The sequence below is a fragment of the Sander vitreus genome, chromosome 7 (genome assembly GCF_031162955.1).
Source record: "Sander vitreus isolate 19-12246 chromosome 7, sanVit1, whole genome shotgun sequence".
Classification (NCBI taxonomy): domain Eukaryota; kingdom Metazoa; phylum Chordata; class Actinopteri; order Perciformes; family Percidae; genus Sander; species Sander vitreus.
Genome location: NC_135861.1, coordinates 8,862,893 through 8,921,856, shown reverse-complemented (window position 1 = coordinate 8,921,856; position 58,964 = coordinate 8,862,893). Strand labels below are relative to the sequence as shown.

Below are 58,964 nucleotides of genomic sequence, written 5' to 3'. Positions count from 1 at the left end.
TGTTTACATGCAAAGAGCCTGAATATGGATAGGCGAGTGAGATAATTATGAGTTATGAAACAGAGAGGTAAAGGGCTGCAGTCAAAACAACAAGCCACAACAACTGAAAAGTGGAGCCTTGTGTTGATTTTCCTGGCTAGAATTACAGTAAGATGGTGGGAGGGTTTGTACACTATCATGTCTGAGTGTTTCTGGCTTTCCACAGGGCAGGAGCTGTTTCTGTGAAGTGACGCAACTTGATGTAAGATGACGGTGATGGATATATTTTCCATTTGGGCTTTGATTACAGTAAACAAGTCTACCAATATTGGAAGAAAAACCTGTATTTAAATGTAAATCAAAAGGTGCTCTTTACAACACAAAGCAACAGTAAAATGACCTTAGTTATCATTATTCAAGTGATGAATAGATTATTTATTGTCACAATAAACATTTATTTCTCGCAGAGTCAAACAGCACCAGATGTCAAAAGCTCTTTAGATCCCAGCTGTTTACATATAGTGCATCACAGTTCCTCTTTCATGTTATAAACTTAGCTGTTCGTGTCCTCTCTGAGCTCTTCTTCACATCTGTTCCCACACACAAGAAGTTCAGCATGAGGAGGGAATGGTGTCTTTGTCTCTGGAGATCCACCGATGGAGATCCCTGGTGACGACAGCGACATGATGATCCTCGTCTTCTGCTGAGCCTTAGAGTGCTTTACGTCATCCGCAGCTTTCAAATGATGATGCAAAGTACATTTGCTCAGCTGGAGTTCGACCCGAGACCTGGGGTTCTTATTCCTTACACTCCGCTTGCTGCTGCTTTGTAAATATGAAGGTCCCTGCAATGACGGAGAGCTTTGATGGAGAGGTGAGGCGGCGGTGGAGGTGGTGGGGCACTGGCCAGACTTTGAACTACCCCTTCCTTCAACGCTCGCTGACACATTGACATTATCAGGGGTTGATGTGTGCACAATTTGGCCCTCTGTCCCTGACTTACATCTTCTGAGTTCAGTCTGTTTGGTGCCTTTTTGGTTCAATTCACCATTTGTGTTGCTCTTGCTGCAGGCCAGCACTGAATCAGGAGGGAAAACTCCGTTGTAAAGCAGTACAAAGTCCCTCTGACTGGTCAAAGGAAGAATCTTCTGCTTGAGACGACACTTGTTGAAGATCTCCAGAGATAAATCTACAGCATGAAGTAGTGACAGCAGATAAAAACATGTTGGGTGGTATCACACATCAGCCTGTTGAGCAAACTAGTCAGTCAGTTGTCTTTTAAATAACTCGAAAACTATTCATCTGATACAGTTCACACTTGGCTAGTGTTCAGAATAATGAACTGAAACTCTTTTTAATGAGCACGGGCGGATAGCCTACAGGAACAGCGACGTCAAGCCACTAAGCCTGTTTGGAAATGAATAGCTCTGCTGAAGTGTTAAATTTGTTACGATAATAATGACGAGACAAGATGGCACCGCCGTCATTAAACGCTGACTGTAGACACCTGTGTTTTTCATCAGATAATGATACGATATAACAAATAAAATCCTATGTAAGGCTGGATATTGTTCAAATTTTCGATACCAATACCGAAATGGTTCCTAAACGATACCTATACTTTTTCCGATACCAAATTTATAAAAGTTTTCAACTCTTACTACGTGAGCCCTTTCTCTGTGCGTAACATAGAGTTTTTCCTGCCTGCCTCTGCAACATGTAACGTTAGGCAGCCAATCACCAGCATTATTGGAAAGCATGCTGCATGTTTATTGGCTCACTGACGCTGATGAGATTTACTCCTTAGGTATTGAAATTGGGTATTGAATGACGGGGCATTTTTCAATAATCGATACTTTAGAGCAGGGGTGTCAAACTCATTTTAGTTCATGGGCCACATACCCCTCGTCCCACCATCAGGTAAATGAAGTAGTACAATGTTTTCTTGTGCAGTAGAAGTACACAGTAAGTCAGTAGTATACAGTTGGGTTGCATATTAAGTGCTGTGAGGGTCTTCTGTAAGCTATTTCGGGGTACAATGGTTCTGGAGAATGCTGCAAGCAGCAATACAGGAGGCCAAGCAATCTGCCAGTTCCAAACAGGCACGTTTTAAACGGCACTGCACTAGTGTTTCATAAAGGGAACTATGATTCAGTGAAATTATGTGACAACATTTTTTTTGAGCATGGTGTTAACTTTCCACTTTAAACATCGACTGAACCTGAAAAAGAAAAAGGAATGAACAGCTGTGATAATGTGAGCTCACCCAGTGCTTCCACAACAGTCCTGGGTATCACCTCCTTCAGCACTTCACAGTTGGTATGAAGAGCTGGATTACAGTTCATCTCCAACAGCCACACCTTAGGAGCACACAACGACATGGTTAGTCCAAAAACATGCACATTAACACACAAACACTGACTGATACACTCAGATACTAAGCGACGTCTCACCCACCTTGAAGTCCTCGTCAACCATGAAGTCGCAGCCAATCAAGTCAAAGAAGCCCAGTCGGCAGTCAAACTTGGATTTGACTGCTAAGAAACACTGTGTCAGGATCTGCTGCATGTGCTTCTGATGCATGGAAAGGAAAAACAACCTGTTGGTCAAATTAGGCTTCTGAGTGATACACAATATAGTACATCCTCCAGCAGCCATTTTGAATGTCTGCAGCTCTTAACAACTCTATTTGAGAATGCGTGGTTGCATTTTTTCGATGATTTATTTGTCTGCTCTTTTTAAATGACTTGATCATTACTTTAGTCATGACTGGCTTTGTGTTGAAACAATTTAGCGGCATTAATTGATTTTTGGGGGCAGCAGGACAACATTGACTTTCTGTCTGCTGTTTAGTGCTGGGCAAGTAGCGTAAAGTAGGTTTATCGGAGCGTTTTAGCTGAAAATATAGCCACCGGCTGCTGGAAATGAGGCTGATGAGAGACAAATATGTCGGGCGGAAAAAACAAAACAAGATGTAAAAAGCTAAAGCTTGTTTTATATTTCTTAAAAACAATCCCAACCGTCCTGGGCAGTGCTGAGCCTCGATAGCGGAGATAGCGAGAGGGACATCCGCCACGTGAGAGACACGCTGGATGTCAGGCTTTATCCAAGCAATGTACTACATCTGTTGAGCCAGACTAGGACCAGACCATGTTTCAAGATTAGCCCAGAAAGAACAAACCAAACAATGGCTCTCGAGAAGGCCACCGTAGGTTCCACTAGACGCTTGGAAAGGGAGGGGTGAGGCATATTCAGTTGGTTGTAATCTGCAACCTCACCGCTAGATGCCTCTAAATCCTACACACTGGTCCTTTAAGGAAATACTAAACTACACCGTAGCAGTGTCAGTGCAGGAATATAAGTTATATTATCACTGTGAAGAAGTTAGGATTGGACTTCTATTACGTTTGGGGCATTGCAAGATAGATTTTAAAAGAATATTTTAAAAAAATCAAAGAAGTAGAGACCAAAATGTCTTTTAGTCCCTGATTCGATTTAAGCACTTAATCATACACTTCCCTTAATGCAACCTGCTAGTGACTTAACAGCAGTGTGTAATGCAGGCTTTCTGTTAAGAATGCATAGTCTTGAAGCACAAACCAAAATACCCAGTTGATGTCCCTGAGTAATTTTCTCCAACTTGACAAAGCTCTTCCAGAGTCACAGACATGACTTGGCTGTTTTTTACAGGCTGTGTAATACTGCCATGAGTAGTAAATTAACTTTGACATGAAGAGTGTCCCTTTTAAAGAATTTACCATTAATAATACTCAAAACCATGATGTCTATAATGGTTCTGCGATTATGGTATTTTTTCAAATAATTCTAACTGCATACATTTTTCATTTCTACACAGAGTGGTTTTAATAAGAGATTTAGTTATTTCTTTAAGTGTGTACAGTATGACAGTTCTCAGTTGGACTCGTATATAGAGTTATATTTAATAACATTTGGACATTGTATTTTTGTCTTTACTTTAGATACAGTATTTTAAAAATATTTATGTAAACTGGTGGCAGGCATGCACAGCTGTCTTTAATTTTTAATGTTAGGTGGGGTCCTTTTACATGCCCTTAAGGGTTTTTTTCATACCACCATTTTCTTATGTTATTGTATATTTCTTTTTTTCTTTTTCTTTTTATATGCACAAATAAAGAACTAAAGAAAATATTTGTGATAAAATAGCAGATTTCTGTTAAACCAAACACATTTTGTTTTGTTGTATACACTGCAATGTGTGTCACTATCACACACTGAAGGTTTGAGGTTTCTCTCTAACAGGTGCAACCTGAAAAAGATAAAAATGTGTACATTGTGGCGTTTGTTGTACTAGAAGGCACTATGGATAAAAACAATCACCAAACAGCACATGTGATATTTCATTTTAGAATAACATGATGTATCCTCAAACCGGAATGAGGTCACCCAAGCCTAAACGCAATGTCAATTAGCTGCAAGCGCCAACAACCATCATTATAATGGTAATTGGTCCCAGAGAGCAACAACACACAGCAGCACTCACTGCAAAGGCGCCCAGCACCCAGTCCCTGGGCAGGCCCTTGGCAACCCGAAATCTGTCGTTGACGTAGTTGTTGAAGCTCTCCATGGACCACACAGTGTCCTCCTTTAGCTGGCTGTACAGAGGGTTCTTCTTCTGCATATACTGGAGACAGACAGCAGGGGGACCAGAGACACATGGAGCAGTCAGCATTAGCAGAGAAACAGTTAGTGATACACAGCTAATGCTTGATCTATTCAACCTCTCTGGAAGTAATGCAAATGTCTCTCCAGTATTATCATGAATGGTTTTGCCCTTTTTAATTTGTGTTAATTGGGAGTTTACGTGATAAACATTTGACCTTAGACAGCTTAAACAGTTAACATGAAATATTCTCCAGTGAAAGTCAAATCCAGAGTATAAAAATCTGTAATGAGCTGGTGAATGAATGCCTTTAAACTCCAAAACTTAACAGTGATTTCAGTCCAGTTCCCAGTTCTTCTTTTTAATTAATGCAGGCATATTGGTAATTGACAGCGTTTGTTGATTGTTCAGTTTTTCAGTGCAGATAATTATCGCCCAGCAGCTGCAAAGAAGGGGGTATCTTCCTAAGTTTGATTTGAAAGATATATACTTGATTTGTATAACTCAGACTGCTGGAGCCTTATATTAGCTTCATACACATGTTGCAGTACATTTATAGTATACATGTCAGTATATTTTTCCACAGCTTTCACATTGAACACTCATTCGAAAGTGATCTTTTTAAGGCCATGTATGAGTGATAACAACAAGCAAAATAGGGTAAATGACTACTGTTTTAAGACGGACTTAAAAGTTGTGAACCTTTAAACTTTGATCTGCCAGTTAACCCTTGATATTTGGGCAGTCTGTATGTTATTGAGGTGTACCTGATTGGTCAGGTGGGCAGAGAGGTTGTTGGAGCTGGGGTCATAAAGGTCGCAGGTCAGTCGCACATAACCGTGGCGAAAGAAGACCATGTAAGGTGAAGTGCAAGCAATTAGAAGGTAAGAGCGCACATCAAACTTTTTCCCTCTCAGGAGCAGCGGACTCTGGATGTAACTGAGGGAAAAAAATGTCAGTTTACATTTATTAATTTGTCAACAACATGATTTTGCCTTTTTGGAGACACAAAATGTGTCATAATGTTGATTTTAACAACCCAGTTGTTAGGTATGTTCACTCACTGTTGGACAATGCGAGCCTGAGGCTGGTGGCGGTGCATCTTCTTGGCCTGACGGTCCTCCGTGTGCTGCAGCTTCAGTCTGAAGGCAGCTACGTCCTCCTGGTTCTTCAGCAGAAAGATCCCTCTGCCCTGGTTCAGACCCGTGGGCTTACAGATCCACATGTGACTCTCATTGTTGCTCACACCTGGTAACAGTCATAAACTTACTGTACATCAGGTAAATCAACAAGCGTATGACATATAAAGATAGATCTATCCTGTTCTATATTGTTTCTTTTGTTGCTTTCAGACCTACAGTATGTTAAAGCATACTTTCTGTTGTTATTCTGTTATATTGTCTTCTTTGTTCTATGAATGCCAATGACTGCTGTGTCTAAAATCACTCCATATTTGCTCTTAAGTACACCATGTACTTGCCGCCATTTTATTTGAGTTTTGACATCTAAAAAGTGAAAAAGATTGTGTCCTAAAAATCCCACAAGGCAGTTCTTCACCTTTGCTAGATGTGTATAGTACATTAACGTTATACCGTAGTGGAAAGTAGCTACGTATGTTTACTCAAGAATTATTATTACATTATTATTATTAATTGTATTTTCTGCTACTTTATACTACTCCACTACATTTTGGAGAGAAACATTGTACTTTTTACTCCACTTATATGATGGCTAGTTACTTTGAATGTGAACATTTAGATTATATAAATAGATCAGCCCATAAAATATGATGCATTAAACTACCCAACAGTGTACAGTATAAAGTAGTTAAAAGTAGCTTCAACTCAAGCACCTACAACATTAAAATGCTGCTTACATGTTGATGCATCAGTAATAATAATCAAACAATGTAATGTAGCACTCTGACCGAGGTTATTCTACTGTATAATAGGTACTTTTACTTTTGCAGCTATACTTTCGAGTGTAGGATTGTACATGGGGTTTTCTTACTTTGAGGTGTTGCAACTTTAACTAAGTCTTAATAATTATTCTCCTATTAGTGTTCTGATCTGTTCTTTGCTCTTGTCTTCTTTTCCACGAATTCATCTGTCACCCAGAGATTTAACCAGCTGTCTGTGTCTCTCTCCTGTTTACTTAGTGATAACCATGTTTGTCATAACGCGCACACCACTTATCATGATGCTGTGTGTCTGTATTACTACAAACAATACAGAAACCATGGGATTGTTTCATCTCCAGTTCTTAAAATTAATGCTTTTTTAGGTGTAATATTAAAAGTATTTTATTTGTGTCAGCCCTGTCCTGTGCTGCAGCCGCTCTACATCCAGATCCCATTGAGCGTTTCTCCGTGTGTTTGTGTCTTAGACCTGCCCTCTGACTCATCTCTATGGCGACAGCATGTTCCCCTGGTGATTTAATCAGGGCCTTATGGGAGGTGAAGTGCATTATTTTCCAACGTCCTCAACCTCTTGATTAAACAATCACTAAGGCAACTGTTGTCTTAACACTGCCAAGCACAAACTAGTGTATTTCTTTTCATTATTGGATGTATGACAGGTCAAGTTGGATTGATCTTATTTTAAACTGGAGTCTTAATGTCTAAATAAACACAAATCCAGTTGAACCAGTGTCGTGTTGTTGCATGTAGTACTACTGTACTATAGGTTAATGTAGGTGTTTGGGGATTTTACCCTCCTGCTGGGCAAAGAAAGCCTCCCTCTCTTCCCTCACATCCATGCGGAAGGTAGTAGGAATAAACTCTTCCATTTTCAGCCTCCTGTGAAGAACAACACAACAAGGATGAAGCCCTAATGAATGTCTGTCTTCTCAGCTGTTTCAACTTGCCTATTTTATATACTGAAAATCAAAACTGCCTGGGAAAGTTACTTTAGATCTCATTATGTTTAAATAACATGTCATGGAGAATCATTACTGTTTTTTTTTTTTTTTTTTTAAATGAATCATACTCTAAATTACTGGTGACCACTTCACATGTCAGGATGATTATGTCAGATTAAGTCAGCCAGAAGGATTTTCTGTGGCAACTGTTCCTGTTATTATCCAAAGTTTGTAAAGGGTAGTTCAGAGATGAGGTCGTACATGTGGAATTACGTAACTTTCCGACAGCCATGTTTTCCTATTAATGTATTTCACTACAGTATAAGAACTTGCTTGAGTTTAATAATCTATTAGAGGGATCGTCCTGTTTGTTTGAAATTTTACATTGCCATTGAGTGGTCAAACATGTATATCAAGTCCGAGACATACAGTAACAATGTTCACTATAATGGATTGACTCAAGTTTTACATCTCTAAAATAAATTTTCCAAATGAATGGAAGCCAACGGCTTCTAGGAAGTAATGTCCCAGAAGTAATGTAAAGGAACGAATTCCGCAAGTCGAATATAATTCAACTAGTAAAAAAATCAATACTATTCGAATGCTGAAATTATTATTCAAATGTGATTTTGTCACAAACTCCCCCTTGGCCTACCCGCATGTGAAAACAAAACACTTCTGTCATGTCACGTCTGATGAACAATAAGTAAGCGGGAGTGAGAAACACAAGGCATTGTGAGGTCGTAAGGTTGGAGTGACAGGCTGCACCTGTAAATCGGAAGAAAGATAGGAAATAGTTTTAATATGACTTTAAAATCAACATCCACCGAGCCAAAATGCTTATGTTATTATTAGTTAGCTTGTTCTTGTTTCCTAACTGCGTCACGAGTTATCGGAGCTTATGGGAGCTTCATGGAGACAGCTAAAGTTTATGTTAGCTGTCAGAGTTAGCTTCGACTTCATATATTACCTTCTAATATCTGTATTCTCAGTAACGTGACAATCTGAAAGAAACAGGTTACTTATAAATCATAAAAATAGTAGTGACAGCACCGTTTGGCTTAGTTATCAATGTCGTTAGCATCGTGGTTAACACTATTGTTACTTATTTTATGACAAATCGTTTCGGCTGTGCTTTCTAACATGATGTTGTTGTGCTAACCGAGCACCGTTAGCCTTTACAACAGAGCCGCTTCATTACACTTGTTAGATAATGTTCCATTACAGAGTTCTCTGTTGATTTGTGTTTGTCGCTGCTATTTAACACACATAAATACACGTACAGTATTACATGTAATTTTAGCTGATGCTTTTATCCAAAGCGACTTACGCCTCTGGAGCAACTAGTGGTTAAGTGTCTTGCTCAGGGACACATTGGTTGATGTATCGCAGTGGGAATTGAACCCAGGTCTCCCAAGTGGTTTGTCTGAACTTTGTACAACTTATTCCGTAAAAGGAATTCTTTGATATTCAAGACTTATTTCTCTTTCACGTGTTGATCAAAAGAATCGGGTTTGTAAAACGTTTTTTACTGTATTCATTTACCATCAATAATTAACCACTGAAAAAGTTTATATAACTGACACACATCATGCTCAGTACAAGGCTTGTGAGATAGGAGGCCTGCTTTCTGATGATGCCTTTTGGCTGTGTTTATTAAATAGTGTCGCAGTCTGATATGTCTTTCAATCAGTATATGCAGAGCTGGGCCTCTATGAGCCTTCATGATGGCACCAAATTGTTAGGTTTGAGACACAAAAATACATACATTGGTAAAGGAAAAAGCTGCTATATCTGTCTGCTTTTAAAACACACTACCTCAATCCTCGACCGTGGTGGACTTTGCTGCTGACTCGCTCATATTCCCGCAGACTGCTGAGAAGGCCGATCTTAGTGGTGAGCACCTTGTTGTTGGGAATCTGGTACACCAACTGTTCACCTGGGAAAAACACATGATTTAAGTTTTCTTTGTGTGAATGGAAGGCAATACACCTTTTTCCTACTAAAAGCAAGAACAGAAATGAAACATTTATATTTTGAAATACATATTTCCAATTTTCCAATTTTCTATGTCATTTCCCTACGACAGGTAACATTGTTATATGTTTGTACAGTTTATAGTAAGATACAGCATTCAGATTATGTCTCGTAAATGAATATAGTCTTGGACCTGCTCTGAAGTTACAGTAGTTGGCTGGTGATTTGGTCTCACACCACTTGAGTTTGAAATCCTCCCTCTGCTTATTGTAAATCCTCTTCCATCCTCTGCTCTCACAGTAACCGCTCACTCTAAAGGAAAAGTCCCAAAGGAAATCAATCACACTTCTGCTTTAATCACACACAAAATCCAGAGGTCAGGGGTCACATGTAATCCCTAATAAGGGGCCCATAACAAAATATACAGCAGGAGAATAATCTTTTCTGCTAGCATGAAAGCAAATCTTTCCTTAGAAGTCATCACATTTCTTAAGCTTTTTATTTTAATATTAAATAATTTTTATTTAAGATACCCCTCATGTCCTTTATTTCATATTTCTCTACTTACATTTCAGCCCCATTAGCTCCTCCAAAGAAGTAGAAAGGCCCAGGCCCCCGGGGCTCCTCTACCTGCCGCTGCCTGTTCCTGTCTGGCCAGGAGCAGGTCGACAAGCCCCTGGGGACGGACTTTTGGAGGAATCGCTCCACCAGGCCCGCACCTGCTAATTTTAGGTACACAAACACACAGAAATCATACATGCACACTGTCACTCATTCTCAAACAAACACGTAAGCTTTGTCACGTGCATGTAAATTGTGTTGATTAACTGTATTTTGTTATGCTGCAATAAAGGATCAACATACTGGAAAAAAAATAACAAATTACTTCACATTTGACATCCCACTTTCCCCTCCACACACCTGACCCTCTATCCCAGCTTTCCTGCTTGACAGTCATGTGGGGAAACCTCTCTCTCTTTTTCTGTGTCTCCTCCCTTTGGACCTGCTCCAGTCCACCTTCTGATGTCACTTCCCGCATGCCACTATGGTCAGGTGATGAAGACTGTTCTCCTGGCTCCTCCTGCCTCAGTTTTCCTACAGGCTGGTTGTCCCCACAGGGAACTTCCTTCTTCACCGCTTCTGCCCCTTGTTGCTCCTCTGCCTGGCCTTCACTGTAGGGCTCCACCCACAACTCAGATGACATGACCTTGTGCTGGTGCAGATCGCTGGTGATGACTAAAACTGTTCCAACATGGGAGGACAGGTGGACCCTTTTCTGCTGTGCAGTGACACTGTAGTCAGAAATAGAGACCAGGAATGAGATGTTTTTTTTTATTTTTTTATTGTGAGTCAGAGCCCTGAAGATTTGGTGGAGTATGAGAGGAAAAGAAGAAGAGAAACAGATTGCCCTTCATTAATAGTACTGTACTGTACTGTATGTCCGGTACGGTCACATGATATTATTTTCATTAGCCAGGCTAACGTCGTGGCTCTAGGGTTGGCTATGTCAGTCTGTTGGTTGGTCGGTCCACCACTTTGGTTCCAACAAAGAAGTATCTCAACAACTATTGGATGGGTTGAAATGCCATGAAATGTTTTACAGGCATTCATGGTGCCCACAGGATGAATCCTAATGACTTTGGTGATCCCATGACTTTCCTCTGTTGTCATCACAGGCTGTAGTTTTCACTTATCCTACTACATGTAATTGGTGAAACTGTCTCAACAGCTTTGGTTCAGACATTCATGACACTATATTCTGACTAGACTGTAAATTGACATGGATATTGATGGTCATGGTAGTCAGAGGATTATTCCTAATGATTTTGGTAAACCCCTGATCTTTTGTCTAACCCCACCAGTTCAAACTTTGCACTTGACCATCACTTTGGTCCATAGATATTTAGCTATAGTTCTCAGAATGGTGGTCCCTTTCCTCTAGCAACACCATCAGACTCGAATGTCAAACTCTCACAATCTAAATGTCTATCTGCTATGAAATTTGCATCTTCATGGTCACATTGTAATTTAATGACCCAATTACCTTTCGTCTGACGCCACCATTAGAAACATTTCATCTTCTAAGGGTTAAGACTTTTAGCCTTGTTTTTGTCTGTATAGTTGAAAATGCAATATCACATTTGGCAAACCTGACAAAATAAAAAGTGTAAATAAAATGTGCTATCTCAAAATAAATGTGGTGTTTTGTATTAGAAGACAGGAGCTGACCTTATTGTAGTTACAGTTAGAAGCAAAAGGGGTTACCTGCAACTCCTCAGACACAAGGAAAGCCAGACTCCATGAAAACCTACTCAGCCTGTTCCTCTGCCATGTGCGCTCAAACCTTGTAGTCCAACGGCAAGACCCAGACACACAACAAACACTGAAGGTAGTTGGCAGTTAACCCAACTGAAATCAGACGTAGTCTTTTAAAGTGCAAGTAAGCAAAACCACAAGACAAATGTAAACAATCACCGGTTACTCTGGTAATGGGACCCTTAGCAACAGTTGCCGCTTGTATACTGAATCTTACAACAGCAGCTCAAGACAAACTAACTACTCAAGATTATGTATCCCACACCTACCCCACCTCTAAGTTTAGCTTCATTCAATATTAACTGCGTGTAAGCCTCTGTTGTGTGAACCCTAGGTAACACGAGAGCAGTGTCAATCAAAATGGATTTGCCAGTTTTCCAGGGTATTATATCCTGACACCAAAGGTAAAATATTGTTTACAGTCTCAGTGAGATACAAAGTATTTATTCTGTTAGTTTATTTTTTTATTCATTTAAAATTGTATTCATTTTATACTGGTTGACTGTTTCTTAAGCTGCCCCATATCTACAGTAAGCTCCATTTTACACACTAAAAACCAAATCCTAAACGGTTAATTATCCACGCTAACTAGAAAAGTTATGTTCTTTTTTTTAGATTCTGTGAGTCTAGTGTAGTAGTGGATACAATAATGAATTATTAGTACCAAATATCAAGATGATTTCCACATTCAAACCTTTTAGATACTGAATAACTTGAGCTGTAAGTTAACCTGAGCACTTGATTAAACCTAAATCCTCCAGACATTATTTTATTGTGAACATCAACCTAGTCCAACATTAATTAATCCATCTGAATCAACATTGTAAATGGTTTTATTACAGACATTATCATGAAGCATATTGTCTAGAGCCAAATGCAGTGGCAGGTATGCAGTTGGGCAACATAGTATTTGTCTGCTCGCATGGCAAATCACCTTTCTATCTCAGTGATTTGACTCAGGAGGAAACACCCAGGCCCAGCCACGGTTGGCAATTATGCTTAATCTCCTCTCTTCCTCCCCACAGTCTGATAATTGATAAGGGTGGGTGCCTCTTAGACCCGGGATCCATGCAACCATATAATTACACATAAAGTAGAGTAACCACCAGGACTGATGCGTACACCTAACACCTGTAGATTGAGCATGCATTCACACCTAGCAGAGCGTATTTAAAGTATTTTAAAGAGAACTGAACTGAGCCACTAAATGAAATGAGTTTCCATGTTTCATATCAAAGAAATGCAAACTGTCCTTATCATCACACCTCATAATACATGTATGTGTTGTTACACATTTCAAGCAAGATTCAATTTACAAGATGGATGCAATAGTCACCAGACATTCACATCAGTTCAGTCATTTACACACACTGCAAAAGAGAGAACTGCTTGGCAATGATGCGAGTCCAGCCACAGCGCCCCAGTTATTAGAAGCGGACCTCCCATATTCCTGTTTAACAGAGCTTTGTGTGGAGCCAGTGTCAGCCACACCTTGATAAAGAGCTGCCATCTGATAGACACACTTTGCAAAGTGCTGCGTAGGTGGACAAAGAGAACAGGCTTGTTTTACAGCCCTGTTGCCTCATGGTTCACCATCTGCCAAGAGGCTGTGTGCATGTGTGTGTATATGAGAATGTATGCTTGTGTATTTTGTGTGGCTAATCTGTATGTTCCCTTTTTGTATTGCATACTTCATGATTAAGAACTTTACTATTTTTATTTGACCTCTGTATGTCAGTCGAACAGTGTGGGCCAAAGTGTGACACTTTTTTACCTTACCTTACCTTAACTTAACTTTAGTTTTTTTTTTTTTTTCTGCAGGTGGTGCTCCTCTCATTATGTGTTTATCCATGGCAGCTACCACTGTTCATACTAACAAGCCAGTTATTCTCCTATTTACTCCAAACAAACCAGAAATAGACAACATCACTACATCACTCTTCCAACTTCCCAAAAAAAAACTGCATTGACCCAAACAGAGTAATGTGTTCTATCAGAGAAACAAAATATATACTGAGTTATATGTGTGTGTGTGTGTGTGTGTGTGTGTGTGTGTGTGTGTGTGTGTGTGTGTGTGTGTGTGTGTGTGTGTGTGTGTGTGTCTCAGGGCGGTTACACCATAAAGTGTGTGTCTTTGGAGACTCGCCTATTCCCATGTCATTCCAACTGCCTCCTGTACCAGGACATGCTCAGCAATTACAGGGATGCAGCCTACAGCAATGGTGTCCCTACACAACCCATTATTTGGAGGGATTCTCCTTGTCAAGGTGTTACAGTGGAAGTAATGGAGTTAAGTTTCGATGTAAAGAAAGGCTCGTCTCAATAGGGTCTTTCTCTCTCCTGCTGTTTCCTTACAGAGTGACACCAGGAAAGCAGAGGGGGCAGTAGTAGTGAGGGGCGACATTTTGTTCCCAGGGTCCTTAGTCGCTCATTCCCACTGCTAACAAATGCAAGATGGAGACACAAAGAAATCAAATTTCACCAAGACTGACTTTATCATGGGAAATGTACAAGTCATACACAAATTTCTGTCCCCAGATAAACGGTTGTTTCGAGACAGATATGTAAAAAACAAAAATAAAAATGAAATACATGTGGTGTTTTATTTTTTATTGCCTTTATACGTCTGTTAGTCAGGTGTATATGCTTATTACTCCATAATGAGGTGTCTGTTTTGCTTGAATACGTCCACAGGCTTCAAATCTGACTGCTGTTGTGGGTTTACAGTTGTGACATTTTTAGATTCAGTTTTGCAGTGATTAGTCATCACAAAATTGCTATCAAGTAGCTTAACATTGGGAGAAGATGTGGTTTATGTGGTACTGTACACATAATGTAAACATCACTGATATGGCTCTTAAATAAAGATGTCATGTACTCCATGCAGCTTTGGTATTTCACACTATCATCATAAGGTGATGAAGGTGGAGAAATGCTGCCACAGTCCCACCCAGCTGAGCCTCTGTGGTCACTCCAAATGCAGAGAAAACATGTATGTGATTCGTACTGATAGCAACCTCCTGGATTAACGTATTCCAGTATGTTGGTTACACCCTCTAAAGTTATGAAAAAACACACAAGGAATACCATTTGATTTTGAAGTGGAAAATGACACACATATAGCAGACTTTGGCAAGAACAAGACAGAACAGAGAGAGTTGGTGAAGGAAGAGATGCTCCAAGCCTTGAAATACACCAACTAATCAATCAACATATTAGTACAGCATTGGGAAGGAAGGCAGTATTACTGACACAAATAGTTAGGTATTTAAACTACTGGATGTCTTCGGTCAGTGTTTATCTGGCAGGATATTTATATAGGTCTCAGTTAATAGGATATGAGCACCAGTAATATATCACGGTGCCCCGATTTAAAAATAAATAAAAATAGGGAAACTTGTAATAACCCACAAATTTCTGAATTTTCATTTTTATCATCGTCCATGATGCATAAGGAAAATCATTAATTCATCCATGCATTTTTTCTCTGTCAGTGGCAGGCTTTGACATTTCTGTGCTTTGATTTCTGAGTTTAACAGAGTACCTGAGGGGAGTCTATTCAACTACTGTTGAAATTTACCAGCAGTTTAAAGAAATGGCAGCCAACTCTGCAGAAATACCTGTTCAAAATTAGGTCAGGAGGTTATTAGAAATATACTGGCAACAGTGCTAATGCATCAAATGTTCCTGGGTTTGTACATTAGCTAAGATTCAGTATCTCAGCATGCCAGTCTTCATGTCTAATAACAACACAAAGCTAACACACCAAGTTTACCAAAAAAGGCTTAAATAAAAAACATGTTTGACAGAACAAGTCTAATCAAGTGGTTGTTTTGCATGACTGCTAGCTAAAGCTTAAGTAAAGCAACTATTAGCTTAAGTAGCCTATTACATGTTACAGGGTTACCTTGATGAGTTTCAACCCAAATCCTTTCTCTTGATTAGGAGGAGCACATTTGAAAATATAACATAAAACTTACCAACAGCAAACAACTAACAGTCATTACTCTTCATGTGGTTTGAAAGGATCAGTTGAAAAACAAAAATCCCTGTATTAGCTCTGCTAGCAAACTAGCCGCAACTAAACAAGCTAACATTAGCCAGTAAATAGCAAAGAAACACACACTGCATTGATCGTTAAAGTTTTTCTTTTAAATACTTAAATACATATATATTTTTAGTTAGAGTTAAACCACATACAAGCAGCCACAGTTCTAACATTACAGTAACACTGAGGAAATGCAACAAACAGGCTGAGCTGCTGCTAACGTTAATGTTAAGCTCAAATCCAGCCCGACAGTTTCACCATAACGTTAGCTAGATGTGTTAACACCACACCTCATGGAACTACCACATAATTCACTCATAAACTTACCCATAATATCAAGCATTGGCTGCAGGTGGCAAAAGTATTACTTTTCTGTCCTGTCTAAACTGCTCCTGTTGTTTTTCTTGCTGATAGGCGCAGGTTGGACTGTTGCTTATTGGCTGTTCTTGGCAGAGGGAGTGTGGTTATGTGCGAGATTTCCTATAGAATTATTCCACAAGAAACGGCAAGTGCCTCAGGGTATGGTTTCTGTAACCTGAGGATATGTTTGTATATGAGCTGCTGCATTATTTGTTGTGGTCATGGTTGGCAAAATAAGCTGGTGTAGCTAGCTGCTAATTGTTGCTACTAAGCAACTTTCATTGTTTTTTCGAATGACACCGCAAGTCACAGAATTTTTCCTGCACCTGTACCCAACTTGGGTTAGACGTGAACACTACTTTGTTTTTCATGCCTTACCAAGAGCACAAATGTAGCAATTGTGAAACTGTTGTTGCTATGTTCAATGTTGTGTTAGCATGCTAACATAGCTCATTTTCCCTTTTGACAAGTAAACGTAGGTAAACACATCCAGTTTCAATGTTAAGGGAGCAACTTTTGGCAGGAAAGCATGCGGTGAAATGTGATAATTACATCTCTTTTTTTTAATCGAAACATTTTCCGACCAGATACGGCAAAAGTTTAATCTATCAACTAGCTCTGATACCTTCTTCGTTGCTCTGCTTGGTTTTAGCGCTATCCTATTGCGTGCAGAGAGAATTTGAAAGACAACTGTTTATCCCGCCCCTCGGATTGAGCCCTGCCAATGGTGAGTTCCCAAACCCAACATCTTGATGTGGGTCTGGCTTGTCAGGCTACCACATCAGACCACTTTTTCTAAGAATAGGGGTAGTGGGTGGAGACTTTAAGTTGACCACTGTTCAGGAGCCACGTGTACGAGAGTAGGCCTTTTCTTTTGCATTGAAAGCAATAAAGAAGTTCAGGGTATCCCCCAGAACAGTTGTTAGGTATGGTAGCAAAAGTCTTTTTTTGACAAAGGCCCGTCTGGGGCCAGTCACAGAATGATGGCAGCATTAATGTAGAGCCAAATAGTTTCTGTGATAATAGAATCATGGACGGAATTGCTAAATTGAGAATTTAAAAAAGCTATAAGACCGATTTCATAGGGCTCTGCATTAAGCCAATGCTAAACGCTAACTGGAGATTTGAAAATATGACTACATCTAAGTTTCCAACCAAGCCGCCCCACTGTAACTAGTTTAAAAAACGTCTTAAAAATACATTCACATTTTGCCCAGTGGCTTAGGTCTGGTGGGGGGGCAACTTAGTTCCGGTGGCCACCAGGCTTGCAATACACTGGGGGAAACCCTGAAGTGGATTAATTTAATGATAATCTTTCTGAATGTATCTGAAGATTGCCAAATAGATTCTGATCTTCAAGACTTACATTTCTAATACTGTACGTGTGCTGTGTCTTCACAATGAGGCTTTCTTGTTCCAAGCAGTGAAGTGATTAAGTATTTTGGCAGAACTGGGGTTTCTTGTTTATATGTAATACATACAATTGTTTAATAAAAGTGTTGCAGCATGTACTGTAAGTATAATACAGGGCACAGATTGCAGTAGATACTCCTACCTTTGTCCTTGACTAAAGCATTGGTCCGGGGGCTGCACTGTGGATACCCACCGGGTCATAAATAGTCAGAATGAGGAGATATCAGTGGAAAGCAAATCTCACAGGCATGAATAAAATCTAACTTAAATGTGGCAATGCTTCTGCTGTAACCTATAATCAGTTCCACTCATTTATGCCTGACTGTTAAAGGAGTTCCTTGTATGAGTGTGTGACAGATCCTCAGAATGACTGTACATCAGCAGGTATGTCACAGCCGTTTAGCCTCTGTTGTGCCTCTGTTTTCCCAGTATTAAGCTCAGCTAAGTGAATCTAGCCTTCTCATCCACAGCCGGTAGTAGTGCAGGAATCTGGTCTGACTGCACCAAGCATGCACAGACCAGCGCAGGAATGTAATTCAGTAGCGTGATGTCACCAAGGGGGAAGTAAATAATTACAGTTTTTTTTTTTACTGACACATTTTTAACTTTTGTTAAAACTCCATGACATATATCAAGTGTTAGTATTAAAGCTATAGTGCATAGTTTCTGTCTCCCCATGAGGAATTCTAAGTAATGACAACAATTCTGTCGGTGCATCCACATGATACAAGCCTTCCATGAACGCGCTTCACCCCACCCCTCCTCCAGGGAACACATCGCTAAGGGGAACACGGAGGATTAAAAAAACATGATGAACTAATCATGAAGAAGTAATTATCTTTACTTGAGTTTCTGCACGTGAAAGTCACCAGACGACACCAATTTCTAAACATAGCCATACTGAGAAATACAGAGAGAGTTTTGTGGAGTTGATACTCTTAATTGGCTTTGTATCAACTCATTTGGCAATCGCTTGAATGTAACAGATGTTCATTATCATAAAAAAGTGACATACTAAAGCTTTAACACTACTGAATAATGTAGTATTTTATTTATTTACTTTTTTTTATCACAGATTATATAAATTCATACATTTTAGAATTTAGAAAAATAATGATGTCTCTGTTCTATTTAAATGTCCCAGTAAGCCATGCTAGTGTGACATTGAGCCAGCATGAACAATACCAGGGCCCTGAAACTAAATTAAGCCTTCATTAATGTTATTATCAAATGTGTGTTTTTCCAAAACATCTTCTGTCAAAATATCTTCTGTAGAAAAAGGCCTTTAAAGCACTAACACACCTGTCTACATCAGCAATATATTACTGACCTAAGAGCAATATGAAAAAAACTATAAACATGCTTATTATGATGTATTATTTAAACACAGATACTCATGAAAGTATATTATAGAGGCCTACACACAGAATTATTTGGCAAAGTTATGTTTCTCTGCATCACGGTTGCTCGTAAATAGAAGCCGTTGTGTGTCTTTTGCTCACAGTCCCATGAAAGGTGACTCTGCTGTGAGATTGGTTGGCTTTTGTCTTCCTCTCAGGATTTGGATCTTTATTTGTATAAGCTGTTACAGGAAGCCATTTTAATCACCCATGAATCACAGAAATCCTGCTAATTTAAAGACAATTTTAAACTTGCATAGAGAAAAAAGACTGTTCCAGCTAAAGGTAAATATATTTAACTTTACATTTCATACATACATCTTAGGCCCATTTTTCTCAACACAGCTTACAATGTGTAGAGTTGGTTTTGTTTAATGATTGATGGCCTGCTAGCATGAAACAGTGCTAATAAGCTAACTTTAAGATAGCTAAAAAACAGATTTGGGGATTTTATTTACTGAACATGTTTCCTATAAAGTGCTTGACAAATAAATTTAAAAAAAGAGCACACAGAAATTGGGATATAATATTTCTGGGACTGACAAACTCTTTCTTTGTGAAAAAGCATGAATGTTAGCCCCCCCAGCACGGGAGATCAATTAAGGCTGTAGCCTGTTATGTTAAACGGCTAAATGGATTTGTGTTTGTGTTCAAACTGATAAAATCAGAGCAGCGTTTAACCAGTCAACTGAACCCTTGAGGCCTAATTAAACACCATGCCATTGGCTCTGTGTGTGTGTGTGTGTGTGTGTGTGTGTGTGTGTGTGTGTGTGTGTGTGTGTGTGTGTGTGTGTGTGTGTGTGGCTCAGATAAGGAGAGAACAGTGCTAAAAAAAAAAACAAATAAAATAAACCTTCCCCTGTAAATCTGCAAATGTAACCAGCGACCATATAGACAATGCGTATGGATTTCAGTAAGCTAAAAGCAGCCTACTGTAAGTGGCCCAGGACCCGGCAGTGAAAACGAGCCTTGTGCTACTCGGTTTATCAAGCTAGCCAACTGTGTACTGCCATAGACTGGGACACAATGAGGGCTTAGCTGATGGGGGGACCTCATGGGTAAATTGAGGCATTTAAAAAGAAGCTGTGTTCAGCAGTAATCTGATCCACACCTGACTGGGGCTCTGCATTCCGGTCTGACTGAGGGAAGAGTTCACAATGATCAGAGAAACTGCTACAAAGAGCCAGCACAAAGGAGATCGGAATAAATGTTTAAAAAAAAATTAAAAAATAAAACCTAATTCTGAAAGTGTTTAGAAAGAGAAAATGAACAAGAGAGACATTTCAAATTTCATCCCATTTTATTGAATCTTTTCTTTTACATTTTATAAAATCATATACACAGTACATACACATTATGTACAGAGTGTTTCAAAGATAGTTTTTGTTAGACGTCTTTTGATAGAAGTTTCAAAAACTGTGTGCATTGTTCTACTGTACCTGGAGAAAAGCCAAGTCCCCAGAAGGAATTCAGTTATTGCTGTGAAAGAACGAAAGCAGATCTTTCAACAGATAAAAGTCACAACGTTTTTCTATAATACATTTTTTTTACACGGCATTTACATCAACATTCCTGATAGAAACTAATTTACGGCGCAGCATTCAAGAAAGCCTATTGTAAGTAGAACGGTCTTATCCTGGACTGCTGCTCAGTAGAGAAACTTTGACTCAAGTCACGTGGAAGAAACCCAGAGAAATCAATCAATCTTCCAGTGCAAGGATCATAGTTCCATAGTCATCATCACTCAGCCCCATCTGCCACTGCTATAAATATATTGATGTGCTTCCCTGTACTGCTCTTTGTCAATACACTGCATGTCAGATGCACGAGAGTGAGAGAGAGGGAAGTAAGAGAGCAGAAGGTAATGCCATTTAATGGACGGCATTACCAGACAGTATTAGACACCAATAATTACATCTAACCATGTCTGGTAAGACGCCTATCAACAGGCTGGAAAGATGACCTCTGAGCTTTCACCTGTGCAAAAGAGGAAGAAGAGAGATGGAGGGAACAGAGCAGTGCAGAAGAAACAGGTTGAAATGAGCAGTTCCTCTTTTGTTGCGACTGCAGATTCTATACACGCTACACATTCACTTATTTGTACATTTTAATTGGCCAAGCATGCAGAGCAAGAATAAAGCCACAAGTGAACACACCAAGGCATGAAGCAAAGTACAGTAGGCTTGGTAAATTCTTTCCATTCCAGTTTTCTACATTAATACACAAATATGCAATGGCAACACAAAGAAAAGGGACAACTGGAGGGGGGGGGGAAGCTATTTCATGTTTCTGTGGCTTCAATAATAGAGCTGGGTGGCTAAATAAAGGTGCGGCTCAATATTTGCGGGGTATTTCTCCCTCCTTAAACAAACACTAGGTCTTTGCTCACTCCATGTCTATTATTTGCTTGTTTCTAAGGTCTGTTTGAAGGCTTTACCTATTCATTTTAGTCCAGACATGGATAAAAATTGTTTGTCTTCAGTTCAGTAATATTTAATTTCCACTGTTTCAAATCAGAGCCGCAAGAAATCTGTGTAAGTTTTACATTCTAGCATACCTAACACACTACCTAAAGTAATTTGTTGTTGTAGAGACTCCATTTTGTGTCTACTTAAAGCACTTTTGTGGCGAAAAGCTGGGAGGCCACCACGTCTGTAGCTCAGGTTTTTTTACCAGTAAAGCACTCTCAGGTGAGCTCATGTGTCAGTTTCAGGATGTGCCACGCAGGTAAGGCTAGTCAGACCAACCCGCCACACAACACAAAGACCCATGCTGTTTAGGGGAGGGAACAGGGAAATAAGGCCCTGCAGGACCGGTGGAACCATCAACCAACTGCTATTCTTTATCTTGGGTGGGGTGGGGTTGCTATAAAAGTTTTTTTTAAACAGGGAAGTAAGTAAAGAATTTAAAAAAACAGGACCGTTTACTGCATAAAAGATCTGCTCTTTCTCGTTTCTACTTAAATAATCTCAAACTGTTTTCAAAATAAAAGTTTCAGTCATAAATATTCATGTATTTTTATACCAACTATGTCCTGTCTGTCAACACTGTGACCTTTTTTTGCTACCCCAGAATACAGAGCCAATCCTGCTTATAAGGTTTACCATTCAATGGCAACATCTAAAGATTCTTACAGATTTCAACAGTCATTCACTTATTTCACTTTTTTTTTTATTAAACATTTGAGCACCGGAGACCACAGAGTCACCCAGGAAACATCGTTACCAGACAGTGTTAGAACAACAGTTGTACAATCCAGCACTGTAAGGTAAGATGGATCCTGAGAGCCATTTTTACTGCTGCTGCTGCTGCTGCTGCTGCTCAAGTATTTGAGCTGATCCAGGGCCCTGGCCAGGAACATGTTGCTGTTATCATTACTAAAGCGGTTTGTCTGGTTGCAGATGACTATCATCATCATTACCAGGCAGTATTAGAGAAAGTGATGATATCCAATGCTGCCTCGTAAGATGGAGATAATCATCCAAACATCTCATTACTAAACTGATGGAACAGGTTGGGATAACTTTGGTTGTAGAACATAATGTGTGAGTGACAGTTATTAAATGTTAATGAATGAATTACATCTACTGAAGCAGATTTGGGAGTGAGTAGTAAACCTAACCATAAATACCTTTGAAAGAAAGGGGAACTCAACCTTAAATGATTAGGGTATATGTGTACGTAAGAGTGAAATAAGTGAGTATTCCGACACAGCCTAAAATATCGAGTGAGGTTACGTAGTTTTATGGTGGCAAAGTTGTGAAATTAAACTAAGCCATGTATAGCCTAAAAATAGCATCGTAAATAGGTGTCGGGAAGTCTATATTTGGAGACCACCTCTCTATAATATAATTGCTGAGCCCTTGTTGTGGTTTTCAGCTTAAACTCGCTGTCACAGTAGACTGGGCCACAGTAGTTGTTAATGATTGCCCAAACCTGTTACGACTAGTTTAAATCTATGGCACGGCAAAGTTGGGAGGCCTGCTTTTCACACAATGCATGGCAGTTACTAATTTTAAACGCCGCACGTCGTGCACCTTCACTTAAAATTGTCACCAAGTCAAAAGCACATCAGCCTCGGGGAGCTGTTTCTGTTCAACATCATATCCCGCCAGAAGAGTAATTGTGTTTTTACGTTGCAACATACTGTTCTGTCTCTCTAATAAAACAGTGTTGTCAAGTCTGTTTCAACAGATGTTTTATGGAATGGAAGAAAGGAAAAGCCAATTTTTCTTTTTCTTTTCTGTTTTCCGTTGGTGGACCTCTTAGGCCGTTGTCTTTGTGTTTGCTGAATGATGAAAGGCTGATGGAATGCTGCTCAGTTCGACCGGAGCCGACGCTGTGTATGCAGAAGGTCACTGAAACAGCCCTCGTTTGCTGAATAATGTGGATCATTCACAGGTACACCGCTTGAAATTCTCACACCCCATACTACTGACATTTTAGTCTCTACATTAAACATTAAATAAATATCTTATTATCTAGTTATTCTAAAAAGTCACTGTACTTTATATTTTGTCACATTAGATATACAATATACTTCACAAAATGACGTGTAGGTTAACTATGGAAAGTTCCCCTTTTCTTTCAACAAAGATTTGATTGTTCAAAGCATTTAGAATCAGTCCTCTTTTTTACAAAGTGACTACATTTCTCTCGGAACAAAAGCCCAAATAAAGAGATGAGACATTACTGTGTTCATTAAGAAAGAACAGGTTTCCAGTCATCCTGCAAGCAATTCAAAAGTAGAGCACACGAGAGAGAGAAATAGAGAGAGAGAGCGAGAGAGAGAGAGAGAGAGAGGGGGAGGGAGAGGGAAAGAAAAGTGAGTATAAGGGAGGGAAAAGTTCAGGGAAAGAAGGTGAAGGAAAATGGAGAATGCACCTGTAACCTTACCGTCATGAAAGGTACCCCCAAGGAAAGAATGTAACAAAACCAAAGTAAAGTGAGTACGTTTGGAGGGAGGGGGCTGAAAAAAAGAAAGAGAAAAAAGATCTTGAATTTCCACCCCGCTGCCTGAGAACGCTTCGTCTTCCTCCCGGTCAGTCAGGCCCCATGAAATGAGAAAGCCAAGCAGACCTGCTCTCCCAGATTCTATTTAGTTAATCATCAGCATTATAAACCAGTGCTGCAGGCCCTCTGAGGAAGAAAAGAGGGAGAGAGAGAGAAAGAAAGAGTGAAAAAAAAGATTAGCCCAGAAAATTCTAGAAACAAGCTGTGAAAATAACAGTACCTGAACAAAGTAGAGCATGTTACCTTTCGAAATATCTAACCAACCCCTACGTCCAACAAACTTGGTCTCAATTTGTCCTCCATTTGTCCAAATACTTCTTCTTCTGTTGCGTCATGGTTAAAAACGGCCGAACCTTTCCCATTGTTGTACATGGTGCTCGTGCAGTGTGGGAGTCTTAACCGTTTACGGCTGCCCACGTTTGTTGCCTGTTGGAAGTGAGGCGTGATCAGGTAACTCTGCCCTCTGTGCTGGAATGTGACTCCACTGTGAAGTCAACAACCTGATAGGTAAACTGGCCTGGCCCTTAATCAATAGTTGCTGTCTTTGTGAGAAAACAATGGCAGGGAAACCCAAAACCATATTTAACTCCGGACCTTATCTTAATGGCACCTAATTGGGCCTTGAGACAACTGAGGGGCAGCGTGGTAACCAGGATATTTAGGCCATGATACTGCTTATCATCCATGTGCCACTGCAGTACTTCTAAATGTATACTTAGTGATTTACATTAGTCGATGTTAGAGCTAGTAGCTCCTCCTCCTTGCTCAGTGTCCTTTCTGTTTTGAATATTTCAACATATTCAACTAATTTGATTATTGAAAGGGATTTGGACATTTACTTTCCTTCTTAATGCCTTTTACATATTTTAATTCAAACTACCTATCCACCCCTCCTCATCACAGGTTCCTTTTGCATTCTATCAAAAACAGTAGAAAAGTAAAATCTGTCAGAAATGAATAATTAAATGTTATTATCTCCCTGGAGGCACAAAATGTAACATTATGTCTTTTGAAGTTGATTCAGTGTTGCCAAAAAGAGGAAATTATTGTTTTAAATGGTAAACTGTAAGAAGGAAACATGAAACAGGATCTTGAATCATATTATTATCATCATGGCTTCTTAATTAAAAGGGTCAACAACATCCTTTAAATGTTAGCATAGCATTGCCTTTTTAAAATGGCCCTGGCCCATAATGCAGTGTCATTCACCCTTTTAGCTGAATCAAACCGCAGCTTTAACTTAACCTCTCACCCCACACGGTGATAAGGCCTACACTCTCTTTTCATTTCAAACCTGTGACTCAAACACGAACAAACAACATCAAAATCAGTCCACCATTTCGTCTGGTCTCCCAATCATTAAAACTGGCTTTCTGTTGAAATTCTACTCTGCACTTCCCGCCCTGCTGCCATACGTTGGCAGAGGGACTAGCGCTCATGTGACTTGCAGCTATTCAGGTGTATGAAAGAAATGAACAAATGTTGCTCTTTCCACCAATCACAATCTTCCACCTCGCTCTGCAGTCGCCGCTGTACAGTATATGGTCGACATTTTCCCTCCATTTTCCCTTCTCCTTCCCAGACTGCAACAGTCCTTGTCTGCTCAAAAAGACCTTAAGAGCAGCCTAGAAGACTTAATAATGTATACCTTCTATCTCGTGGAAATGATCTGCTCTGATAAGTCCAATGCTGCTGTCTGTCTGAACTTAACCCAACCTCAGAGGCAGGGAAAACGGATGAGCAGACATTTTACGTCCGATACACATCCACTTCAAAACAGACTCTTTTTTTTCATTTCAAAAGCGCATGACATACGCATTATTCTATCAAATCAAATCTACTAAGAAGTCAACAGTAGAAACAAAAACTGTAGAGAATATCTCCAAAGATTAACCGACAGTTAGTGGAAAAACGTTGCCTAATGAGTTCTGAATTAACACTTAACAATAATGTTGGTTAAACTTATCAGGTATTACTATTTGATTATTAATAGGTAAAGCAGTTTCATACCATGGATGTCTCCTTGTGAAGCAGATTTTAAAGCTCTAAAAGAAGGAATCAGCCTCCGTCCTCATTTTCTTTGACAAGTCTGGCAGTTTGCCTTTACCTGCCCCAACTGGTCTATCCAGTTTAGGAATGAGCGTTGGCTTCTATTGTTTCCTCTTCTTTCTCCCCGGTTAAAAGGAGCTGGAATTCGATACACATTATTTTCGTTTCCCATCGAAACTAGCTAGACCCTCCTATATCAGCACACAATCGCAGAGGGCTATATACGCTGACCTAATTTTCTGATCTTAGTCGATGAAGAAATGTCCGTAAAGTTTGAACTCTGTTGCCGCTGAGCAACAGGTTATGACGACCGCTCGAGTCTTAAAGATGGAGAATGAAGACAAAGAAGGGAACACATTAGTGCATTTACCCAGTCGTTTCCCAGGTGTGGTCATCGAGCCAGAAACCCAAGACAAGAGGCATCATTGTATAAGAGCTCTTGACGCCCCGTTGGCTAGTCTTCCTCTTTCCTGCTCCTGCTGAAGGACAGTCGACCTCTGGAGTGGCGGGTACGAAGAAAAAAAAGCCGTCCCTTTTCAGGTAGATGCAACCGTAGAGTCAGAGGAAGAGCCAAACCCCGGAACAAAACCAACCAGTTTGAAGCGCGTCAGCTCTCTTCCTGCTGCTCAAGCAGTACTTGTTTTTTTCCAGGTGCTGTCGTCTGCGGTGTTAGGCGGTTAAGCTTCTCAAGAAGACAGAGGCTGAATTTGTAAAGGGCTTGGTTTACATGTAGTCTGAACCCCCCTCCTCCCCTTTCCCCCACAGGTGTAATTTTCAGGTCGCAGCCAATCTCCTTAGCCTCTTGCGCCCACAGGTGTGTCCCCCGCGTCTTTAGCCAATGGTGGTTCAGACAACCCCCCCCCCCCACAACCCCTCCTACCCTCTGACTCCCACCTCACCGGTTTGCTCACCTCCGCCCTCCCCATGAGCCCCCAGGTACCTTGTTGTGTGTTTTTTATGATGTCAGCTCAGGCTTCTGTGGGAACAATCTCCTCTGTTCCTATTACAACACAGGCAACAGCTAAAGAACCATCATCCTCAACTGCCGGACACACCTGTCCAAGCAGAGAAAATAAATCATCAGGCCGACACACTGCGAGGGACAGGTATTCAAAAATATGTATCTGTGAGGTATTATCACATGCATAAACCATTGCCTACTTCTTAGCTGTATAACTCCCCCATAACCTGAAATACCTGCCCTTTGCTCTCATGCATCTCTTTGTCCACACGCCTCTTTTGTCCTAACAATGACCCGGCTGAGTTACAGCGAGAGCAACAGGTGAACAAAGTGCAGGTGAGTAAAACTTGAGTAAGACACACCCGCAGTTTGAGTCGTGCGAGATGGGGGAGCAGTGACAAGGGGGCTGGTGGGGCCCCTGGCCCCCAGGGGCAAACAGGGGCCTAATCCAAAACCTGGACAGGGTTTTGCTGGATGCTGGGCAAGGCAGCCACTTTCGGTCTCAAGGTGTAATTGTTGGGATTAGTCTCTCAACAATGAGCACAATGGCAGAGCCGTATCCTGTTTCAGCAGGGGCGTGGCACAGGTTGCTGCAGAACTACGTTAACAAAGATGGAAGAAGGCGATTGTTTGAATCTTTAAGTTAAACAAACAGTAGTAGTCTGTGAAATACTGACCCAAACTACAATAAAATCGCTCATTATCCACCAATCAAACACCTTTACCTTTCGATTCCAAGATAGTTATTACAATAAAGCTCTATGTTGAGCCTCAGTTCTGTACTGTGGAATTAGTTGATTATGAAAAAGCTGAAAAATAGTGATAGAAGGTCTAAATTTTTTAAAGATTAAATGTTGGTTTTTTTTGGTAGTCTTTCACCATGTCAACCATGAGTGAAGCTCAGTTTCTTCAAAGGGAGCAGTTAGTGAATTGCTCTGCTCTGAAAGGTTTGCTTTGTTTAGGCCCTTCATTTGCATACCAAATGAGGTTTATAGTGAAGGCAGGGGCCTGACCCGAACTTATTTGGGTACTGATGGCTATCTGGCCAACCAGTCACGCAAGTCAGGATGTGAGGACATCCATAAGCAGCACTGACTCAACAGCCTCAACAAACACAAACACACAGACGCAAATACTGCTGCATACATATACTCAAACTCCCACCTGCTAACACTTCTTGGCTTCTCCAAGGCCCTTTTATGAAAAAAATCAAGTAAGAACACAATAGAATAAGGAGGTGTTATGTAGGTATAAAAAAGTATTTGTGTGCACAATTTTAGAATTTGTTATCTCAAAATAAGAATTCTTGCTCTGGATTTAGCGTAATGTATCACCTTCATGTCATTATGCTTGTCTTGCCTTCACACATTGACTTTACTATGAATTGCTTGGATTTAATGCAGCTTTATTTAAAGTTGTTTGAGATCCAAACAAACATTTTACAGGAAAACCAATTGTTTCTCAGTAAGAACTTTGATACTGGGAATGACATCCAGTTCATAAAAACTCTTATTCTGGAGTGTTTCATGAATGTCATCTTTGTTGTCTATTTCCAACTTCTGGCTGATTGAATTTCCCCTTATAGACTCAAGAACACAAATTATTAAATTGTGTGTAGAAATCACCTTTTTTTTCTCCAGTATACCTCACAGTGTCCATAAATATGTCTATATCTTTTTCTACGTTATGAAGACACATTTTCTGTCCCAGTATGCAAATTGGCCTGTGATTTATGATGGACTTTTCCCTGACTCACCTCCCACAGCTTTAGTTCTTGTTTTTTGGTCTTTACAGATACACTGTAATCCTGAATGGGTCTGTGTACTGGATGCACCTACAGTATCAGACATCCTGGGGATCAAAAGATGAGATGAGAGAAAGCTGGGACAAGTAAAACCTTGCTCACTGTAAAACAAGCCACTGAACAACAAGGTTTATATTTGTCTTTACAGTAACCTGACAGCAGTCGTGTGGATCCAAGTCTAGATAAATGCCACAGCTTGTCAACGGAGAAAAAGGAAAACAATGACTCATGTTTGTTTCATCTTTGCCTATGTGCTGTTGCAGAACATTTCCATGTAGCCCTTCACTAATCTGCATTCAGTATCCAAGGTGACTAGTAACGCTGGATATGTATCTCCCCTCAGGCCTCCAACTGAAGCCATAGCTTTTATGCTGCATAGCCAACTGAGAATCACAATACACACAATAGGTGACCTTGAAGGGCATAGTAAGTCTTCTTAAAATAAAACCAAGAGAGTCTAAGTGAGTGCTGTTTTCTCATTAAACATATCAAACAACTATGAATTATTCATTTAACTTAATTAACATAGTCAGACTTTTAAAAATCAGTCTGTGCTTTCAAAAAAAGCATACCAGAGCCAAATAATCTGTTTATCACTTATGAGTACCAAAACATTGTCATTTAAGTGAGTACAAGTGATTGACAGTGTGCTGGAGTCTTTTCCTGCACAGTATAGAGTTTTAGATAAGAATGTTCTTTAGTGAGTAACAAGTCTCTTAAAGTGCTCATATTATGCTTTTTGGCTTTTTCCCTTTCCTTTATTGTGTTACATATCTTTTTGTGCACGTTACAGGTTTACAAAGTGAAAAAGCCCAAAGTCCACCCCAAAGGGACTTACCATCTGCAACAGAAAACACTGTTTACAAACTGCTCCAAACAGCTCTATTGTAGTCCAGCCTTTACTTCCGTGACGAACGTGCGTCACTTTGTAACACACGTTATAATGCTCGCCTAGCTGCTAGCATGGCACTCCCTCATACTCTGCAACTGAATAGCTAGCAGTGTTTACCTAGCTACTGCGCATGTGCGACTCCCAACAAAGATGGAACAGAAGTGAGATGTCTCACTCTGTAGCTAAAACAGAGAGCTCAACACACAGGGTGAAAAGAGGAGCTGCAGGAATGTGCAGTACAACAAAAATATGGTGTTTTTTGAAAATGAAACCATGTAAACCTATTCTGGTACAACCTCTAAATACAATTATGAACCTGAAAATTAGCATAATATGAGCACTTTAACTAAACTGAGAGAAGGTGCAACAGTGAAAGAAGGAGCAAACCTGCTGTGCAATTGCATATTGCACTATTGTAATGTCCCATATTCTTGTGATAGCTCAGAACAAACTAGATAATGTGAATTTAGCTGGGCTGATGTGCTGGGCTGTCATCAAGACCACTAACCAATAGAGTCCAAGACAAGTCCAAGTCTGACCACTCAGACGCACAAGTCAGAGACAAGTCAGAGATAACAGGAAAAAATTACTCAAGGCCGAGACTTATCTGGAGTAATACAGTACAGCCCTACTGCTGGGCATGTATAACCCATATCGTTCAACTTCTACCTCTTTGGTGTAGTATATTTATCTACAACTGTGCAGAGAGACTGGGTTAAAACAGAATGAATAAACAAAACAAAAAAAGCTGAGCAGTATTCGAGGTTGATTTAGAATTCGAATGTCAGTGTTATGAATCAAGCTTTGAAGGTTTGAACTATTTGGTACAGCCCTATATCAGGAATATTTTGGATATTGCAATATACATATCGCATATTCAGAGACTGTCCATTAAAAAAAACTTAACCTGCATTACAACTGTCAACCAGAACATCGTATGCAGAAGGACTCAAATGGATTACGCTTATTAAAAAAAAGTAAATATATAATATAATGAATAACTAACAGCACTTTGATGCGAGGCTGTGTGTGGATACTTTGCTTTGCGTGGCTTGTAGTAAATAGACACCTTGTACTGTAAACCAGACAGCCCATGAAACTGATCTTGAACAATATCCTGTGTGTTATAACATATTTATCAGTAAAGAATACTGAACAACAATATATCCACATTCTCTGAATGGTCATAGACACAATGTAAAGCCATCAATAGCTGCTGTTCTCATAAGTTTTCCCAAATTAGAGGCCTTATCACTCCATATGCAGCATCTGTCCGTTAAGTCTTTTCTGTTGTTTTATCCACCTGTCTCCTCAGTCTGCCCTGCTGCTCAGGTGACTATGGGATAATTACAGAGATTTACATTGTCTTAGAGGAAATTGGAGGACTTAGCCCAGGTGTGATTTTTAAAGGACCCTCATTACATTGATCAGCACTCAACCACTGATTTCTACCAAGTCTCTCGCCAATTAGCTCCCTGTCCGCCTCGGCAGCAAAGCCCCCCCCCCGCCACCTTATAAAGAAAATATAGAATACATAACTCATTCAGGTGTTTGACTTTTTCTACATTACAATATTTAACATTGTATGTTAAACTTGTATCTTTGCCTGGTTGTGAGGAGAAACAAGACTCATGTCTTCTCACAAAGTCAGAGAATCACCAAGGGAGCAGCGTGCACACAAGCAGTCTAGCAGCCACAGCCGTGCTCTGACTTGCGGCCTGCCACCAGCAGCTGGTAATTGGCCCCAAAGGATTTAAGGCGGGATGGTGCGTGTGGATGGCGCGGTTGTATCCCATAATCTCCAATGGGGCAGTTTCCAGAGAGAAGTGGAGCGAGGCATACCAATTATTACTGCATGTTATTCCACAACACACCTGTTTGGCTCATCTGCTGCTTCAGAAACAAACTGTGATCCATCTGACATCAGTGACAAGCAAAGTGGAGTAATATACAGAATGTATACATGAAATGTATGCAATGAAATACATTCATATGCATCTATTTAGCATGAGAAAAATACATGTTTAAATGGAAAGTATCACCACAAAGGATCATATCAGACACAATGTTCACAGTGTGCAAACACATTCACTGTTAACATTACCCAATTAATTCCCCAAACAAATTTAATGGATTTAAATGAGAGCATGTTTACTTATGTGAAGATTAGTAACTAAAATTACTTGGTTAATGTTAAGGAAAGACGTTGGTCATTCAGTAGTTAAATAAGAAAATATCATCATTGACAAGTCATAGACAAGATTTGATTCAGGACGCTGGTGTTGCAAGTAAACACTTATCCACCACCCAGACCTCCACACACTGCTGTGACAGTACACTTTGACATTGCTGTTACATGTAACACTTTACACTCTTTAAAAGAAAAAAAAATCTATTCAAGCCATATTTTCTGAAAGTAAAGTCAGTTTTTGTTCATATTCCATCCACCTGTTTCCACCAGCAACAAAAACAACCAATTGACTAACTCATTTCTTGACATTATGAAATTGGAGCATCCGGTAGTAATGATCCACGGTGCTAAAACTGAGACTTGGATTCTTGCATGGAAGTCCATTTTACTTACTAATTACTTACTATTATACTTAAGTTAAAACATTATTATTGTGCTTGACCGAGCTTGTAATCTTATATTCTATATAATCTTGTTTTGATGTATCATCTCTTCATGATGTTAATGAGATGGGTTTCAGCATGTACTGTAAGTGGATGGTGGGGAGGTCGCCATTGGAATTATTCTTTTTGTATCTTTTTGTTTCTGTATGCTTATGTGTTTACATTTTGCTATGTTTTTTTTGTTTTTGTTTTTTTTAAATTGAGCAAAACAAAATGGTGGAAACACTAAACGGTGTACTACACAGTTGACGGTTTTATCACAATGAACACAATGACCGAGATGTGTAAGACTGTAAGTATTAAATATATGAGGCAAATCTTCTAAAAGATTTTGTTGATTAAATTCAATGACTCTGAATGGATTCCTGTCTGTCTTAAACCTACATGTGCAGTCACACACACACACACACACACACACACACACACACACACACACACACACACACACACACACACACACACTACACACACAATCACAAACTCTAAAGTGTGACTTGTTGCCTGTCAAACACAGCTGCGGTGCTGCAGTGCTGCTGGATGGGTCAAGTTTCATTCATTGACAGTCGAGACATTGCAGTTTGTTTAGGAAATGAGCTTAAATGCTGACCTCCAGGTCATCATTCATTGTGCCCTTCTTTAAATAGCATGTTAGCCTAGCCTGCCTCACGGCAAAATGTGGCATTGTCAAAGCTTTAAAGGGTTTGTGTGTGTTCAGTTTGAGGGCATTATGAGGTGCTATGATATAATACAATCTCCAAACACACCTGCCTGTTTCTTCCATGAGACTCTCTATTTGGTCCCATGTAATTAGCTCACTGTGTAATGTGTTTACTAAGGCATTAGCATGCAGGGAATGACAATGATGTTCAGAGGAAGAGCTATATGCTTTAGTTTATGTGTATGTGGATTCATCCAGGCATGAAAAATGTTGAATGGCACTAACAGAGGGTGAGCGCCCATTACGTGAGCCTTTTGAGATTATTCAGAGAGGGAAGCATCGTTCTCTGTAGCCATACACATAGCTGATAATCGTTGGGTCAATAGTCAGTTGCCGCGTGTGAATTTACAGTTATAACATCATCAGTAATAGAATTTTACAATAACATTTCCATTTAGGAAGAACTCCTTTCTCATCCAGGCCAGTCCAGTTAACAGTTTTTATGACAAAACATTTTGTATAAGAATCCTAACTGCACTTTCACTCTCCGTCAAACTAATTTTTCATACATTTCTGGTGGTGGTGAGTATTTACGATTTACGTTTGTTTTCCTGCACGAGAAGTAGTTGAAGTGAATATTAGCCCTTTTCAACCAGATGTTACCAGGAACTAAATGTCCTTGTTTAATGTTTGCATTTGCACCACATTTCAACAACCGTGCTGACTAGACAAATAGAGCAATGACAGATAGATTTTTGCTAATGATGAAACAATAACAAAGACAGGACCAATGCATCACATTGGTCCTGTAGTTGACTGTTACATAACTGACGCAAAGTTTGGGGTTTTGAATGTCAATAAACTTTACAAGAAATATCCTCCCCTAGTCCCAATATTGATATTACTGGCACGCAGTACCTACTGTCTTACTGTCTGAATTTATGCTGCTCTTGTTGTACCAGCTTCAAATGTTGTGTTCGACCAATCAGGGACTCTCAGCGCAGCAGACTTATCAGAATGTGCTACCTGTGGACTTTTGGGGGGGCAGGAAACATGGCAGAGGAACTCAATTTAGACCCTGGTTCCTCCATTTGGTAAATTCTGTGAGTTCCTAAAAACGGTTTGTGGATTCCTGGATAAGTTCCTGCAGTGGAAAAGGACAATATGACACTATTCAATGGAAATTAGATTTCTATATTTTTTCAGACTTTCTCGTGCTGAATTACTTTATCTTAGCCTCTAAAACTATTTTGATAAAACAAGGTACTTTTTGGTAAACTAGTCACAACCAGCGGACATATGCAACCAGTGACAAATCTTCTAAGTCAACATTGCTTTGTATCATTACTTTTAACTACACTTTTAACATAACAATAAATGTGTCCTGCATATGATCATTTGTGTGCTTTATATACTGCATAAACACCATGAAACTTGAATGTGGTGGCCATGGCACATTTTGAAAGCAAACTTCATAATGGGACATGAATTACGTCCTGCTATGCCCTGCAGTGCCCTGCTACGCCATGAACTACTACAACTACTATTTCTAGTCATAGTTCCATTATCTTTATTGTGACTATTATTGCCACTGTTCATCACACCCCTAACCGGCACCGGTTTCTCCCTAATAGGAAGTTTTTCCTCGCCACTGTCACACTAAATGCTTGCTCTTGGGGGAATTACTGGAATTGTTGGGTCTTTGTAAATTAGAGAGTGTGGTCTAGACCTACTCTATCTGTAAATTGTCTTGAGATAACTCTTGTTACGATTTGATACTATAAATAAAATTGAATTGAATTGAATTGAAATAGTGCATCACTGACAGCTATGGACTGGACTGAAATGGGGTTTTAATGATTCATACAACTAATTCAGGATGCCAAAATATTTTATTTTTAGGGGATATGAAATATCTTTGAACATTTTTGCTTCAAAACTAAATGTAGTTGATTGTGTGATTCTGGCAGACTTGTATTCTCGCCAGTGTTAAAAATGTGAGATCATCGTTGGAAATAAATATCAGCATTACAGAAGTTCTCATTACACTGTGAGTTAAATAATGAGTCAAATTTTGACTTCATTCTATTTCTGTTATTGCTAATTCATGTTTATAATGTTACAACCTTCAATGTAAAGCTATGTCTTTCTGAACATATACAGTACATTCACTGTGTGTTACTGTGTGGGTAACGACTGATCTCTCCCACAGAGTGTATCATGGGGGCCTGGCTGCAGGATGACAGCAGGTCCTGCTAATGATGCAAGACATGTTTATGATGTGGAGGCTCTCTAGGGAGGCAGGGTTCAGGTGAAGCTACAGCAAGGAAGCGGCCCACTGGGACCAGTTACCAAGGTAGACGCACAGCTCTTCTCCACTCCTCACATGCACTGCGCTGTACCTCTCCACCTCCTCTGTGTGTCAGGGTAAGGGCCATGACAAAAACTAAAGTAAAGACTACATCAGACATTTTGAAGTGGCTTAAACAAACCTGAAATCACTTTTTAATTAACACATTAATCTGGTTAAACACGCGTAGTAAAAAAAATCTGTGTACCATTGTCAAATAAACAGCACCTTAGTTTAATTATCATATGACCACATTTCCCAGAACTCCCCCAAGCACTTCCTGCTTCATTTGCTTAGCTGAAAACAGTCACCATGTCAAAACAATTTGCCAGCGACCTTTAAAAAACAATGTCTTTTTTTCTGTTTTTGTTGCCACAGATCCCCCATATATCCAAATCCCAGACAAGTGCTCTCACAAAAAGGGCCAAATTAAGAGGCAAACACTTTTCTGGTGAATTTGCCCAAAGGAGCATCTCCCATTACAACCACCGTATTCAGTAAGAAAAAGTCTGTCTATCATCGTACTTAACTTATCGTCCAAAACAACCACAATTCCTGCAAAATCATCAGATGTAACTCAATGTCTCCGTTCTGATTGAATGGTCAGCCTTGGGAGATGCTGCAGCTGCTGCAACATGCTGAATGCTGCAACCCTTCAAACACATAGCAAGTGGCAAGGCTGCATATCAGTGGTAGCTTGTTGTTTCTGTATTTGCTGTACGGACTTGATAAATGTTTAATTTGCTGGATCCACTTGTTTATTGTTGATGATTTGGTACTGCAATAATTATTCCTTCATGTAATTCTATTCAAAAATAAAGAAACAGATTGTGTTTGCCTCTACGCATACTGTACATACATCACATTTTACCCAAAACTACTTGAAACAAACTACTTTTTGCTGTTATAAGTGTTTTATGTTTCTGCAGGGCCTCAGCATATAAAAACTTCATAAACGCATTGTTTCTCATCACTGTCTGCTGGCAGTAAATTACTGTTGAGCAATGTTAAAAGGTTGCAATTAATTCAGATTTATAGCTTAGAGAGATGTACCGTTCTTGGTAATGCTGATGGCCACAGCCAAAATATACATCTGACCTAAGCAGCGAGGTGGGCAGGGAGATATCAAGATCTCCAGCCTGCCCACTCAAAGGACAGAATTATTCAAGGGGGGAGAATATCAGAAAAGAGATATTAAAAAGCAGAAAAAGTAAAGATTCCTTTATTATAAATGTCAGGTCAACCTGAAAGTTATCTGATCTGCACTTATGTTTTTCTAAAAGTAAAGTGTTACTGGCTGCTTATTGGCCTGCTTATGTAGCACTTTTAGTGAACATGCTGCATATCTTATCTATGCAGATAAAGTTAACGACTTCGGCCACATCTGTAGTTTTTGTTCCTCATGCGGGCAATCCTCAGGTTCCTCAATTGTAAATCATAAAAAGGTTTTTCAGTAGATATTTAAGAGGAAACACATTTTCCGGTGTACTTGTCTATCTATTGTGCAATTGTGTCGCCATAAATCTGATCGACACCAGGTCTGAGCTCAATGCGTAACAATTTTTACCAAATGGTAGTGTGCTATGGTCATGAACTAACAACCATCTTTTTCCTAATCTTAACTAGTCCTTTTGTTGCCTAAACTTAACCGTAATGTCCGCCAAAACAACCGGCAGCTCGCTGTGCTCTGTATCCGGCTAACAGTCACCATTTATCGGGTAACTGTGCTATGGTCATGAACTACAGATAGAATATTTGACTTATATGAAATAGAAGGTGGAAGTAAGGTAGGAGGTGAACACTGCAAAATACAGGCATCCCAGTCTGAACAATCCCCACTTCAGCATTGACCCTGAATGACTCTAACTCTGCTCTGAATTAATACAGGTCCATATGCGAGTAAATGATTGGCAGATTTCATTCTGTTGTGTGAATTAAGAAGACATGAGTATCAAAGTCCACAGGCCTAAACATTACCTGAGTCTCCCTGCTACACAGACCAGTCACTGTAAGAGAGCTACACATTAACACACTCAGAGCGCCGGCTGTCTCAAAGCTCAGCCAGAGTTTTACAACCCTCCAAACACACCCTTTGGATTTGGGCGCCACTCTGTCAACATTGCAGTCTCCAGACACTAGGCTATAGTAGGTTCATCTAGTCCTTTCAGCCAATCAAAAATAAGCAGCAAGGTGTGACACTGTCCCATGGGAGAGCAGGAGCCATGGAGACCAGCTGCTCATTGAACAGTAATGCGTATGGAAGTGTTGAAGGTGACATTTTGGCAAGCAGAGTGTATACTAGTGTGATGCTGGTGTTTTATAGCCAGTGTACTGTACGTAGCACTGTGTTTATAGAATCTAATCTTATCATTCAGGAAGATGCTGGTGTTGAAGAGGCTTTGAGTCAACCTCCCAGTAGACTGCAGTCAAAAGAGCCCAAAACACATCCATCAGCTTAAATTTAGCAAATGCACTCACATGATCTACCTCTATCTATTCACTATACCTCCAACTACACTTCATACCAGCTTCTTAAGGATAAAATATGAGCAGAGTTTGCCAACAAAGCCACTGCCTGTGCATTTCTCATGGGTCATACGCGCCTGCTCAATGTCTGTTCCCCATCAGGTTGGAGGGTATAGACTCACAATAGATGTGGGAATACCTTCAGCTTTAACCTCAGCTGACCTACCTCTTGATGAACGTGACCTCAGCCCTGGAAGATCACCCAATCTAACCATCTCTTCAAGACAAAGCAGGCTGCAAGGGAATCTTCAACTCGTACTACCCAGCTCATCCAGGGTTGTGATACAGACTGTATTCAAAAGGGAACTGGGAATAAACCAAAGGCAAAGATGTTGGCAGCTGTAATGTGTGTTGAGAGGAATTCACCGTTGTTATCACTCACTGAGTTATGCAAGAACAGGCCGGTGGAAACCTTTGCCTGGTACAGTGTTGGGGCTCAGCCTCCACACACACATACGCACACACACACAGAAAGAGAGAGAGAGCCAAGAAGATCCTGCCCTTAGACTTTTCTAATTATCCTCAGTGAATGGGAGGCAGTCGGACACACAGAGGGCTGACTACCTGGGTTATCACACAGACCACCAAGACTCCCTGGTCTTCGGAATATACTATTTTTAGCTTTCATTTATGGTTTTTTTCCCCCTCACAGGGCATGAGGTGTATGGGAGACATAGCGAGGAGAAGATTTGTTTAAGTGTAGGCCGAGCCAAAATAAAAACTTTCAGTTGCTTCTCCATCACAGAGGAACTCAGATGTCTCTGAATAAGTAGTGCTTGAACTACTTTTTTACTACTAGCTTTTTTTTGCGCTGATTACAAGTTTACCCGTAACCATTTTATATTTTTTATTGGTTGGATGTTGAGTAAACAGCTAAGATTTTTGTATTTTATGTGTGGCTACAAGCTTCCCCGTTCATTTGGTCCATTATACTTCACACATGTTGACCATTTCTTAAAGCGCCCATATTATGCTCATTTTCAGGTTCATAATTGTATTTTAAGGTTGTACCAGAATAGGTTTACATGGTTTAATTTTCAAAAAACACCATATTTTTGTTGTACTGCACAGCTCTCTCTCACTGCTGCAGATCCTCTTTTCAGCTGGTCTCTGTTTTAGCTACAGAGTGAGACCTCTTTTTTCTTCTTCTTCTTCTGTACTATCTTTGATTGTACTCGCACATTCAGTAGCTCAGATGTAGATCATGTCAGCTAGCTAGCTCCATAGACAGTAAAAGAAAGGCCGTTTCTCCAACTTCGGTCAGTTACAAGGCCGGATTATCTGGGAGACTTCTAAATGAGGGCGCACATGTAAGTAGTTCTTTTGGAGATTATGGTGAACTTGTGTGTGTTGTAGCAGTGCTTTGCTATTGAGAACGAGGTAGCATGCTAGCGTTAGCGTTAGCATGCTAACGCTACGAGGTAACGGTTGCGGTTAGCTAGCACATTTCGGCTTGTGACGTCACAAGCCGTGCAGATTTTGAACAGCTCACCCAGAGACTGAAGGCAGGACACATTCAGAACCCGTATCTCACTCAAAACAGCATGGATGGATTTTTTTCAAAGTTGGTATGCGTGTGGAAGCACCAGAGACACAAAAGAACACCCCAAATCCCAGAAAATGTGTTTTTTTCATAATATGGGCACTTTAAGATGTTTAACTTTTTCCCAGTGCATTTTGAAATTATAAAAAGAAAATGTTATACACAAAATAGAATATTTTTGGATTAAAGATGTTGAGACAGGATCCCTCTATAAAGCCGTGCCAGAACTTTAGTGGTGCAAAACATAATCTTCACCCATCATCACTATGAAGTCAGTCATATGCTCACATGTAGCCACTCACTCTGACATATTTAAACTGAAGATGTATTTATTTATTTTTATAAACAGCATATAAAACAATTATTTATGTTTGCCACTGTGTTTTGTTCTGTGTATAATCTATGTATATACAGTACATTGCCATTTTATGAGACATTTTCTGAGGAAAAGAGGGGTACATGCCAAGGAAATAATAATTTTTATCTCAAGGGAAAACTTGTACCAGACACATAAGCTGTTTATTTTATTTAGAGTGAGTGAGAGTATAACTGTGAGTTAATCTGTGTCTAGCACCAAACCCACAAGCTCTGACATCATCAGCTAAGACGCATTCTGATGGTCCTATGCACTGCTTATATCCAACGCAGCTGTACTTTGTTCCTAATGAAAACTTTTTTTTCTCTCTCCGAAATATTCAGAGGTAGCGATGAATCCATGGACTCCAGAGGCTGAACGTGGTAACAAGCTGCAGCCTCTGGCCACAGAGCTGAATGGAGTGACAGTAAGGTGAGGAAGAGCGGTATCAGATGAACACATAAAAGAGGGAGGTCGCTGGATTTAAGGCCTTTTGTCTTTGGGCGTTCAAAGGAGACAGCTGTCGACTGCACAAGGCCCGGCTCTATTCATGTGGGGAGGGGACCGCAGACAGAGACCACGCCAACATACACACACACACACACACACACACACACACACACACACACACACACTTCAAAGAAAGATGTGTGTGTGTGTGTGTGTGTGTGTGTGTGTGTGTGTGTGTGTGTGTGTGTGTGTGTCACTTCTCCCACAAGCTTCAAACTGTTATTATCATCATAGACTTACTTTATTCAAGTAATCAGACCTCACATAACCTTAATGTCGTCCATGTATTATTTATACGGAAGGTGTGTAAAACCCACAGTTCCTAACAATGTTCCCTGTAGGGTTGTTGCTTACTTCCTGTCCTGAGACAGGCCACGCACTTTAAAGAAACAGTCCAACTTTTAAGGAAATAACCTTGTTTATTGTCTTGCCCTGCCTAAGAAGATATCACTTTCATCTCTGTGTCCAGTACACAGAACAAGTTAGCCTAACTTAGCACAAAGACTGGAAGCTAAATTACTAAATTACTGTCTTAATGGCATGCTAGATGCACATGTTAAAATGAGAGATTAAGGTTTTAAAAGCTGTTACACAGTTGTTACTACAGTATTTCTTGACATAAAAACATTTACTTGTCCAACTTCTAAAGACTGGGGGACAAAACGAACCATACCTACGAAGTGCATCAGACGGCAAAAAGTGTTTATTTCTGTTCCAAATGGTAACACTCAAAATCAAAGTAAAAAGGCCTAATTGTCATAGAGAGAAGTGAGGCGCGATGAATCAAACTAATGTGGATAACAAAGACTTTTGGACGGTCTTTCCTAGTGTTAGCTAGCTAGCTCTGGATGGGAGCGTATCTATGTTCCCAGGGTCCTATGTTCCACAGCTCAATATCTTTTTAAAATGACACATTACAGTAAGGAGACCTTTCAAAGAGTATTATGTTCTCAGCAATGTTTTTTCCCCCCCTAGGTTGAATGTCCAATGTATGTTTCCCTGTCAGTTATGTTGAAATCACACTACAGCTTATTGCCTAGTCATGTTATACTCTTTGAAACCTACCCCCTACAATTTGCAGGCATGACAGTTTGACTTTAGACATTGATATCTCAACAGTGTCTGAACAGATTTTTACCATTCATGGTGCATTTGAAAAGTCCATCTCCCTTTGTTTCAATTGAACTGTTACGATAGCCTTTACCAATCTCTTACAATGCTAGTTTATATCAAGAACATAGGGTCCTGGGAACATAGGGATGACCCCCTCTGGGTTTTGTTGACAGCCACCCTGCTACACTTTTCCAGTTGTGGTGAGGCTCCTAAATGTCTAACTACTTCTAAAACAATATGGTCTCATTTTTGCACTTTTATTTCTTCATGTGTTAATGATCATACAGCCTGTTGACATTGCACCTTTGGAGCTGTGACAAGATGTATTATTTCTCTTAGGATGTTTCCCTCTGTTTTTTTGGGAGAGAAAACTCCAAAACCTCTTGTTTCTTTAAAGTGATGTCAATGAAAAAAAGACTGTTGGGTTTTTTGAACATGAAGTCAAATAACACCCATTTCTTGACCCCAGATAAGCAAGTAAAAACTAATTACACTGTTTGGCTGACACATAATCTCAGGGAAGTAGAAAAATGAATGCGTAGCACCAGTGATGTCAGAAAATACTGTAGATAAACTAGTACCACGTTAATTATTACACAAGTAGTAATTGTGTTATTACGGCAGTCAAATGTCTAGAGAATTACATGAAGATGATCACAACTTTACTATTTTATTGGCAATAACTCCATACTTGTACAGATACCATGACTATCTCACGTTTAGGATAATAATTTAATAATTAATGGTTAAAATAAATGACCATGGAATAATGAGACGAGGCATTCAGGAGAAGCAAAGTTTCACTAGGTGTACAGAAAATCCTTGTCTGATACTGAAAGTCAAATCTCTCTCTCTCTCTCTCTCTCGCTTTTTCTTTCCTTGAGGCAACGTTTTTCTGCTGTTTGAGCTCCATTGTCACTGCAGCATGCCATCAGTTGATATTTGCATGAGAGGCAAATCAGTCAACCTCTATGAGTGTGTCCACCAGCAGAGCTGTAGCTACTGAGCAACATATGAGCCAGATGTTTTGTAGTGTGTAGTGTGTTTTCCCAAGTGTTTGTTTGTGTAATTCTGTACTAACAGTAACTTTTTTACTGCCATTCACTCGTATATAACAAATTTTAGCAACAAAATGGCTAAAGTCAAACTAGTAGTAGAAGTCGCAGTAGTATGTAATACAATTGTAAAAGTATATTCAATACACTTATTTCTTTCTTCACAGCACCGTACAGAATATCAGTGCACTTCATTTGTTGTTGAAATTCAGTTTAGAAACTGAATCCTCCAATTATGGGTCGCACTCCTCTACTCCCAAAGACTTCACAAGTATTTTCCTATGCAAAAAACTTTGCATTCACTGAGCGGATGCAGTACCTGCTGCAGGAGACAAAGCTGCTCTGTGATGCTCAGGTCCCTTCCTGACCTCTTTGTTCAAATCAAACCAATATGCAAAACTGGCTTTGGTCCACTTCAGTTTGTACAAGGGAACTGACGGCCGGCAGTGACTCTGAACTGAAAGATCTGGTAATGTGTTTAAAAAGTAACAGCATCAGAAATGTGTTTTATTTTTAAGTAAATTGATGTGAACAGAATGCCCCCACAAAGGAAATCTTGATGAGGCATTATCTGATAGTATTTATGGTTTACAAACAAATTCAACAGATGTAATCCCCACCATGTATTTCTGTTTTAAATTGGGTAATCTCAGAAGACAGGGCAACACATGTCATTTGAGTGTCATCAGGCCTTTATTAACCTGCTTCCCATTAAGTTTTCCCATCTGCTGTGGTGAGTCCCTCTACATATGGGCTGTATTTTCCTATAGGAAATGTAATGACCACCTTCTTAACAAACAGAGGCACTCTGGGCCAAGGCAACAGCAGGTTGACTACAATGAAGGCAGGATGGAGGGGGGGTTCAAAAGTTGTGGCATGGGTGGGCTATTGAAGTGTTAAGCAGGAACACAAAGGTGGGATTGGTCTGCAGGGAGTTAAAAGAAGGCTAAGCATCAAACATGGCTGTTCGGGTGACTTAATGTCACATCAGAGTCGTTTAAATGGAAGCAAATTGTGAGAAAATTATGTAGGTTTGCTGGAATACACACAAAGAAACAAGCTCATCGCAGTATTTTCATAACTACTGCTGGTATAGTGTGTGCAAAAACACTTCCGACCAAAATTAGACTATGCTCACGTACCTAGAGAGATGAGCTAGGCTTGGCTGATATTGCATCAGTGGGAATCCCATCATAGCAACCAGGTGCCTGCAGCCAGCCTGGGAGGATGGAGATAACAGGGAGATGGAAAAAAACAAGGTGCTTACTTTACCTCCTGATCTGAACAGGCTCATCATGTACACAAGCTCCTGTATTACTGTATCCATAACTATTGTACATGTAGTTTCTTTTGTAGTAGCGACACTCTGATTGGGATATGAGGTAAAACAAAGCACCCGAGTGTCATTAATCATTAACCACTATTGACATAGAATTGACTGGGACTGCCAATAGTCTGGCAAACTGCCAAAAGCAGGAATACAAGTCCAGAACATTTTTACATTAACTCAAAGTCACAAATTAAATAGCACTCGTTTTGGCAGCCTACAGATTTTTTGCAGCAGACTAGGCTGAAAAGCTTGTATATTCTCTGATAGTCATTGGTAAGACGTGACAACACAGAAAAATAAATTGTATGTTTGTTTGTTTTCATGTTTAAGGTGAAGGTGTGGCTGTAATTTGGGTGATATAGTAGGTTGGCTATATACATTGTGGTGTTGGTTGTTCTACCCTCCTGTCCACATGTCAAAGTGTCCCAGAGCAAAACACTAATGTTGGCGAAAAAATGTAGGTCGCTTTGAGAAGAAAAATCTAAATGAATAAATGAATGAACATGTCATTACATATTACGTGTATAACATATTTCTCTCACCCATAAAGCTCTTTTAGTTTTCATGTTAAGTGAAAACTCATGTTAAGTCAAATTCTGGTCAGTACAGGACAGGTCATGTGCAGTGTTAAATGGGCACTCCTGCAAATGCACTTGTACGTATATAGTGTTGGGAATTGTAAGAGACATCCTAAAAAGTAATGGTCAAAATTGACCACAATGACATCATCATTCATTTTTGTTGTCTTTTCAGAGCCACAGAAGACATTATACAACTGTTTTCCTATGCTGGTGATGAGTGCACTCATTTTTATGCATCAAATTGGTTGAGTGCCATGATGGATGATGAATGTCACAACTTAACGGTTAAAAAAGGCTGTTTTAAATAATATACTTGAAGTGGAGCAGATTACTGATTTTCTTTTAATTTAAATAAAGCTTGATGATGCACATAATTCTCTCACAATGTGGCTTAATGCTGTTTTTGTGGTTTTAGGTGGAGGATTCTTCATCTCCCGCTTCCTTTTGTCTTATTTAATGTCAGTGATTTTTGTCTAGCTTATCTGACTTTGTAAAAGCATGCTCAAAAAGAATAACTTTCTTCTTTTATAATCAACATCTGCTCTTTTCAGTTGCTGTTAGATGAAACCGGGGAACCGTGGGGAACACTCAGTCACTGCATTCACAAAACAATAGCAACAACACTATTTCCCTCCACCCAACCACCCAATCATGACACAAACCACATTAGCAAATCCTCATACATTTTTTAACATTCGTATGTGGAAGGAAAAGCAACCTTGCAGGGCAACTTGTTGATGGAACAACAGGTGTTTAGTGACAGTGTAAACAAAGCCACCTCATCCTGAATGTCTGGTTTCTTACTGCTGCAGGGGAGTCCCTTCACTAAATCCAATGCTATGGAAAGGTCCTGGCATCTTGTGGTATTTCCCACAAAAACATCTAAACCTGATAGTTTAGGGGACAAAGAGGAACAAAGATATTATTTTGTCAGTGTGAGGAATAATCCACCTATAAACTAAAAGCTAAGAAGAAACACCGGCACTGGTTTTTCATGTTTAACGATTACAATTTTGTTTTACACTAAGTGATCAAACTACAGTTAATGTGGACTGTGAGTGTAACAAACAGCTGTGTTATATTCAAAATTCAAGGTTCACTTACTGGACCTTTCAATCATATCCCACAGTCTTCATCCAGTAAGTGAACTGGTTAAGACTTTTTTTTTGTGTTCCTAAGTTTGACAGTAAATATAACATGCAAACTCACTGTTAACCTGATTGTTTACTGTAACCAGGCAATAGTGTAAACATGTTGAATGTCTGACCGAACCAACCAGTACAACTTGCTGACAATATAAAACTGGCGTCTGAGGCAGCGTGGGACGAGATCCTGCTTCAAGCTACCTCGTGGCTGAATTTCTACCATCTTCATGGATGCTGTTCTATCCCTCCATTTGGGATCAGTTTCCTTATGAAGATCAACTAAAGGGGCTCTGTGGAGTTAACAAAATGTCTGTTTACATTCAGTTTTACCCACCAAAACACATTGTGTGCATCCTTGAGGTCTAACAAACATGTCGAATGCATTTCAATGTAAAACATTTACAATCCCATTATCCACCATCTTCTTCCCTGCCTTTGCTGGCACATTGCAGCATATCTTGACGTGGTATTGCCACCATTGTTAGATAAACAAAACGGGGACACACTACTAGAGGTAAAAAAAACAACTCCCCAGGGAACCTTTAAAGAATAAGGCTGGCGATATTGTATATTTTTCTCATTGTTAGCTTATCCTATGAAAAGACCGAAATCAATCAGGCCTAAGTCTTTCTCTCTGATTTCCAACTTTCCTACCCTTTCTGTGGTGCATAAAAAAAAAATGAAAAAGTCCAAATTATTTCCCTGAACAGCTGGACACTGTAGTTCTTAGCTAACATTACTCAAACAGTAATACATAATATATTTCTTTTCTACCGCGGATTAGTACACATTTGCTGCTGTATCAGGCAACCCAGGCAACAATGGACTCTATGCCACAGAGGAATAAGATCTATCAGGCTTTGACTACACAGACAATACCTGTTGGTAGGAACAATCCACTGTTGGTTTTGATGTTTTAATTAGATTTACTGACAACAAGGGACATTTAGAATATCACCAACATGATCCTGAATAAACATTTGTTTAGCACTTTTCCACAAAAGAGGAAGTGTTAGTAAACTTATGGAATATACTTCTTGTGAAAAGGTGCCTTTCTCCCTTTTCACTAGCCTCTGTTCCCAAAATTAACAATGTTTTGTGTCTGCTTAATCCTTAATTTCAGTGTAATGTTTTAGTTTATTTGCTACTTTATCATTTGATTTAGGCCTGTGTAGTGGGTTCATAGTATTTTGCTATGGCTCTGCCTGTGATGTAGGGGGTAGATCAGCTGCTCACCAGCTTAATTAAGGAGAGTGCATGCAGGTTTGCCTGATTAGATCCCGAGGGGCAGGGCACTCCTAAGGTGTAGAACAATAGGTAGGATAGTTCTGTAGTGCATGACATTTTTATAATATTTGGGGTGTCTATTGTTGTGGGTGCACATTGTTGTGGGTGCACATATACCGGTATGTATAAATAGTAATGTCAGCAGTAACTGATCTAATTGTAATGGTATTTTCAGAAACAAAGTGTTAATGTTGCTTTGTCAGGTTAGCTCAACCTATAATCACCTGTGCAGGTGGTAGGTTCCAATTAGTGCCTTCCATTTGTACTCGGAAGTCGGGTTTTCCGAGGTCAAAGTCGGAAACACGCCCCCTGACCTCAGATTTCCGAGCTCGGAACTCAGGCAACCACCTGAGTACCCCAAGTTAAAAATCCAACATGGCTGCCCTGTGCATCAACAGTTGGGAAAGCTGTAGTAACATACAGTTATAAGCACTTCTGTCTTATTTGTGTCTCACTAAATCAGTCAGCTAAATGAACATATGAACAGCATATATTTTCTTTAGTGTGTCTGTGTAATGCATATCTTCCTGCAGTGTTGCTATTTCGTTTTTAAACTCCCCCCCCTGGAGACACACATTTTCCCAAATGGTTGAACAAATAAACAAATGTTTCAATTCAATCTAAGGTCATCAGGCTGCTGGTTTATTTTATTTGTATAACAGAAGCCAAAATATTACAGAAGTCAAATAAAAATGTAAAAACAGGATAAAAAAATAAAGTAGCAATTTAAACACTGGTGCCATAGGTTTGAGAGCTCTTGGTGTCTCTGCACCGTCATTGCAGCCGGGGAATGACTACGGCACTGTAGTGGTACTTCCTACCTATATATAGTATAGTTGTGACATCACAACCGTACAGAAGTCTGACTGCTCGTTTAAAGGCATTTTGCTGTGGGCTGTGTGCATTTCGCTGTGGAAAGTATTTATATAGCACCTTGACCTGCTTTATAATCAAAAATGATTTTTACAATATGGGGCCTTTAACATTCAAGCAGTATTGTTCCAGGCCAATCATCAGACACCGCCCAAAACAATTTAGCCCAAGATGGTCTGGGTTTAGCCCCAGACCTTGTCAACTCCTAAAAACACCCCTGGCTGAAAGGTTGGAAGCAGGGGAACAGCTAAATTACAAATTAACATCTTATATCTTACATACTTATATCCTATGCAAAAATATGAGTGTAAAACAGAAGTGCAAATGACAAGTTGTGGACAAGTTAGCTTTATTCTAAGCTAAGCTAACTGCCTTCTGGTTCCATTTCATACTGATCTCAGCTAGAAAGTGAATAACAGTAAGAAAAAGCTAGCCTGGCTCTGTCTGTCACAAAGTCCATCTAGCAGCATGTCTAAGTGCTAAGTGCTGTCTACTCAGTTAACACGTTATATGTTTAAGTCGTACAAAAATGAAATGACAGGTTGTGGTTTTAGGGGAGATTATGTGTATTGTATTATGGATGTATTACAACTATTTCTAGACCGGACACTAGCTTCTTGAAGTGTCTGTTGGTTGCCTGGCAACCTCATAGTGAAGACAAGACTCCAGGTCTTGAGCTAAACTGCTGATTGAAGCTTAATATTTCCGTCAATCAATCCATTTATTTGTCACGTGAAATCATATAAAATACAATATGAGTTAAATATAATCCTGTCACTTCCTACAATATATACACTAAAAACACTAATAATAATAAATAAACTACTCACAAAAAGTAAGGACATTTGTTTTTGGTAGATTATTGCTTTGTTGTAACAATGATTTTTGCCAATAAATCTTATACCATTGGAAAGCCTGATTATTTCCCTTTTAAATGGTGCCACATTTGTAAAGAACATGCATTTGTGGGATGAGTAGCAGACCTGAGTATGTGGGTTGGACCCATGAAAACTTTGCCAAATCTTCTCTGACAATGCCAAACAGCTTTTCTCTGCTGTTGCTATTGACTCTTGTTTTGAGCTTCTGGTACCCCCAGGTGCTGGCAATCAGGTGCCTGATTCTGCAACCAGTGGCAATCCCATATCTCCACAGTCTGGGATCGAACTCTAGGAAAGGATGGAATGGTCTGCCAGTAGTCCTGACCTCAACCCCATTGAACACTTGTGGGATCAGCTTGGGCGTGCTGTTTGTGCCAGAGTGACCAACCCAACCACGTTGGCTGACTTGTGACAAATGCTGGTTGGAGAATGGGATGCCATCCCACAGCAGTGGGTGCCAGGTTGTTGTGGCTGTGTATGGTTCTTCCACACGCTACTGACACTCCTGTTTGTTAAATGAATACATTGTGAAATTGCCAATATGTCTTGTTACTTCAGATTTCAATCACCCAATCCACCAAACAAGAGTCAACAAAGAAAAGCTGTTTGACATTGTCAGAGAAGATTTGGCAAATTTTTCATGGGCGCAACCCACATACTCAGGTCTGCTACTCATCCCACAAATGTATATGTGTGTATGATGGTATCTTCTCATCTAACTCTAAGCAAGAAAACAAATAGGCTAGGTGCATTTCAATAAATGGCGAAAAGGTTCCGGTTACATTGTTTCTTAAAATATGTCATTCATTTTGAATGATCTATAATGACAAATGTCTTCCTATTCAGATTTTTTTTTTTTACTTTAATACACCTAGGGTGTGCTCTGCTTGTGAGCTGAAGGAGTTTATGAGCAAAAGCCTGTCATTGTTGATGTGAATGCACTGGGCAGGTGAGCAGTAAATGCTGATACCAGGGTACAAGGAAAATACAGAGGAAAAATGAGCCAGTGGGCTTAAAGGAGAGGCAGCCTCAGCACGCATGGGGTTCAGGAAGCAGATCTGTGAGCAAGTGCGCCCCCTGTAGGCACTTAAGTCTAGCCACCTTCGTGTGTGTGTGTGTGTGTGTGTGTGTGTGTGTGTGTGTGTGTGTGTGTGTGTGTGTGTGTGTGTGTGTGTGTGTGTGTGTGTGTGTGTGTGTGTGTGTGTGTGTGTGTGTGTGTGTGTGTGTGTGGTGAAAATGGACAGAACTTTATTTTATTTTTTTGTGAAAACTTTACAAACATGCTGGAGCTGCTACCCCCGCGACCCGACCCCGGATAAGCGGATGAAGATGGATGGATGGATGGAAACATGTTATACAGTGTTTGAACAATTCTGCATCAAAAGACATTAATTTCCATCCAAGGACAGAATTTCTTGGTTGGTTACATTATAGTCACTGAGGTTACACAACAGGAAATAATATTATTTACTTTGATTTTACATGTACCACTAGATGGTGGTCTCATCACATCCTATCAACTCAAGCTCTGCCACTCTGACACATGAGGTGGACTAAATAATAGCACCATCTTACCTGCAAACACCACTTTTAGTTTAGAAATATGATTTTTAGATTGTGTCAGAGAGGACAACTCTTTGTGGTGCTGTATTAGAAATATTAATAGATATAAACTTTTCTAAACTCGTTACACAAATTTCATTATAAGGAGATAAACAGGAGTAAACAACAGTAAAAATGAACAAAGTAGAAAGAGTTGAAAACAAAATCAAGAGGACATTTGACAGAAAAATACATATTATATATGAATATGTAAAATGTAATGATTAAAGGCTCCTATTTGACTCTGAATACAGTTTGACTATAAATACAAAAAATCTTTATAATGATAGGAAAATGAATAAACGTATATAGAAATGCATACAAAAGTTGTTTTAAAAACCAAGAGCTTTTCCTTATATAAGTATTGGGGCATAAACTGTATACTAAACTGTACTTTCCATGTGGAAAAGTAATTTCAAAATGTTGTTATGTTTTGGAGTTAAATAATAACTATTAGTCCAGTGAATGGTGACAGGTTTTTTTTTCACATTCATTTCTAAAGCTGAAAATCTTTGTAAATATATAAGAAAAACAATACATTTGTTAGATTGTAGTGATGTTGTGCCTTGTGGGTACACCCAGTGTTGTCTGTCAGTGTATCTGTCATCCTGTTTTCAGAGAGGATGTCACTGCTTAAGCGCTGAGTCATATGCCAAAGCCATCTGAGCCGTAATGAGGACTTGTTGCATAAGACAAATAGGACTAAGAAGTGGCACACAGCAGCCTTTAACTGGAGACGCTGCACAGATAACAGCCAGCCTAAATGGGCTACAGCAACACAACATGCTCGCCTTCTGTCCAGTTTTTTCCAAACTGGAATCGAGGAAAGTTAAAGGTCCAATATGTAATACTGACAGCTAGCGTTTAAAATGGTTACTGCAGTCCAAATTTAAAATACTGGAGAGAGCCATCTCCCCCCGCCCCTCCTTCCCAGCGGCGAGGTTCAAGTGGTTGCCAGGTTGCGAACGCTAAACCCAACATCCCACAATGACAATGTTAGCTAGATACCAGTCTTGCATTGCGACATTCGTCCACAGCGCAGCGGAGTTGCTAGATGCTGCTATGTTTACGGTTTAGAATGGGGCCGCATTTTTCTGTCCGAGCCCGGCCCACGTCTGACAGAGCAGTAACCGAACCCGACCCGAGCCCGACAGGCATTAAGATATTTATGTCCGAGCCCAACCTGAGCCCGACACAGTTAAAATCTCATTTTTTTTCTCATACTAATGACACATGTACGTTTGTTTGTTTGTTTGCCCGCTTTTATTAAGCAACTGTAGGAAGGCATTCAGAAATGTCAACAGATGAGCGCATCACACACGGGGCAACAAGTGCACGTTAACACAGGTGTGCACAAGAGGCCCAATCATATTATATAACCTACATAATTAATCACAAAAACGAACCTTTGCATCAAGTGAAACAGGCCCATTGGCTACCTACATAATAAGCTGTTTTAAATTTAAAATGTTCAATGCCTTATCGCGCTGATGTGACCGAGCCCAACCCGAACCCTAACATAATTTCTAAATATCTGTCCGAACCGGTATCCATCCTCTATTACGGTTATAAAAGCCTGTGCTCTCGCGGAGCTCTGTACCGAGCTGACAGTCACCTTTAATAGGCTAAACATAACGACCGCTAAAAAAAGACCGTTACCTTGCAGAGTTTTGTGCCCGACTGACACCCACCCTTTCTCTGCTTAACGTCACTGCAACAGACGCTGTACCCAGGTCTAATTAGTTATTAGTTAGCTATTCAGTCACCATCTGTCGGCTGCGGCCGCTGAACAGAAGCGGGGGAAGAACGTCGGCAGGGGGGAGATTTTCGGTACTACTATTTTTCAGATCCTGTTATACAGCTTGTCTATACACTGTATTACACATTATGGTTGCATGCGAGTTTGTAACAAAATGGGACTCATACTGTCAAACATATTATAACGTTGAAGCTGGCCACGGTAATGTTAGCAACAAGAAGATTCCATAACATAATGTTATACATTGCAGAGCTACCTGTAGAGAACATAAACTGTGTCCCAATCCAACAATTTAGGCTAACGTTACACAGTTGTTTTGCCAAAGTTAAATTGCATGTTTCCATTATGAGGAAGTCAAACTTGCGGTTTCTGTCATATGTGGTGGTTGTAAACAGCCGTGGCTCGCTCGCTTGCCTGGGTCCTCCGAAACGTTAGCACTAGTCAAGATTACTTCCCTGGCTGTGTCTCAATTTTATAGATTTATAAATTATATAGAGTACTCTATATAATTGAATGCGAGCACATGAATGTAGAAATGACTGAAAATGCCCATCCCTACTACGTTAGCCATGATAGAAATTAATGAAGCTCAACGCTTAGTTAGCTACCTGTTTAGGAGGAAATTAACTAACTCTGCGTCCTTTTGGTTTGGGTTAGCTTGGCATCACTTGACCTGTCTGCAGTGGGGCTACACTTATGAGACAATTTCAAAATTTCCCTTCAAAATATGCTAAAAAAGTTGAATAATTAAAACAAAAAAGCCATCTACACCAAGTCCTTAGAAAACAGTTCCATATTTATTGCAAAATATTTTTGTACAGAATAAAACTGAAAAAACATCAACAGAGGAGGAATGGACAGTAAGGCCAACATCAGAACTCCAAGAGCTGAACTGTACAAACACCAATAATATTTGCTGCTTTGATAGTGTTTTTAAACATAAATTGTTTCCTGCCCTCACAGCGACCTCTTTAAGGGGGAGAAAAAGAAAGAATTCAAACATAGTCCCCATTTTTCTAAAACTTTATTGCCTTTGCCTGTAAACCCATCAACACAGAACTCCAATGGACAATCCTTAAAATGTTGAAATTTCTGTAAGAAACTTGTCCCTTGATTGATAATGTTTCACAAAATACAAATATATATACTTGTAAAAAGCTCCAAACAATATGGGACTGATAATATTTTAGAAGTAAGTGTTGTATTACTCGTCATTGAGAACATGAGAGAGCACTACAACTAAAGTTAGAGGCTAACACCATTAGCTCAACTTCTAACACCAGTAACCAAGTGTGCTGAGATAACACTTCTTATTTTGAACAAAATAAAATATGAATGTTTGCTTTTAGTTTACTTCACACTGCTGGAATAACTGAACCCTCACTTGAGCTTGGAGGGGTTTAGCATAGTGCGTCTAGATAAATTCGGGCGTGCATGCCCATGCACATCCTCATGCGATTTGGCACAGATGTAAAAGTTCTTTCCTCAAAGTAAAACGCGTCTCAGTCTCTCCAGCTCCTTCTCTTACATCTTTTTTTCTTTACACATAAAAAAGGCAGAGTGAGACAGGATACATTTTTCTTCCCCGACATTCAAATGTACATCTTTAACATTGGCTCTCCCAAACCTTGGGATCTAATGAAGACAAAAAAACTCCTGTCTCTGGAAGTTTATTATAGAAAATTAAATTAAATAACGATTAAAATAGATAGGATTTTTTTTCTTTTCTCATATGCATAAGCCCTTCAAGAAAACACAACACACCAAAACATTAAAAAAGGATGAAGATGTACAATCCAGAAGAAAGGGGGGTTTCTTCTGAAAGGACTCCATTGGGAAGGTAGACGTGGAACTAGAGGTGCAACACAACAATGTCATGTTTTTGCCCTTCTGATTCTATATTATACAATAGATCTGGTGGATGAATAACAAAACACGAGTATCCGCTGCTTGTTGGTGTCTCTATACCAGTTACATGACAGACAGACTGTGGTCTTCAGATACAAACAGGCTGACCAACACAATGCTTTTAAGCTGACTGCTGTTTCTGGGACATTTCTTTTTGGATGAACATGTCAGTTCTGTTGCAGGTACTATTTTTGCAAACATTAATTTCACTAATGAGAATGACATTTTAAAGGCTGATAAAGTGAATTGTGAGTCACTCACTATGCACAACTTTATTAATAATCTTTTCTTTCAGTGACCCTCCAGTAAAATGATCAGATACACTGTAGCTCTGTTATGGTGTGTGTGTGTGTGTGTGTGTGTGTGTGTGTGTGTGTGTGTGTGTGTGTGTGTGTGTGTGTGCGCGTGTTCATGTGCATGTGGGGGGGGCTCGTTAACCTGTTATGGATATCACAAGTGTTTTCAATGATTTGATACCCTGAGTAGAGGACATAGGCTTGGGGTGAAGTTCAGTAGAAACAAAAACACCAACTAAAAAAAAAGGACATTACTAAGTAATACCACCTTTCACACATAAATAAAAACCTTTACTGAACAGTACATTAAAAACCACAAATGTAACCAGAGAGAAATAAAACGACGACGACAAATCACCCATGACAACACAGTCATTTTCAGCTTTACAATATGCATATATTCATGCATATATAGTGTGTATTTCCCCTTGCATACAGGCAAGTGGTTGGGGACTATATAGAGAGCCTTTAGTTATACCAACTCCCTCTGCAGAGACTAACACTGATTATTAAGAGACTGGACAAATGAGAGCAAACGTAATTCACAGGACAGGCTGAGGGGCGAGAAGACGGGGACTGATTCTGTGCAGCCTTGTAAACAGAGGAGGCCAGACAGCCAAAGAGGATGATGGGTAACAGACATCCACTTAAAGCAGCAAAGATAGGACAGATTACACGAGGTGGAGGCTGAGTGGGAACGAAGAAAAGAATAGGTGGGGGGCCTTTTTCTCCCAGCTTACCATCAAAGTACTTAAAGTGGCAGCATCACCTCACAACTTCGCCTCATCTGCTTCCCGTTGGTCTCGGTGGAACATCAGTGCTGATGCCGAAAATTAAGCTTAGGTTATCGACATGTTCCTGCCTGCACTGCTCAAGAAGGAAACTACTCAAAATGTAACAGACAGTGGACTCTCAGCAATATAACACAGCGTCTTATGGTAAAGAAACCTATGGGCTGAGTGAGTATTTGACAATGGGGGAGGGGGGGGGGGGGGGGGGGGTGAGAATGAGGGTGTGACAGGCAGATATAGGTCACTGGGTCTTCAAAGGTACTGTAATAGCTGCCCACCCCCACTTCTCTCCAGCCCCCTCCGACATCCATTTGGGGTTTTTCAGAGCTGAGAGGACAGAAAAGCTCAGACGAATAACTGGATGCGCTCGCGGATGGTCTGCCGACAGATCGGGCAGGTCTTGAGCGCGGCGCTGCAGTCGATGCAGGAGGCGTGTCCGCACTGGAAGACCAGCTTGATGTGGTTGTCTATGCAGATGGGGCAGGTGATTCGCTCCTCCATCTGACGGTAGCGAGACTGCAACTGCTCCAGCAGGTTGTGCTGCTCTGAGTTCTCGGTGCCGGGGCTGCAGTCCACCTCCGTTTGGTCTGGGGGGAGAGGTTGGAAGTGGTCATCAACATGGATGATGTCAAACCAATGAAGAACTGAGTTTACAGACTTAGACAATAACTGTAGGTTACTGTTTTCTGATGTTAATAGAAGTCAAATGTATGAAAGCCGTGCAAGATGAGACTGTCCTGGTGTTCAAAGATAATAAGGCTGCATATACAGCAACTGACCATGGCTATAGCATGACTCAAAATGTCTGACAATGTCATTGGTGGCTTGTCCTAGACACAGTTGCTTTAATCTGCCATTCAAAGCTGCGCCTCAAGACTGCTAACACAGAAGTCCTAGGATGTCCACACAAAAAGTGTGTATATCCTTTTCCTAATAACACATCCCAGATAACAAGAATAAGAGGATTCTTCTTACCTTGTCTAATTTTCTTTGTGATTGTGACTTGGCATTTGATGCATTTCTTCATTCGATGGGCACACTCTGTTTAGACAAGGCTCAGGTCAGCAAAGAGATACAGAAGCGATACAAAGAGAATAAAACAAAAAATCCACCTACAGTATAAATAATTTGTCCACGTTATTTAACACACAAACCAATTATCTGCCTATTGATAACAGTGTGGCCCTTTGCAGCCATTGGCTTCATCACAGTCTCCACACACCTTCACAGGCCACGCTGTGCTGGCAGGGGCAGAAGAGAACCAGCAGAGCCAGCTCGGAGCAGATGAGGCATTCGCTGGGCCCCGGCGGTGTGGGAAGAACCAGGTTGGTCATAGTGTTGGGCGTAGTGTGGACCCGCCGCAGGCTGGCGCTGCTCAGGCCCTGTCCACAAGTGAGGGCCTGCAGACGCTGCAACCTGATAGACAGCACACAGCAGTGTTTCATCTCTAAAGCTTTTTTTCTGTAGCAGCGGATTTCTGTTCCTCCATAAATTCTAGTTCATTTTCATGTAAAAAAGGCATCGGCAGTTTTAAACACAGCAGTATGAACATGGCGTTAAAAATCTATTCTTTGGTTTATCAATTGTGGATTATGGATGTTGGCACTGCTTTTACAGACATCTACCTGTGTTTCTCAGAAAAGCTCTTGATGAGCTGCAGCATGGTGCTGTCTGCCACCAGGTCCAGGGGACTCTTTCCCTTGTGGTTGGCGTAGTTGATGTCAGCTCCTTCCTGCGCTAGAAAACAAGCGATAGCTACGCCAACACTCAGCTCGATATTCCCCAGAAGACCTGAAGCGCTCAGCTGTGGATACACAGGATGACAATGGGAAGAGAGGAGGGGAAAGACGGAACAAGAGAGAAGTTGCAGTCAAAACAAACACGATTTTGAGGTAGACCTCCACAAACACGCATACTCTCACTAAGGCTAAGAACTGATCTTGAGGAAATAGTAGTTGAGAATACATTAAAAACTTAGTCAAGGACAGAGATTATAGTGAGCACGAAAAAGGAAATGGAGGTAAAAACCAGTGCGATCCAGCTAAGGCTGATACATAAACCCAAATCTAATCAGCACTGAAGAACTCCCCCAATAACTCATCTGCTGACAATAATGGCCAAAACAGCCCTGAGCACTTAAGTCTAGCCACCTTCGTGTGTGCGTGTGTGTGTGTGTGTGTGTGTGTGTGTGTGTGTGTGTGTGTGTGGCAGGTATCCAGGATGTTGAGTGGAGCTGCAGTGTTTGCGGTCATGTAGACTGGAAAGGACGTTCTTCATTGGTGCAATGATATTAACAACAACTGATGTAACAGTCATATAAAAAGTGCTGCACAAAGCATGGTGTCAAGGTCTCTTAACGAGGAATATTAAGCTAGTTCTTGTGAGTATTGAGAGTGACGGAGATTAAAAGGGATGCTGTGACATTACCATTCTGATCTTCAGCAGCAGGTGGATACAGTTACAATGTTACATTGCAGGTGTTTAAAGCTGCTCTAATGAATACTTTTTTCAATTAACAATGGGTTAGATTACTAAATATAAGTGAGAGGTGTCGCTCGTAGTGAGAAATACACAGAGAATTATCACCTAACTATGCAGTTCGCCTCATGTCTACAAAGCATTTTAGGATCTTTCAGCTCATTGTTTTGGTTTTATGACCCACTACTTCACTGCGAAAAAAGGCTTAGAAACACCCAGTGTCTGCTACCTGCTCAGTACCAAACAGCAGACAGACACAGTTAGCAACTAGCTGGTAAACATAGTGGTGCATTTAGCAGCTAAATAACCAGATATTTCCCTTAGGAGTTGGTGGCAACAAAAACAGAACTAAGACTAAATCAACCCCATAGACTATAAATAAAAACCTTTAGATTCCTTCCCTTTGTTTTTGTTTACCATTTCCTCCCTGCTTCAATATTAGGTCCATCCTTATCCATCAAGTCTTTATTTACCTTGCTACGAGTCTGAACACTCTACGAAACTGCATTCATCCTTTTTTTCCCACCTTTAGTCTTCAACTACCTGCCTTTCAGTGTCCATTTACCCATCATTCCATCTATATTTAATCCCCTTTGAATGTTTCATGTAGTCTTCCTTTATTTGTGTAATCATCTCTTTAGTAACCATTCTTCTGGGTTTGTTTACACTCTCACCAGTCTCAAGTATTTAGACGTTATTTCACGTCTTTTCATTGTGTTCACATCTTTTGAAAGCTGCGTTGTCTCTCTTCAGCTCATTCAGTCTTTGTTTTGACGAATGTACATTAACCTACCCCCACCCCAAACTAGGGCTGGGCGATATGGAGAAAATCAAATATCACAATATTTTTGACCAAATACCTTGATATCGATACCGCAACGATATTGTAGAGTTGACTATTGGTGCTTTCAATAAAAAATCTACACAATGAGATTTTTGATTAATAATCATCAGTAATGTGGATATAATGACTAAGTGGGTAAAGGCAAATAATAGAACAGTTACAACAGTCTGGTAAGTTCAGAAAATGACATCACTTTAGTGTAATGCAGCCTTTAAAACCAGGAAAAGACAACACTTATGCCATATTACGATATTACGATATCCAAAATCTAAGATGATATCTAGTCTCATATCACGATATCGCTATATTATCGCTATATTGCCCAGCTCTACCCCAAACCCTGGCAAACAGTTAGTGATTTGAAAAAAAAAAATATATATATATATATATTTTTTAATTTATTTTTTTTTTATCCAACTCTAGTTGCTCCCCTTAGAATAAATAATACTTTAAAATGGAAAATAAGTAACAAGTTCAAAGAACAAATAAACAACATGCCACCTCCCCGTTTGTTCTCACCCTGCAGTAGAGCGATGTGGAGCATCCCTCGCTGCTCTCCTCTGTGCTGCTGGTTCCCACGGCGGGACTTAGCATAACATTGGCCAGCTGCGGGCGGAGGAGGGCAACGTGCATGGCCGTGTCACCGTCCTCATCCTCCATGTTGACGTCGGCGCCCTCGGACACCAGCAGCTGCACCAGGTCGATGTGGCCCTGCGTCACCGCCAGCTGCAGCCCA

General features: G+C 40.1%; 2 protein-coding genes and 2 long non-coding RNA genes across 6 annotated transcripts in view; 1 reads left to right on the top strand and 3 right to left on the bottom strand.

The window, feature by feature from the left end:
- Nucleotides 1–307: 307 nt before the first annotated feature.
- On the bottom strand, nt 308–26,779 carry ttll10 (tubulin tyrosine ligase-like family, member 10). Of its 3 annotated transcripts, none has more exons than XM_078254480.1 (12): nt 26,426–26,779; nt 10,378–10,748; nt 10,025–10,178; nt 9,650–9,768; nt 9,298–9,418; nt 7,332–7,417; nt 5,685–5,868; nt 5,388–5,559; nt 4,501–4,641; nt 2,436–2,552; nt 2,245–2,338; nt 308–1,167 (listed from the first exon to the last, which is right to left on the bottom strand). In XM_078254480.1, exons 1-12 carry the CDS (start codon nt 26,479–26,481, stop codon nt 533–535), a joined length of 2,250 nt encoding a protein of 749 aa, XP_078110606.1. In that variant the 5' UTR covers nt 26,482–26,779; the 3' UTR covers nt 308–532. The 3 variants fall into 3 exon arrangements, with proteins under 3 accessions (XP_078110606.1, XP_078110607.1, XP_078110608.1); XM_078254481.1 differs by having other exon boundaries at nt 10,025–10,175; XM_078254482.1 differs by lacking the exon at nt 26,426–26,779 and adding an exon at nt 11,722–13,271.
- LOC144520622 (uncharacterized) lies at nt 20,275–26,417 on the bottom strand. Its single transcript, XR_013502237.1, has 4 exons — nt 26,017–26,417; nt 24,250–24,432; nt 23,890–24,132; nt 20,275–20,472 (listed from the first exon to the last, which is right to left on the bottom strand). It is a non-coding gene; the product is annotated as an uncharacterized LOC144520622 (long non-coding RNA).
- A 429-nt stretch (nt 26,780–27,208) lies between the features above and the next one.
- On the top strand, nt 27,209–36,150 carry LOC144520251 (uncharacterized). The gene is made up of 3 exons (XR_013502196.1): nt 27,209–27,352; nt 35,217–35,360; nt 35,733–36,150. It is a non-coding gene; the product is annotated as an uncharacterized LOC144520251 (long non-coding RNA).
- A 16,536-nt stretch (nt 36,151–52,686) lies between these two features.
- mib2 (MIB E3 ubiquitin protein ligase 2) overlaps nt 52,687–58,964 on the bottom strand; it is a 35,419-nt gene continuing 29,141 nt past the window's right edge. Inside the window, exons 14-18 of the mRNA XM_078254478.1 lie at nt 58,748–58,964; nt 56,532–56,710; nt 56,129–56,322; nt 55,882–55,947; nt 52,687–55,493 (exon numbers count right to left, since the gene is read on the bottom strand). The exon at nt 58,748–58,964 is cut by the window's right edge and continues 41 nt beyond it. Of these exons, the coding sequence (XP_078110604.1) occupies nt 55,252–55,493; nt 55,882–55,947; nt 56,129–56,322; nt 56,532–56,710; nt 58,748–58,964 (898 nt within the window). The 3' untranslated portion in view covers nt 52,687–55,251. The remainder of the gene's footprint in view (nt 55,494–55,881; nt 55,948–56,128; nt 56,323–56,531; nt 56,711–58,747) is intronic.

What these genes read in the sequence shown, in the direction of transcription:
- ttll10 (XM_078254480.1), bottom strand. Translation starts at nt 26,481, where the DNA reads ATGATGCCTCTTGTCTTGGGTTTCTGGCTCGATGACCACACCTGGGAA. An exon ending in CACACCTGGGAAACGACTGG is followed by an intron (nt 10,749 to 26,425) that starts GTAAATGCACTA and finishes TTCTGACTACAG; the next exon opens with TGTCACTGCACAGCAGAAAA. An exon ending in GGAGCTAATGGGGCTGAAAT is followed by an intron (nt 9,769 to 10,024) that starts GTAAGTAGAGAA and finishes CTTTTCCTTTAG; the next exon opens with AGTGAGCGGTTACTGTGAGA.